Source organism: Mytilus californianus, unplaced genomic scaffold, assembly GCF_021869535.1.
Source record: "Mytilus californianus isolate M0D057914Y unplaced genomic scaffold, xbMytCali1.0.p SCAF_11, whole genome shotgun sequence".
Taxonomy (NCBI): Eukaryota; Metazoa; Mollusca; class Bivalvia; order Mytilida; family Mytilidae; genus Mytilus; species Mytilus californianus.
The window spans coordinates 46,103,616-46,160,629 of NW_026262593.1; the positions used below are offsets into that span (position 1 = coordinate 46,103,616).

At 34.1% G+C, this 57,014-nt stretch overlaps 1 protein-coding gene across 1 annotated transcript; it reads right to left on the reverse strand.

The window, feature by feature from the left end:
• Positions 1–6,570: 6,570 nt before the first annotated feature.
• LOC127720929 (NACHT domain- and WD repeat-containing protein 1-like) lies at positions 6,571–41,391 on the reverse strand. The gene is made up of 9 exons (XM_052227665.1): positions 41,387–41,391; positions 40,493–40,524; positions 38,651–38,779; positions 37,626–37,828; positions 36,326–36,496; positions 35,556–35,742; positions 33,477–33,622; positions 27,335–31,321; positions 6,571–6,962 (listed from the first exon to the last, which is right to left on the reverse strand). The coding sequence occupies exons 1-9, from the start codon at positions 41,389–41,391 to the stop codon at positions 6,729–6,731; spliced, it is 5,094 nt and encodes a 1,697-aa protein (XP_052083625.1). The 3' UTR covers positions 6,571–6,728.
• Positions 41,392–57,014: the final 15,623 nt, after the last annotated feature.

The following is a 57,014-nucleotide window of genomic DNA, read 5'->3' on the forward strand; positions in this document are numbered from 1 at the left end:
TACTTAACTTTTTATATCTAGTCACTGCTCACGGGAAAGATTTCAAAATGAAAACTGGCCAATTTATACTGAAACTTTCACTTTCAAAATAAATCATTAATTTCAGAGACAGTCTTTGTATCTATGGAAATTATCCAACATTAAAATGAATCAATGAAGACACAATGAAGATGTCCAATATCATTGTACTTGAACCTCTATGGAAATTTGTTCTTTCATAAAAGATTAAAAATTATATTTCCTGACAGGGAGAACTCCATGGCCATTAAACATCCTATATTAAAGCAAAGGCACTTGTCTATGAAAAAAAATTAAAGTATATAGGTAATCTTTTCAGAGACAAATGCCTGTGCCTAGTAGTAATAACAAAAATATAATGAAAAAAATATTTTCTGTACAAAATTTGTTAATATGTCAACAAAAAGTAAGTTTAAATATAATATATCTAAACTCTACACATTGCGACTTGGATGCAGAGTTGTCTCATTGGCACTCATATCACATCTTCTCATTTCTCTTTATAATTTTCTGTTATTTCACTGGAATATATCCAGCCTAATTTGCATTTAAATAAATATTAGCAATTTCATGTACATGGCCATTGTTGTAACATTTTTAAGGAATAACAGTACTGTATTTGAAGAGTTGCCACATTCAAATCCAAAACTGAATGCAGCAACTCTTCAAATACAATACTGTCATTCCTATTCTAGAATGGAATACTCTTAAAGATTTCAAAATTAAACATTTCAAATATTTCCTAAATGCGACTGCGATTGGGCAGCATTGTTGCCAATTACTCAGACAGTCAACCGTGGAATTGATGGGGGACTTCATCAAATCAAAATTATTGTTACACGCCTAATTACATTAGAATTGGATATCACCTTCCAACAAAACAACACTACAATGAGTATTCTTGTAGTATTAGTTAAAACTCGATGCCACATAACTTAGTGTTTAGGACTCCAAATCTTCATGATTAAGTATATTTAAGTACTACTAATAAACAAATCAATTATCAACAGTCTACAAAATGTCATTCTTTATTCTTTATTAGCAGTACTAACTAGGTATCTTAAAATTTGAACAATTTAATAATTTGAGTCACTTAAGGATGTGATTTATATAAAAATATATTGATGGTTTATCAGTCAACCAGCAAATATTTCAAATGTTATCTGTCAGTAACTTCAACATATATTCCAAGTGAAAACAATTCAAATCAACATTCAATAAGAAAAAAAAAAAATAAGCTACAAAAGATCGTCAATTTCGCACGCCTTTATGACGTCATTTACCAGATAGAAGGCGGTGTATCCCTGCTCTATTAAGAACTTTCAGAATTGTCATTCTGCAGGGTAGTCTAGAAATAATGTATGTTCCGTAAGTACGTAATCTAAATTCTCGTAGGACTGAAGGGAGGGTGACCAACTTATTATATTTAAATTTCACAAATATTTTGTGCAGTAAAAGATCAAACTTTTCACAAGCTCGCTCAACATATGTTAGAAGTGACTATGCCTACACTTTGGTCACGTGGTGATGGAAGTCACATGACAGATTTAACTAAATACCGTATCCCGGAACTGGCGTATTATGGGTAGCAACGTACCGGTATGTGGGTTAGCAACACCCGATGGTAATGGGTTTTTTAACGCCGTGCATTAGCCAATCAAAATCCGAGAAATATACTAAGCCGGGGATAATAAAAACATGTGGCATCTGAGTATAACCAAAACAATAATAGGAAAATAATATATTTGAGACTTTAAGGTGGAGATGGAAAATCAAGACAAAGAAAAAAAACAATAGTAATGAAATTATAAACATCTGAACAAGTCATATCCATCTTTACTTGAGAACAATCACCAGGCGGAACTTCATATTTTGTACAGTGGATTCATCAACTGTTGTGGATACCAATTTTCATGGATTTAGTAAACCTAGCATTTTCGTGGATATTTCATTTCATGGTTTTGCCAAAGTCTGCTTACAAGCCAATTGAAAAGATGTAATTCTTTGAAAATTGTCTATCATAATTGAGAAACATAAATCACAATGGTTAATCTTAAATGCCTTCTCTGTTTAGGACTAGATTAGAAAACTGTGATGACAATATCAATGACCTGAAGAGAATAAATTATTTCCTTGTGTGATGAAATAAAAGAACAAAAAAAGTTTAAATGGTACATGGAACTTCCCATTTCAATATGTAACTTTCAGTTTATTAAAATATTTTTGTGTGAAAATAATCATGTCTTAATAAATGATTAAATTTATAAATGGAATCGTAAACTAAAAAGAATGCCAGTTAAGGATGTACACCTCTGAGGAGCCAAAAATTCCTAGAATTATACTTTTTTTCTTAACATGATTTTTGGGTTTATATGACTGTAAGAAAGTAATTGATGAAGAAAAAAATCATATGGTGGTGTACTTCTTTTTTTGCTACAGCCATTTGGAAGTACTCCATTTATAATGATTTTCCCATTTTCATCAATTTTTACCAATTTTTGGGCTATTATCACTAAAGATGAAGTGGACCAATCAGAATAAATTAAAATTAAAAAAACTATGGGTTGGTGTAAATATTAGAAAATTTTATAAAATTTTGTTGCTTTTTTGTGTCAAATTGACCATGCTGTTAATTTTGTAAATTTGGGATTTTTCTCCTTTTTGTTTTAGAACAAAAAGTATATTATTTCAACTGTTGTGTTATAAATGATTGAAAAAATACACATATCTAAAAATTTGAAACGAAAAAATTGATATGGGATGTACATATTTTTGTTAAAATCATTCTTTGTACTCCTCACCTATTTTCTCAACATTTTGGCTGGTGACACTGACTGGATGGTTTGAAAATTTTATTACACAATAATTCATTATTGTAAGTACGCAATGTATTCACAAAATTTAGGTTGATTATAACGTTTTTTAAATTCATTGATATTTTCCACTTGTATCACATGTTTTGGAAAATAATTTCCAGAACAAGATTTCAACGAGACTGAAATATCAGAAGAATACATCCTTAACTAAAATAATTAGGATCGAAACCTCAGGAAACCTAAGGATGATACAATTTCCTTCTTTTTGTCAGATTATTTAGGATTACTAACAAGCATACAAAATTGCTGAAACATTACATTTATTGTTCTTTAAACAAAAAGCAAAAACATTAAATTCATAGTTTTATTTAAGTTTCTTAACATTAAAAATTATTTAAAAAAACTGGACAACAGAGTAACAGAATTCAGTTTTAGATTTTAAATATATTCAACAACTTTCTAGATTTTTTTTTTTATTAATAAATTTCATCAACTTCGTCAATGCTTAGTTTTGAGGTAGTTGAAAAGTAAAATTAAATTCCTGCATCCATGGATGTAAAAGCCAGCATTTCAAAAATAATATCAACATCATTGTATATAACATCTCTACTGTAGAATCCATAATAGTTGTATGAGAAATTTTCCTCCAAGAATTTATTTTTTCAACATGATCTACCATAGGTGTGCCATAGAAGGACAATATGACAAACTCTATGAAAATTAATAAAATTTGATATAAAACTACAACATTTGTGACGACTACTAAATTTCGAAATTATAAAGAAACTAAGGTTTCAACTCCCTCAGGCAAAGTTGACCTTAGATGAATTTGGCTAATTTTTTTTAGGTATTTTTGTCATATAGCTCTTCAACAGTTCGGTACTTATACATCCTCGGATTTCAAATGTTTGGCTTTAAGCGTTCCTGATGAAGGTAAATCCAGAAAAGCGCTTCGGACGCATGAAATTATTTAACGTGTTTTTTCAATTTTCTACTGCTAATAATATAAATATACAAGACTAAGTAAACATTATCATATTTCAAATATATACCTGATAATACAAGGAAATAAATTGGTAAAACACAGTGTGTAAAAAGTCGTTCTTGCTAAAAAAAATTATATTGCATAGTTTTAAATGCCTAAAATAGTCTATTCTAACAGAATAATATATATTACATGTCAAATAAATAAAAAATAAAAATACAATTGTTTTGGTATATGCTATATTTCAAAAGGGATTAATTAAACATGGAAATGTGTAAATCATATGTAAAAATGATCACAGCAATACAACCATTTTGACATAATTTGTCACTTTTTATCTTTTTTCATTGTAAATACGTGTTTGGCTATACATACAATTAATGAAATGCAGTTATAGACACAGGGTTTATCTGTTCCTCCCTCACATTGTTCAATTTGTTGTGATTGAAAAAAAAACAATAAAAAAAGTGCACACGCTGAAGTGTCTCGCCTGCTTTACTACCATTGATTTTATGTTGAAAGCCCTAAATATAAAGTATTACATTAAATTAACATGATCCCAGGAAATGAGGTAAAGGTCAGATAAACCAAGCCAGAAATACATGTACACCTTACAATCATTCCATACATTGACTATAGTTGACTTATTGCCTATAGTATACAGGAAACAGACCAAATCGTGAAAACTTTATATTGACCAATGAACCATGAATATGAGGTCAAGGTCAGATGAACCCTACCAGACAGACATGTACACTTTACAGCCATTCCATGGATCAAATATAGTTAACATATTAAATATATATCTAAGAAACAATACTTTACACGGAAAACTTAACATTGAAAATTGCTAATTAATTGAAAGTCACTGAACCATGACCTAGGGGTCAGGGCCTCAAAATAGTCGTCAAACTGATATGAACTGATAGCAATGCAACTTCACACAAAATATCATTGAGCTATCACCAGTAGTTCCTATCAATTTAACTTAAGCAGAAAACTTAACATTCATTCTTGCTTACTTATTCAAAGTCACTGGACCATGGCCTAGGGGACAGGGCCTCAAAATAGTCGTCAAACTGATATGTACGTATAGTAATGCAACTTCATACAAAATATCATTGATCTATCACAAGTAGTTCTTATCAAACTAACTTTAAGCAGAAAACTTAACATTTAAAATTGGTAATTAATTCAAAGTTACTGGAGCTATGGCCTAGGGGGCAGGGCCTCAAAATTGTCGTCAAACTGATATGTACTGATAGTAATGCATCTTCATACAAAATATCAATGATCTATCACAAGTAGTTCCTATCAAACTGACTTAAGCAGAAAACTTAACAATTGTTGACACCGTCACTACAGCCGTCGCCGGAGAAGCAATGCCTTAGTCTCACTTATTATTTAAAATTGCTAATAAGTTCAAAGTTACTGGACCCATGGCCTAGGGGGGAGGGCGTCAGGCGAGACAAAAAACAAACCAAAACACAAAAACTTAACATTGAGCAATGAACCGTGAACATAAGATCCAGGTCATGTACATCAAAAAATATTTCCATACACAAACTATTGCATACAGTATTAGAAAAACAGACCAAAAACACAAAAACTTAACTTTAACCACTGAACCGTGAAAATGAGGTCAAGGTGTGATACCTGTCAGTTGGACATGTATACCTTACAATCATTCCATACACCAAATATATTATACCTATTGCTTATAGTATCTGAGATACTTGACCACGAAAACATTGTTCACTGATCCATGAAATGAGGTCGATGGTCAAGTGAAAACTGTCTGACAGGCATGAGGACCGTGCAAGGTAAGCACATACTAAATATATAATCGTATAAGAGAGAAATTAACATTACAAAAATCTTAACTTTTTTCAAGTAAGCACTGAACCATGAAAATGAGGTCAAGGATAAAGGACATATGACAGATGCAAACTTCATAACATAAGGCATCTATATACAAAGTATGAAGCATCCAGGTCTTCTACCTTCTAAAGTATTAAGCTTTTAAGCAGTTAGTTAACGCTGCCGCCGTATTACTCTCCCTATGTCTCATAACTATAAAAAATGTAGTTTTATTACTTTTTAACACAACAATTTGGAAGATATCGATGTAATGTAAATTTACAAATGTTGTAAACACTCAGTGGAAATAAGACAGAGTGTATATTTTTAAAAATGAGTGAAAACGAAAAAAAATAAAGTTAAATGGAAGGAACTATAGTTTTACAATATGAATAAGCATTTAAACTTTCATAATATGCCAAATCAATAGTTTGAAGACTAAAAAAGAAACAAAAGTAAATACTTTGTCGAGTTGCATTTTGAATGGAAAAATAAACTTGTCAGGCTTTTTATTCCATTTTATGGAAAACTGCACCAGAGGAAATGGCTACGACTAGGCAAAATAGTAAGATTAAGGTATTGGCTTTGCAAAAAAATAATTTTAGCCTGCAGTTATGCCGGTCCATTAAAGTCGTAAAATAAGCACCTTTTTCTTGATTTGTCACTCCACTAGTACAACTATGAATTACAATACTGTAAATCGGTACTCATTTTTGCGTGCTTTTTAAATTTGTATTCCACACTAGCTATAGCAATCTACGATAAAAATGAACCAATTCTGTAATCAAATAACCTGCCTATTCATAACTTTCTGTTACAAGTGATATTCAAAAAGATTCTGCATATCTCCACCTTTTTTTCCTGTGAACAAGTTACCTCCTGTATATGAAATCTGTATCTATCAATCCGTAAACTCAGTTTCAAGACTCTTAGATTTCCTCTTTAGAAAATATCAAACTCAGACAACTGTTTGTGTTAAGATTGTGAGTTGTAGAGTATTTAAAAAAAACATAGAAGCAAAATACCATTGTGTAAACTTTTCATGTGTATCACTGTTGTCCGGGATGAAGTCTGTACACTAACATTCTAGTATTATGAAATCCGGATCCTGTATTGATTACCAGGTGTTTAGAATCAGCTGTGAATTTCATCTGTTGAACATCAGAGGGGATCTTCAATTGGACGACGTCTGTTCCAGTAGTGATGTCCCAGAGTATCAGCATGTTATTAAGACACCTAGATGCAACCCATTTACTGTCTGGTGATATTGTAATGGTGACCACCTGCAAATAATATTGCATGTCCTTTATATTATGAAACAATTTCTATTCATATTTTTTCTGACTCATGAGATTTTTTTCTGACATATACCCAAAATATCTATTCATGTTTAGGCTCAATTAAAATAACCTTTTAAAAATGATAACATGTTTCAATGGTAATAAAATAAAAATTGTTATGGAAATTATTGTTTGCATTTATGATCTATCAATTTCTTCATGCAACATCGATATATCTTTCACATTAATCCACATCACTTTCAAAACAGCCCAACCATTTCCCTCCCCCTGTGTGTATTGATGCTGTTTGAATCAGATCGTGTGTCAATGTCTAATTCTGATCGGAATCCAGTCAAGAGATCTGTAAATCCAGATGGTTTCTAGAGTAAAAACAAAGACAGTTTAAGGCTTAAATTTCATATTAATAAAGCACAAACAGCAGTATAGTTTGAAATCAATACACAAATTAATTAATTAATGATCTGAGGTATTCCAAACTTCCCAAACATGTGTGGTTTAATCAGAAGAAGTTAGTTTAAAGTGGTTTATTATTTCCCCAGGGCAAGTGCAAATTTTTTCATGACTTCCTGTCTATGTGCAAAAGATAGATCTAAGTATGATGTGTATGCGTCAGATTTCCAATCACCCTGTGATTGAATGAGATCAGCTGGAACCCCACATTCTAAGGCAAAGGAGGCCTCTCCTCTGCAAAAACTATGTCCTGAATAATTGCTGCTGTCATAACTCAACCGAGATAAGTTCTGTTTTAGCATCTTTACAAAAGCTGTATATGTTAGAGGGGTAACTTTGTCTCGTACTTAATACAGAAAGACAGGTGAATGGATAAAACTGCTGGCACCTGAAATTTAGAAGAAGCGCATTGGAGGGACATAAAAGAGATTTTTTTCACTCTAAGAAGGGGAATTTCTAAAATACGCTCTGAAAATTGAATTGTATTGCGTACTTAAACATTAAATCCTCACGAGTATAATGTCGCGCAGGATCAAAAAGCTAAATTTGAAGGAGCAAACAAATTTGATTTGCTTAAAAAGGAGAAAAATGCCACTAAGCAGGCTGCCCAAAAACATAAGTCCTTACTACTACTGACTGACAGCAAAGTGAATATTTCATTCAAAACTATGGGTGTTATGGGCAATTTGCTATGTACTGCTCAACCTAACACACGTTTAGCACCCTTGGGTACTAACTCCATAAAAAAAAAGAATTTATCGGAGATGCAACTCCTGATTCTAAATGTAGCAACCGCACAATTGACAAATAATTTGTTCTGGAATTAAATTGTAACTCAGAAGATTAATAGGCTACATATCTGGCTAAATTCGTAGGCCTTAATGAAACAAGGGTAATATTTAATCTTCTACAAAATTTTGTGTAAGACTTGAAATAGTTTAGACCTGTCTTTTTGGTAGATTCAACATAAGTACGACATCTAAAGTTAGCAACAATACTATCTAGTGATCTCACCTCCATTGATACCGATAAGCCGTAAAAAAAGAAAACGAAGGGCATTACTAGACATGTGCCTAACAAGATCCTGTTAATAAAGCGGTGGTTGAACATAAACACATAAAAATTGTTCACAAAAAGGCAAGTCTTGCTTCCGTAAAATACAGTCTGGAACATGTTTAGCAATGAAGTGAATGTTGCTGATAACTAAAAGTGCTCACGCAAAAAGGACATCAAAAATAGAATTTTTTTATGTACCTTCATTAATGTAACTTACAATACCCGCATTATCGCAATGAACTATAATACGCTGGCCACGCTAAGTTGGGGCCCATCGCTTTATTGCTAACGCCACTGAGAAAGCCTCTAATTCATTTATGTGAAGTTGCAAAGCAAAGGGGTGATCTTCCGCCAAATTTACATAAAACCAATCATTTTGGTAGACACCAGTTGTAATAATCACTTCGTAAATTTTACGGACGCCATCACGGGTTGGTTTACCGTTACGAAATATCCGTTTCATAGATGATAGCGGATATGTTCCTAATGTCGTATCTACAATCTCGTTCCCTTTTCCCGAATGTGACCTACCGAATTAGACTGATTACTGGGTTTGTACTAATATGAGCAACACTACTGGTGTGACATGTGGAGCAGGATCTGCTTACCCTTCCGGAGCACCTGAGATCACCCCCAGGTTTTGGTGGGGTTCGTGTTGCTCAGTCTTTAGTTTTCTATGTTGTGTTTTGAGTACTATTGTTTGTCTGTTGGTCTGTCAGCAGATGCCCAATTATGCTTTCCCGCTAAAGATTGCAATTGCTTATTTGAAGCACGCTTACGCAATCAAAATTCAGCTACTAGTTTTTCTGATTTCAAATCATGCAATTTTGAAGTAGGAAATTTAATTTCTAAAGTGGTAGAATCTATCTCAACCCCTAAAAATACAGTTTTTGGGCAGGGGTCTGTAACTTTAGACCAGCTGATACAAAAGTCTAACTTCCTTAGCAAAGCAATTAAAATCGCTAAAGCCTGAGCGCAGCGCTTCTTTGTCTCCTAGCAAATAAAAAAAATCTAAAGATGCCACTTTGGTGAAGCCTCTACGTGACATCATTCTGCGAATTGCCTGGGATAATCTATGAAAAATACCCGGTGCAAATTTTCATCCAAACAGAAGTTTTTTTTATCTATGAAAGTGTAATCATGACTATCAAGAAAAATCCATGTAAGCCCAGTAACCTCTCGACTTTGTTCACTTATTTTGACAGATCTATAAGCGGCCTTTAGGTCCACTTTTGACATATAAAAAAAAATCTGAAAATAACTTACATGCATCATCTAATGTTTGAAATTTTTGTTTATCAGTTTCTCCTGCAAAATCATTTACTGCAGAAACTTTTCGACGGCTGCGATCATGAATTATCCGAACCCCACCTTCAGATTTAGGGATAACCCCAAGCGGAATGGTAATTTTCGGGGGAGAGTTGACAATCAATTATCAATTTTGTTAAAATTTGTTTATGTGACTGTTTATAAAAAGGGCTATACTAGGCTTTGCTGAAGGATGATTTATGGAGCGTACATTCTCCGGCCGGAGGGACATTCGTGACAATGTCAAATCCATGTTCTATACCAAATTACAACAATTCTTTGTCAAAATCATTACTTAATTCATTAGTACATGCAGATATATCAAGAGCACGCATAGGCTTCGCCATTGTTTCTATTTTTAGTATGCTGAAAAGCTGAATGTTTTTCAGCACACACAGGTATAGCACATGAATGCTCAAACTTACATTGTGGCATAAAACAACCCCTACGACTATTGAATGTGTTGCAAATCATCCGTCCCCCCATCCCCCCGGTGAATGAGAAGCATATGTAATTGCATGTTTATCAGCCGTTACTTTCGAGACTTGAGTTTGAGGTGCATTGCGGGAATTCTGACTCTGCAAAAACTTTGGCCTCAAAAATATAGAATGTAGAGGCGGAATGTCAGTACCTTTTTTAAACTGGTGTTGCTTTTACAGGCGTTGGTATTCCCGATCAAGGAACAAAACAGACACCAACTCACAGCTCGAAAAAAAAGATAAATGCCCATAGTATAAGATAAATAATCAATAACTCTATAGCTATCAACTTATGCATTCTATGAGGACGAAGTCCCCAATTACGGTTAGAAAATTAATAAAATGAAAAAGAATAAAAGAACAGAGTTCCAATGTCCCCTGCGTTGCACATAATTTATATTTCCAAGAGGCATAACTCTTTTAAAAAAGTCGATCGTCCATCATTATAGAACTTGTCCGAGATATTGCTGATATTAACCTACAGTATAAGTTTTATAAAAATCTGGCAAGAATTGTACCCGTGAGAGCCCTAACGAGGCCATATTCCATAAATTTAATATTTCCAAGGGGCATAACTCTTTTACAAACGTCGATCGTCCACCATTAAAGAACTTGTCCGAGATATTGCTGATATTAACCTATAATATAAGTTTTTTTTAAATCTGGCAAAAATTGTACCCGTGAGAGCTCTAACGAGGCCATTTTCCACAAATTTAATATTTCCAAGGGGCATAACTTTTTTAAAAAACGTCGATCGTCCACCATTATAAAACTTGTCCGAGATATTGCTAATATTAACCTATAGTATAAGTTTTATAAAAATCTTGCAAGAATTGTACCCGTGAGAGCGCTAATGCGGTCATTTTCCATAAATTTAATATTTCCAAGGGGCATAACTCCATTAAAAAAAGAATTGGACCCGTGAGAGCGCTAACAAGACCGGACTAACGGACGGACGGACGGACACACGGATGGACGAACGCCCGGTTTTTCCATGTCCCCCGCAACGCGTTACGCGGGAGACAAAACAATATATATACTAATGAACTAAAAATCGCTAAGGTGGCAGGTGCCAGTTTTGGTGTACCAGATCATGTGTCCCACGCAGAAATTTTGTTATAGTTAAGTAATGAAATATATAATTATATCATGTGGACTGCAAAAAAAAAATGAATGTAAATTCTAGGCTATTGTACTACATAAGTAGTTGCATACACAGGTTGGGGATTTCCTTCACATAGAGGACCAGTCAGAAGTCCAATTATGGGTCACCTCTCTTGATTTCATCCAATCAAATTGTGGAAAAAATTAAGTTTTATGTTAACAAAAATATCTTGAGATTTTGATGGTTATGTCAATATGATAGGTGCGGACAAGGCTCTTATTCATTGAATATCATTTATCTCTTGAAATTTGCCTAACATTCTTGTCAGACATTAGCAGGATTCTGAAGGTGAAGATTATATGTCAGTGTATCAGAGTATCACATGTTTTGCCTTATTTGCAATGCATTTATAAATTGTAAAATCTCCATGCTGGACAGACACCCAAATTTACAGGTTTTCTATATATTCACATAAGCACGCACAGATCTTAGTTACAAGAAACCATAAATTTTATAAGCTTGATTAATTTTTCAGGAAAAATTAAATCATAAATCCATGAAATTCTTAAGATTTATTTTAAAATAACTGGTTAATGCCACCTAACTCTTTTTTTAGTTTCCCTCATTTGCGCAGAAATCTCTTTCTTTCTTCCGGTCTCGTTTGTCACGAGACATGTAAAATGTTGGAAAGAGCATCATATTGTTTCCCGTAAATTTGTTGTTTTTTGATAATTCTTTAATATGAAAAAAAAATGTTAATTGATGATAGCGTTTCTTTGTTTACATTGAAAATGACGTCACAACTAAAATTCCTAACAACGAGACCAACGTCGGAATCTTTTCCGTAATTCTGTTTCTTTTTTTAACAGATTCTGAAGTTGAAATATGCTTGAATTAAAAAAAACTAGAGGCCCCCAAGAGCCTGTGTCGCTCACCTGATTCTACTTTGGTTTTGGAAATCATGTAAGAATAGATTAAAATCATAACAGATACCCTAATAATGATTGAGGCCAAATTTGATTTAATATTGGCCCCGTAATTTAATCAAAAGCAGAAGACTTTTGTAAAGTTTACAGAAATTACGGTACCAATAAATTCATTGAAAATGTAGAAAATGACATTGTAAGGACAATGAAAAATCAGCTACAAAATAACAACACTTGGTCAGCACCTCAAAAGAAACATTCATACCATGTTTGGTTTCAATCCATTATGCGGTTTTCTAGAAGAAAATATTTGTATATATTTCCCATAGGGTCCTTTGTTAAACTAAGTCCCCGCTGGCATCCATCTTGGATGATTGATTGGCTACAAAGTAACAACACTTGGCCAGCACCGCATTAAGAACATTCATGCCATGTTTGATTTCATTCCATTCAGTGGTTCTCTTAAAGAAAACATTTGTATGTATTTCCCTTAGGGTCCTATGTTAAACTAATTCCCTGCTGGCGGCCATCTTGGATGATTGATTGCCTACAAAGTTACAACACTTGGTCAGCACATCATAAAAAACATTCATGCCATGTTTCATTTCATTCCATTAAGTGGTTCTCTAAAAGAAGACATTTGTATGCATTTCCCATAGGGTAGTTTGTTAAACTAAGTCCCTCTCTGGCGGCCATCTTGGATGATGGATCTGCTTCAAAGTAACAACACTTGGTCAGCACCTCATAAGGAACATTCATGCCATGTTTGGTTTCACTCGATTCAGTGGTTCTCTTAAAGAAGACATGTGTATGTATTGTCCATAGGGTCCTATGCTAAACGAAGTCCCCCGCTAGCGGCCATCTTGGATGATGGATCTGCTTCAAAGTAACAACACTTGGTCAGCGCCTCATTACAAACATTCATGCCATGTTTGAATACTCCATTCAGTGGTTCTCTAAAAGAAGATATGTGTATGTATTGTCCATAGGGTCCTATGCTAAACAAAGTCCCCCGCTGGCGTCCATCTTGGATGATAGATCGGCTTCAGAGTAACAACACTTGGTCAGCACCTCATAAGGAACATTCATGCCATGTTTGGTTTCATTCCATGCAGTGGTTCTCTAGAAGAAGTTCAAAATGTAAAAAGTTAACGACGACGGACGACGACGACGGACGACGGACGCCAAATGATGAAAAAAGCTCACTTGGCCCTATGGGCTAGGTGAGCTAAACATACTGTATACAGACTTCGTCCCCTTTCACAGGTAACGCCTGTCTCATATTAGAAAAATTGAGCATAGACCATTAAGTTACCGACGATGTTTGTAATTTCGGCTCGACAGGGCCTGATTTGAAAATTAATTTGGCCCCTGACGATTCCGAAACTAATTCCTCTAATTCTGATTGCCCCTAAGTATTGGGTACAAAATCATTTGTATCAAAGAAATTAACATTTTGATCAAAATTTGAAGACTTTAAAAATATTTGAGGGTCTTTCCACGAGTAAATGTCATTGATCAGCAAATTGTCTCTAGCTGCGGATGAATTATTCAGAGTGATTCACAAAATGTCATGTGCAGTTCTTCTCCCTAGTCGTCATCTGAATGATCTCCTTCACATAGGCATCCTCCGATCGGTGACTTGACCCATAGGCGCCGTCATCTTTGTTGTTTATCTGCTATCTTCGTTGTGTACGACGCCATCTTGGTTATGTACGCCGCCATCTTGGTTGTTAACGCCGCCATTTTTGATCCTAGCGGATGTTCTCTGTCTCGACTCGTTTTCATTTTCGTATGAGTGCGTATCTGCAATATTCTTAGAATTAGCGCAACCGTCTTTGAAAGTTTTTTTTCTACTGTTCGCATTAACACTTTTTGCTGTCCTAGCGGAATATTGATTGGTGGTATATCGTCTTTTTGAATCATCGAAATAGCTTCCATGGAATCGAAACCATGTCTGATTAATTCTGAAGCTGTGTTTTGATCCAGCTTCATTGTTGATGCCAACAACTACAGCCGCTCGACATTAAGTGGAAAATCGACTTCGCCTGCACTGTCACTCGCCAAATGGCATATAGTCGCATATTTACTAATTGAGAAAAATATAAAATAGTTTAAAGCAGAGCATTTTATGACGCAAATAATTCCGTCGCCGGAACGTGCATGACAAACTTGCAAAAGTCTACAGCGTATCACAATGAATTCCATAACCGGAACACAGCATGCAAACATTACAAATATCTACAGTAGATCACAATAAATTCCATCGCCGGAATGTGCACGGTGAATAACACAGTCTACAGTGGATCGCTGTTATTTATAGTTCTATAAATCGGAAATTCAGCTACACTGAAAAGTTCTCTATACTTTCACATGTATAACAACGTTGCCGCACGTAAATATCCATTTCCAAAGATTTAAACAATTTCTTAAGTACTTTAAAAAATAATCGATGTCCAGAGATAAATTAGCTAACGCCAAATTGCAATGCGTCTGCTTCATACAGTTGTATTATCTAGAATGCCTTAGCTGTGGTCGAACGGACGCCGAACGGATGAAAAAAATAGTTTTCCGTTGAAAAAATTTTAATCCGATGAAAGTCCGTTGGTGTACTGACCAAATAAAACGGACGCGTAACGAATGCCTAACGGACACACACAGAATATGCAACGTACGAGAAACGGAAACGTACTGAACAGAACGGATGTCGAACGTACATCCAACGTACGAGTACCGCATAAAACGGAAACCTAACGGAAGCGTACCTGATAAAACGGATGAACAAGATAAACGGAAAATTAAAGGCGGCAATAATAATTTATGTAAATCATATACACGTGACCTTAAAATAATTAAAAAAGTTTCCGTGTAACTGGTTTTAGTTTATTCTTCAAAATGCCGCCAAAGGGTAGGGGTTGAAAACGAAGAGGAAAAAAATGTCAGAGAAAAATGCCAATATACCAAATGATACATTTAATACATAATTTATATCTTTAGGATTTACCATGAACATAAACCTATAGTACTGGTAGCAGATGCAGAGATGATTAAAGATATATCCGTAACAAAATTCAACAATAAAACATTACAAGTTTTGCGCACTGTTGTCCCTAGCGATGACGGGAGCGTGTCAGATGGACATGGTATACTAGTACGTTTATTATAATATTCAATAGTTTAAGGTCAAACGTAACAAACAAATAGAACGATTTTTTTTGAAAGGCGATGGACACTTTAGTGCAATTGATTAGTTGTAGAATTCATTCTTTTAAAGTTGAAGTTGATATTTCAAATCTGTAAATATTATGTACCTTTGGTATGAAAACGGATATAGTGTTATGCGGAACTCTTCATCCGTACTGCACGCGACGATATTTTGCTCCAGAAGCAAGGTGTATAAGTGTAATTACTAACTTGAGTCCTGGTTCTAGCGGATTTCTGTAAAATGTGTTCTGCTCTTCTATGGAAGGGCCGACCCGCAGCAATATCTCGTCGAACATCTCTGGGGGCATTCGAAGAAAGTGTTTAAAGAACTGCCGATCCTCCCGCCTAAGTTCAGTCATGAGTTGGTCATATAGACCAATACTGCGTCGTCTTTTAGGAATAAGCCACGATCTTGTCCACCATCTCCTTTGTCTTCTCCTTCTTCTCCTTTCGACAGCTAGTAGGTTTATTTGCAACATTCAAGTTCAGTCTGGACGGAATAAGAGCTGCTTGATAGTGAAGACGTGCTCTTACACCAAGATCCATCATGAAAAATAAATATTCATGACACTCAAGAAATCTGACATACCAATAATTAGCATTTCTGACACGAAATCTTCAATTAGCATTTATCCGTTTCACAATCGGTACGAATCCGCTTTATTCGTTATCCTTCCGTTCATGTCCGTTTCACATCTGTTCATCATCCGTTATACGTCCGGTAGAAGTCCGTTGGTGAATTGGTCTACCGGACCTCCAACGGATGTATAACGGACAAGTAACGGATACAAAACGGAAACGGAACGGACAAGTACCGTCAATAATGGACGACTACCGGACGTTCAACGGATACTTCATCCGTTAGACGTCCGTTCAAAGTTTGAACATGCTCAAATTTTCCACCGGACAGAATGGACGTCGACGGATAAAACGGACGCTGAACGGACATGAAACGGATTTGGACGGACGTCTAATGGATAAGAACGGACGTCTAACGGACATAAACGGATTGAAAAAAGTTATCCGTTTAGCGTCCGTTCGCGCTATCCGGTAATGTGTGACCGGGGCTTGAATGAGGCGCGCAGTAATTAAAACATAAGGATGATAATTATTAATCTTCCCTGCAGACTGGATAATTTGAAATGAGTGCCTTGTTCTGGTTGGTTCCCTTCCCACATCTCACAAAGCAATTAGAGAACGAGATGTCAATAGTGGCCAGTGGGGAACTCTTTATATCATTGGTTGTTATGAATAGATATAATCTGAACTTAGATGAACCTAATCGACAATAATAGACAAGACTATTATAAGTAAGCTTCTGATACGAGGTTATGCAAGTGTAATGATACATGTCAATGTGCTGTGTATTAATAATCCATTTATTAACATACTCTATAACAATATATTAAAAATTCAGTCAGTGGCGCGCGGAAGTAGTCAAGAAGACAGTATTATTTTTTTAGCGGTTGACAGGATACACGTAATCGTTCGTAGTTTCAACTTCAAGGTTCTTATGCAAGCAAATTTAATAAACGATGATTCAATTCAGGTGTTTTTGTGGTTATCGCTTTAAATAGGGCTTTATCTCTAATCTTATTTCTTTGTGCACATTCTGAATCTACCTATTTCACCTTTATCACTGTTAGGAAAACTGTTTCGGACGATTCCATATACCATTATATATTAGGTTTTTTTAGATTCAGAGTCGACAAATGTATATTATATAGCATTGTTTTCCAGAAATGAATCCTTTTTCTGATAAAGTGACTACTTCAAAACCATTATATATATATAGTTGACATTTATATTTCATTTTACTGTGTCAAAATAACCTAAATATGAACGACAGTATAGCCCTTAAAATGGTATATCCCGTTTAACGAATGACATTTACGCGGGAAAGAATTACATTGACCTTCCATTCACCATTGCAATTAATTTGTTTCTGGATTGTAATTTACTGACCGTCATCTAATTTGATATCCTACAATCACTGAAGTAAAACAGTATCAACATTTAGACGTCGGGTTTGTACACATTTTGGAATATTCATAGACTTCAATCGTCTTTTTTATTGAAAAAAAAGTGGATCCCTCTTTTAGAAAAATTGTTCCAAATATAATGAATTTTCCCCCTTTTAAGTTAAAAAGGCTACATTTTTCTTTTTCCGTTTTCACAACAGCAACATAACACCTTGTCTGAGGGACAGTTCCTAATTTAAGGGATATCCCTCATTTGGGGGGGTTGTTCCAAACCTGTTGGTTTGTTGTAAATTATGTCATTACTTTTTTCAATTGAATTGTTGCATACTTTTAGTGTTGGGGCATTTTACAGCCGGACTAGGTTATTTTTCTCATTCTATGGTTGCCCATAATTGCTTACATTTACTCCATTTGAACTTTGTGGGATAGTGGTCTCATTGGCAATCATACCACATCACCTTATTTTTATATTGGTTGCATACCTGAAATAGATGTACAAAAATGTACGAAGTTAAATATGCAGCATACTTTGAACTTCAAACAACCAACTACAACTGATCAACCGTAAATCTGTTGAACAGCATTATACATATTTGATCTCATTCCAGTCCATAAAACCACTATCAATCAACAGCTCCAAAGCAAATAATTATGATGTCTTTAAAGGTTTTTGAATAGTATTCCAATATAAACATGTTGGGCCCTTTTACAGCCGACTATACAGTATTGGGTTTTCTCATTTTATAACAAAAAGAATATTCACTGGCTCATGCCAGGCAAAAGTGTTCTATTTGAAAACTTAATTTGTTATAAGGGTTGACACGAAACACATAATCATATTAAAGTAGGCCTGTATCGCTGAACTGATGTTTTTGTTGCAAAATTCTTAACTTTACACCTGTGACTCAAATTGTTTTGTGTGGGACTGGCCTGGACACCTGAGAAATTTTCCTGAATGTTCGATTTATATAATCTAGAAATTCAGCTCCGTGAAATTTGATGGAGTTCTCTATTTATGTTAGGTCATCGTATCTCAGCAGGACATTTTATCATTTCTTTTGGATATTTTGCATCAAAGAAAAGGTAAGAATTAGCATTTATGCATACATTTCTAGCCGTCAGTGAAATTGGGTCTTAGTGGACCAGTCGAATAACCTGGTGACAGCAAGGTCTTTGAATGTTTTTTTTATACTTTTTAAGTCGGATTTAAATAGTGACAACTGGAACCTTACACGAGGAAATTTTTTTTATAGTAGGACATTTCCCAGATAAGGGGTCTGTAGAAGCTTAACTTTGGGAACGGTCATTATTTATCAGCTTTATCAACCACATATGCCTAATGACCCCGCTTAAAACACAATTTCAAAAGTTCGACCACCCAAACAAAAATCCATGTCGATTGTGAGGAGAAAATTTTCATTATAGTTGAACATTTCCCTGATGAGGGGTCGGTCTGTCTGTAGACATGGTAGATGCTAAACTTAATATACATATTATGTCATGTATGTGCTTGAACAAAACCAGGGGGCAAGAGGATTTGACCCGGAGACAAAGGTACATAATTAGTACATGTAGGTATAAAGTTGAAAGGAAAGGGGATTACCAAGGCATTTGATTTTGTGAGATTAGGATTTTGAAAATGAATATCGTATCCACTGAATAAAATAAGCAACAGATGAAAATAAATAGTCATTAGGCAATCTGCAAAAATTCCTCCTGGCCCCCAAAATTATCAAATGGTCATAGGGCAAAAAATTATGGCGTCACGAACATGTTGAAGGGCTATTTTAATTTTTTTTTCTGTGACACCTTCCTTTGGACAAATGGTCATCTAACTATTTGTCGATTTGTTATACCTTGCATAAACGGGGAGACCTGCAATTACTTCACAATTCATATTTACAACAAGAGTGCACACGCTAAAAGTCTCGCCTGTTTAACTTATCATTGAATTTATGTTGAAAGTCTATAACAGGAAAGGTCTACTACAAGTATCACATAAACTTAAAATTATCAAAAATGAGGTCTTGGTCAGATGAACCAGGCCAGACACACATGTAGACCTTACAATCATTCCATACAACAAATATAGTTGACCTATTGCTTAGACTTACCGTATAGTATCTGATAAACTGACAAAACGAAGAAAACTTATCATTGACCAATGAACCATGAAGATGAGGTCAAAGTCAGATAATATCTGCCAGACAGACATGTACATCTTGCAATTATTCCATTACACCAAACATAGCTGACATATTGCTACCTTATACTAGTAATTGGAAAACTGACCAAAACACAAAAACCTAAATTTAACCAATGTACCATGAAAATGAGGTTGAGGTCAGATGAAACCTGCTTGACTGACATGTACCCCTTACAATCCTTCCATACACCACATATATTTGACCTACTGATTATAGTATTTGAGAAACAGACCTAATCATGTAACTTTAAACTTGATCACTGATCCATGAAATGAGATCGAGGTCAGGTGAACCCTTGCTGACTGATATGTAGGGGTTGCAAGGAACCCATTTACCAAATATAGTTATCCTACTACTCATAAGTGAGGAATATACATAACAAAATAACTTAAGTTTATTTTCAGACAGTTGCTGAACCATGAACATGAGGTCAAGGACAATAAGCATATGACAGACGGAAACTTCGTAACATAAGGTATTTGAACTAGAGGCTCTAAGGAGCCTGTGTCGCTCACCTGATTCTACTTTGGTTTTGGAAATCATGTAAGAATAGATTAAAATCATAACAGATACCCAAATAATGAGTGAGGCCAAATTTGGTTTAATATTGGTCCTGTAATTTAATAAAAAATCCTGGTGGCCATCTTGAACAGTAAATCGGCAACAAAGTAGCAACACTTAATCAGCACCTCATAAGAAACATTTATGCCATGTTTTGGTTTCATTCCATTCAGTGCACCTCCAGAAGAAGCATTTGTATGAATTTCCCATAGGGTCTTATGTTAAAGGAAGTCCCTCTATTGGCGGCCATCATGGATGAAGGATCAGCTTCAAAGTAACAAAACTTAGTCAGCACCTCATAAGGAACATTCATGCCATGTTTGGTTTCAATCCATTCAGTATGTGGTTCTCTAAAAGCAGACATTTGTATGTATTGTCCATAGGGTCCTTTGTTAAACATTGTCCTTATCTGGCAGCCATCATGGATGAAGGATCAGCTTCAAAGTAACAACACTTGGTCAGCACCTCAAAAGGAACATGCATGCCATGTTTGGTTTCATTCCATTCAATGGTTCTCTAAAAGAAAACATTTGTACGTATTTCTCATAGGGTCCTATGTTAAACTAAGTCCTCCGCTGGCGGCCATCTTAGATTATGGATCGGCTTTATAGTAACAACATTCGGTCAGCACCCCATTAGGAACATTCATGCCATGTTTGGTTTCATTCCATCCAGTGGTTCTCTAAAAGAAGACATTTGTATGTATTTCTCATAGGGTCCCATGTTAAATTAAGTCCCCTGCAGGCGGCCATCTTGGATTTATTATGGACCGGCTTCAAAGAAACAACACTCGGTCAACACCTCAAAAGAAACATTCATGCCATGTTTGGTTTCATTCCATTCAGTGGTTATCTAAAAGAAGACATTTGTATGTATTTCTCATAGGGTCCCATGTTAAATTAAGTCCCCTGCAGGCGGCCATCTTGGATTTATTATGGACCGGCTTCAAAGAAACAACACTCGGTCAACACCTCAAAAGAAACATTCATGCCATGTTTGGTTTCATTCCATTCAGTGGTTATCTAAAAGAAGACATTTGTATGTATTTCCCATAGGGTCCTATGTTAAACTAAGTCCCCTGCTGGCGGCCATCTTGGATTATGGATCAGCTTCATAGTAACAACACTTGGTCAGCACCTCATAAGGAACATTCATGCCATGTTTGGTTTCATTGCATTCAGTGGTTCTCTAAAAGAAGACATTTGTATGTATTTCTCATAGGGTCCCATGTTAAATTAAGTCCCCTGCAGGCGGCCATCTTGGGTTTATTATGGACCGGCTTCAAAGAAACAACACTCGGTCAACACCTCAAAAGAAACATTCATGCCATGTTTGGTTTCATTCCATTCAGTGGTTATCTAAAAGAAGACATTTGTATGCATTTCCCTTAGGGTCCAATGTTTAACTAAGTCCCCTGCTGGCGGCCATCTTTGATTATGGATCAGCTTCATAGTAACAACACTTGGTCAGCACCTCATAAGGAATATTCATGCCATGTTTGGTTTCATTGCATTCAGTGGTTCTCTAAAAGAAGACATTTGTATGGATTTCCCATAGGGTCCCATGTTAAACTAAGTCCCCCGCTGGCGGCCATCTTGGATTATGGATCGGCTTCAAAGTAACAACACTCGGTCAGCACCTCATAAGGAACATTCATACAATGTTTGGTTTCATTCCATTCAGTGATTCTCTAAAAGAAGACATTTGTATGTATTTCTCATAGGGTCCTATGTTAAACTAAGTCTCCCGCTGGCGGCCATCTTGGATGATGGATGCGCTACAAAGTAACAACACTTGGTTAGCACCTCATAAGGAACATTCATGCCATGTTTGGTTTCATTCCATTCAGTGGTTCTCTAGAAGAAGTTCAAAATGTAAAAAGTTTACGCCGACGCCGGACGACGACGGACGACGCCGGACGACGACGGACGACGGACGCCAAGTGATGAGAAAAGCTCACTTGGCCCTTCGGTCCAAGTGAGCTAATAAAAGCTATGAAGCATCCAGATCTTCTACCTTCTGAAATATTAAGCTCTATACAAATAGTTTACGCTGCCGCCGCCCAATAGTAATGTCTATGTCTGACATACTGGGATTTTCATCGCAGGCGTGACAAAAATGGCAGTACAAAATTATTAAAAACACTTTATTGTGGCGTAACACAAAATTGGTCTGCAAAAAGGGGGGGAGGGGGGGGGGGGGGGGGGGATGATCGTGTCGAGTCTGTTATCTTGTTAATAAAAATATCATTTAATATAACGCTTAATTGATTGAAAAACATGTATAGGTAAATCAAAGTTTTCTTTTTCTGCACAGATTGTTAAATTATTGAATTTCAGAAAAGCAATAAGAGAGGGACGAAAGATACCAAAGGGACAGTCATAGATCGAAAAACAAACTGACAACGCCATGGCCAAAAAAAGACTAACAGACAAATAATAGTACAGATGACACATCATAGAAAACTAAAGATTAAGCAACACGAACCCCACCAAAAACTGGGGGTGATCTCAGGTGCTCCGGAAGGGTAAGCAGATCCTGCTCCACATGTGGCACCCGTCGTGCTGCTTATGTTATTACAAATCCGGTAAATAGTCTAATTCGGTAGGTCACATTCGTGAAAAGGGAAGGATATTGTAGTTACGACATAAGGAACATATACGATATCATCTGTTAATCCATGTCTCTGACGTCAGTCTATTGTTCTTACTGTAGATTATTTTTCAAGAATCCACTGACCACCGTATTAACTTAATAGAACTTATTCTATAACTTTAAACTTTTAACTTAAAATCTTTTATCCTCTTAAAAACGAGTGGCATGTGTAGGATTCGAACCTGCGCGTATTTTCTTCATAATCAATAGAGTCTTCAGTCTATGCATGATACAACTAGACCACGATGACTGACATCAATCATTATATGAATAGTACTCTTAAAGCGCTTAATTGTAAAAACATGTCATTTAACTGTATTTCTTTCTCATTGATAATTCGCTTTTGTAATCTAATGAAATATATATATATCTTGGTTTGTTCATGTTCATTGGATTTGTTTTATTTTGGGTGTTATTTTCTTTTTTTTAAGAAATGGATTAAGGAAGTTCGCTACTCAGTTTCAAAAACACTAGTATATATTGATAGGGGATTAATAAAGAAACAAAAACAGCAAAAATAAAATATAGGTCATTGTGCTTGTTATCGAGATATTAGCCATTGAAATTTTGGCGGGAAGATATTTTCTCTTGATTTTTCATAGCTTTATCATTGACAAGTTAAAGTTCTCAAAAACTATCAAAAAATAATTAAGATTTTATGAGACTTTTACAGATGGCTTATAATTATGCATGTAAAACATTTTTAAAAAAAAAAATAGGGGTCAATGGGCAAAATTTTTTAAGGCATTCAAATACATAAAACCAGAGGATTCCGAAAATCTGACAAAAATTCCAAAACATGACAAGCGAATTTCCTTAAAACTTCTTCTTTGACAGTAAAAACAGAAACAAAATAATCGCCATTGTATGAAAATGGAATATATAACACTTCTACATGTTCTAGGATTAAAACAATATTTTGGTCCAGAAAAAAATTACAATGAAAACATTTCATTCCGGATACAAGGGTCGAACTTTGCACTGTTAATATCACCGTTATGACATTCGTTACCAACGACTAGACGATCACGGCTATGAACAGCTTGATGGTAAGTTTATGAAATTAACATAATTATTCAATGTACATCCGTAGCAAGAGCAATTCTGATGGGGATTCAGATAAACATGTGATTACATTTTTTTATCTTTTCAAAACAAGATAAATAAATTCTGTATATTAATATATGTCTTTTTGAATGAATTAAATATACCAAAATCTATTCAATTTAAATAATTTGTAATGATTAAACATTAAATGAAATATGTTTATACAAAAATAAAAACTGGTGTTAAAAAGGGGAGCTATAACACCCCATTTAAGTTATCTTAAAATTATGTTAACTTGTCAAATGTCTAAATATAGATGCGAACTGTGTGGATATAATCATCTTCAGCTATTATAGAATAAAAAAGATAAAATACGAAACTATTTTTATGAAATATCGTTGATTCAGTGTCAAAACATAAAACAGACAGTCGTTTTACTAGAAATGGGTTAAGCTAGAGAATTGATAAGAAGTAGTGGATTCGGAAACGATAATCAACTTGCGACTATAAGTCGTTTACGAATCCACTACTTCTTATCAATTCTCTTCTTCTGAAACGGTTATTCCATAACGGTCAACCAACTCGTGATGGCGTCCGTAAAATTTACGAAGAGATAATTTCAACTTCACCATTTGGAACTCTTGGTTTAATAGCTTGCGTGTGAGCAGCAATCCTCTATCAAGGAAATCATGATAGGAAATAAAAGCCCGGGACTGTCGTATCTATTGGAAGATATATACTCCGTATGCAGGCGCTGCTGGAATGTTGCTACATAGAATTGGGAAGCTGAAATCAACTATTTTGTCGTAAAGTTTTGTTTTCAACCGACCCTCATTGTCAATTTCTAGATGTAAGTCAAGATATGAGGCAGACTTAACTGTATATGGAGTATCATTTATCATCTAGTTCGATGGGATAGATTCGTTCAACATAGTCACCAAATTTTGTTTTATTTAGTGAGAGAACATCATCTATATAGCGGAACGTAAAGTTAAAGGATATTGCTAACTTCTTATCTTTCTTCCTAAGAAGTTCCTGTATGAAGTCAGCCTCATAATAATAAAGAAACAAGTCGGCAAGAAGAGGGCACAATTGATTCCTATTGGAATTCCGACAGTCTGTTGAAAAACACGTCCTTCAAACGTAACAAATATGTTGTCAATCAAGAAATCAAGCATCTTGATAATGTCAGTTTCAGAGAATTTGTTGTTTGAATCAGAGTGATTCTTTACAAAGTAGGATTTATCCCTCCCCAAGACAAGATACTTGTATCTACGTTCGCCATTCTTTGTAATGAAACAAAGTAATACCAGCTCTTTCAATTTGTCTTTTAGTTTGGAATGGGGAATACTTGTGTAAAGTGTAGAAAAAGTCAAATGTTTTAACACTATTGCAAGATGAGAGAGTCTTAGATTGTATGTACTCTAAAAGATCTTTGGAATTTTTTAGTATCCACATCTGATTCACGCCACCTCTAGAATAGGCAGTTTCACAATAACTTTGGAGCCCGGCTTTGATTGCTGATAAAATAGATGTTAATAATTTAGAAAGAGGTTTCGTGGAGCACTTGGAAGACCCAGAAATATACCGTTGTTTGTAAGGACACTTATGCAGTTTAGGTATCCACTACAGTGATGAAAGATCCAGTTCTTCATCTTTGGTTGAAATTCCAAAGGAAGATAGAACAGACCTATAATTATCTAGGATTTCCTCTTTGGTAAGTGTCGTGAGGGTATATGTTGAGTTTCCAAATGAATTGTCAATACCTAATTCATTTATCAAGCAGTTTATGTAATGATATTTACACACAAAAACTATGTTGTTTGGGGCTTTATCTGCAGAGACAACAACATATTTGTCATGGAGGAAGGACAAGTGTTTTGCAACATTTGGGTCTTTAGAAATTGACGTAGCGTGGATATTGATAGACCCATTTAGTTCCTTAATTCGGATTAGTATCAACGACCTCACAGCCTTAATTCGTTCGGAAAGAGTATCTACGTCTTCTCTCTCGCGTTTAGCCCATTGCCTGGCATAATCCTCGACTGAATCCATCAGTATTTTGTAGTTGTATTTCCAATTGATGAATTTAGACTCACGATATTTCGGACCTTTGGATAACAAATTTCGCAGGGAAGTGTTATTGACAATGTTGAGGTCTCCGGTAATAACGTGGCCAGCCGGATTATATGTGAATTGGAAACTAGCACAGGTGCAATCAGGAGGTTTAGACTTGAAGTCGTCAATGTTGAGATCCTGCAAAACGTGTTTGTTATTGAAAATTTAAATTTGCAATTGGTTTGGTATAGGTACTAGTATAAGAAATTATTGGTACAGGCTGATCTTTAATATAAGGAGGTATTTTCGACTGAACTAATTTATGATGAAGGATATTGCCTAAATTGACGCCATCGAGACCTTTGTTGGCAAAGGAAAGTTTAAGAAAAGATCTTTTTTCTTTTTCATCTTTTCCAATGCGAAGTGGTTTGAAAAGTCTGTGACTTGCAATATCCGAAATGATAGTTGTAAGTTTGTATTGGTTTGAATGAGGGATTGTAACAGTGGTTTCCAAACATAAATTGAACAGAGAATGAAGTTTTAAAAGGGGTAATGAATGAAGTTTCGTGCGAATGTGATGAATACCTAACGGCTTTTGTATAAAAGATACTGATATATAAAGTCATTTGCAATTTTAATTCAAAGTAAATGCAGCATGGAAAATATGTCATATGAGATAGATGGTGACCAGAACTACTTTAAGATACATCTCTTAACAATGTTAGACAATATGATTCTATTTTACTCAACGGTAAAAAAAACCCCGGTAAACTAGTCTTAATGGATACCCCATATCCTTTGTTTTTCTATTAATGACAGTTAAGTCAAAGATACTGAAATGCAAAGCAAATCCAAAGCTAATGAAGAGGGAACTGTAACATAGTCCCCAAAATGCTACACTACTTATTGTTATTGATTTCGGCGGGTATTAGTGAACCGCAAATTCTATGTGTTCAGTGAAATAAAAAATAGAAAAAGGTTTTAATTCAAAATATTCTAAAACAAATATCCATGAAAACTGGTATCCACAAAAATACTGAATCTACATTTCATAGAAAAATATTACTAGCAAACATTTGTGTCACATTTTAAACAGTAATGAAAAAATTAAATTAATTTCTGAATATACAATGCATTGATGCTGATGCTAATATTTGTATGAATTATTGAAGCTTTATGGTAAATACTTATATTAAAATGGACTTTACTAGAAAAATATATGTAACAACAATGACAATGATGATGATGTCAATCAAACTGGTTGCTCTTGCAACATTGATTGCAGGTGACACAATAAAATGTGAAAACAATCTTACCGATGCTGTGTGCCTTTTCGTTGGTTCTTTTCTACCCACTGGAAAGCCAGTGTCGGCCTCCCACACAATCATGTAACCATCTTCAGATCCTATAGCTACATAGAGTCTATTTTCACTTTGTTCGACTGCTAGACTTGTACCTTCACATGATGTGCTCAAGTGATCTCGTCTATACATAAATCCAAGTTTTACTCCTTTTGTTACTCTCTGATCACATTTGCCAGTAGGTATATCCCAAAACACAACCCGAAGATGAGTTGTGACCATCATGACATTTCCTTGATAGGGGCAGACAACTTCTCCTAGATGTGGAATATTTGTTAGAATTCGATTACACGGCATTAGTCCTCCGGTAGCTTGTGTTTTGTCTATAGCATAAAACCTGTGTCTATGAGACTGTGGTAAAAATCCTCCACCTTGTTTACGGCATGAAGTTTGGATATCGGCATATTCTTTTTCAAGAATTTTAACTCTTACTATTAGATAGCGTTCTGATTTACTTATGGACAGATCAATACTTTCATAAGCCAGCTTCTGCTTCAACAGAAAGGAAGTTTTGGGCTTGAGAAGAACGATATCTATTATTTCAACAAAATGATTGTTTTCACCAGTTTTCAGGAGATATAATGTCTTATGGTTTTCTCCCTGACAAAAACTTAGAACATTTCTAGCTCTCATGCTCATTTTCTCCAATCCTTTTTCGAAATCAAGCCCTTTTAATAAATGAACTTGATTGTCTAAAACAATACACATTGAATTAATTGTTGCTGATACTTTGTGACCAGTGATTCCAATGTAGATTTTTTTTTGTAGTTGAACACTATCCAATGACCAGATCCTCAAATGTTTGTCTTCTGAAGTGGTTATAATGCATTGTCCTTTAAAGTCAACTTCAAAACCAATGATATCCTTCTGTGCCATCAATTCTGAACCCTCTCCATTGGCCTCTGTTTTAGATGATTGATTACCATAAGTATTTAGAAATGTTGTTAGCTCCCAAACTTTTGCTGTATTCTTTTTGCTTACTGTAACAACTTGATCTTCAAGAACTGCCACTTTCACGATTTCATTATTTTCAGCCTTGAAATCCCCAAAGTGTTTCCCTGTCTGTGCTTTGTACATAATTATCTGCCCTTGGTTGTCACCTATGAAGACTAAATCGTTTATCCAGCTCACTCCAAAGCTTGTTATAGTATTATCTATATTCAATTGTTGGACAACCTCCCCATTAGAAATGTCGTAAACAGCTACAAAGCCTTGTTCCAGCCAAATGGCTGCCAGTGCATGGGAATGTGCCACAGATAACTGCATTAATTTAGAAGAGCAGTACTCGAGGATAGTTATCTTGACCTCATCTAGGTTAACAACTGTCAAAGTTCCATCTGTTTCTCTATTACTACTTACTACAAGCAGGTTCTCATTAAAACCAACTGCAGCAAGGCCTCTGGTAAAAGGATGATAAGTTTTCACCATTTTTCCATTTTCTGCAGCACCAACAACATGGATTCTAACAACTCCATCTTTTTCATTTTCCTTTTCACTTACAACAGTATTAATAGTGAAAATAATCTTTAAATTGTCAATACTTGTAGTAATAATGTTAGAAACATCACTTGCTTCTTCTCCCAATGTGATGAAGTCAACTTTCTTGAAGCTGTTTGTATCCAATATTAGAACATCACCATTGCTAAATAAAATTGTCAAATGTAAGAAATCGGTACTTAGACAACTCATTGTAGGATACATCGATTTCCCTAGATCTTCAAACATATCGGAAAACCTCTTCATGTTTGTAACTTGATTGTGTAAATGGAATATCTGAAAGCTGTCTCTGCCTAAGTTTATAACTCTTTTCTCAGAATGATCCAATATGGGTGGCATTATTGCATTGAATTCCTTGTTGTGGCTTAATTGGTAAACATCATTATTAATGGAATCATAAACTAAGTACCCTTTTTCATCACCATCTCCCTCTTTCACATTTGTCATCAAAACTGATTCTGAACCACTTGAAATGATATCATCAACATCATCATAAATCTTCAAAAGATCTGAAGAAGCATCTTTTCTTGGTGCCAGACATGGAAATACTGGTATAAGTAAGGGAGACTCACTAGAGTAGACTGTATCTTCAGCTTGCTGGAGTAATTCCTTTAGATATTTCTGACTCTCGTCTACATGTAAATGCGAAAGTAAATTGATTGAAAGGTTTGTTCCACTGCCATTTCCTGATTTCCCTGAGACAAGGAAGTAATTTCTTAATAGGGCCACCTCTTCATCGTCTGTTTTGTCCAAATATGCTGTCATGTCATCCACCCAGGTTGATAATGGCAATGATTGTATTCTCACTGTCAAAAATTTCAAATTACAAAAGCATTTTGACTTGGCAATGGAAGGATCTATCTGATTTCCTGCATGGGTAATGTGATATGGAACAGCTAACAGTTTTCGTTGATTCTTCACAACAAGTGGTTGTTTTGTGACTTGTCTATCTGCTTTCTCCACTGTCCGTTTTCGTCTGTGAAGGGTTATGTCCCTTTGTATACCATCATTGGCAATGAAATATTGTGCCAATACCTTGTGTAATTTTTTGCCTGCACTACCAGTTGCATATCTTCCATGAGCTGTCTCAATGAACTGCCTATGATACCAATTCAATGTTGTTTTACCAAATGATCTTCTCTCAACAATATATTCTCTAAGATCATGTCTTATCCTTGCTACAAGTACTGGTGGCATTTGTACAATGCCAGGCACTGGGGGATCATGATAGCGGTATATATCATCTAATACTTCATCATCACAGGATAACACATCCTCCCATTCAAGATCAGAAATTCCATTGTAAGCAACTGTAATGTAACCTAGAGCATGGCTTATTAGAACTTGCCCAAATTTCTTTTCCATGTTTTCAAACAGCAGATTTATGGCTCCTTGTACTGAATCTTTCAAATTTAGAGCAATAATTGGTGTGTATGAGTTCCAGTTAACAGCCTCATCGAGGATTAGTTTTAGAAACAATGGACCTCGGCATTTTCTGAATGCTCTGACAAGCTTGTTTTTTTGAATTTGTGTGACAGTTCTCTTCTTTTTTGCTAGATATATATCAATCATGTCAAAGCATGTATCATCTGGTAAAGCTGGAACTTCTACAAAGTTGGTGGTATCTGGAAACAGTTTCTTTAATGTGTCCAAAATTTCATGTTCTCCAGGTACTGTTGATACAATCATCCTCAAGTTTGATGGGAGCACTGCAGGCAGCCAATTTAACAAGTAGGAATCATCTTTTGCTGTAAGCTGATCTAGAGAGTCCAAAAGAATAACAATTGGCTTTTTCACCTTCGCTGACACACGACGTAAGAGTCTTGGCATATATTCGACTAATTTTTTCATATTTTTGCAACCTACTGGCTCCATCAATAGTTTTGCACAGTCAGCAAGTTGTCCACAAATTCCATATAGTACATCATATATGTTCAAACTATAAGGAGATGTGCCTAAAAATCTAATGATTCCAATGTGAGGCTCCTCTTTAAACCATTCTGGGAGACTCTGCAAAATTTTTGACATAACAGATGTTTTTCCGGCACCTGATGGAGCATATATAATAAGTGGCCTTCTGGACTTGTCCATGAGTATATATTCTTTTGATTGTTGTAATACATCATCTCTACCACAGAAAGTCTCGCATTTAAGTTTACAAAAGTGCTGATGGTGAAGTACTTCTTGATAGTCTGTGTAATATTCTGTTCTTATCAGACCTTTTTGGTCTTCTCTGGCCTTATCAATAAGTTCACAAATGTCCTTGATAAGATCGGCACAAAGATGCCTGATATAATCACGTTGCTCCACATGTTTTTCAGGATCAATTCCACCAGTATGCCATTTAACTTGATACTGATGGATTCGGCCAGATTTTTTCAAAGCAGATGGAATTTGTTTTCTTATTTTCTCTCTAAGCAACCTTGCTTCTCCATCAAATACCATCTAAAAGTAGAGTTTTCAGAAATAGTAGAATGTTTTCATGACAAGTTGGAAAATGTTAGAACATCTTAATAAGTATTACTTGAATATTTTCATGACATAGTGCATTTGATGATACTCATTCGGGTTAAAAATTAGGCACACTTTATTTGTCTTTGAAACTTTCAATATCTTAAGAAAAAGAAAACACATTACACGTGAAATTGATACTAGTATATAAAATTGATAATGGAAATAGGGAAAACGTCAAAGAGACAACAACCCGACCAAAGAGCCGAAAATAGCCCAATGCCAACATGTATGTAGTTTATATATGTAACACTCTCAAAAGTGTCAATTCCCCAAAACGTGTCCGATTCCCCAAAACGTGTCTATTTCGCAAAAACGTGTCCTCAAAATCCCAATTCCCTCAAAAGTGTCCGATTTCATTACCCAAATGTGGCAATTTTTAAAAAAAAACAACAACGTCTCAAAACTTTTAGCGCTAATACGTCAATAACATTTACAACAATTCCGGGGATCCATAAAAAAAGACACGATTGTGCATGTTGGGTTTCGGTTGGATTCTAAAAAAGATAACAGTCGTCATCAAAGGACATGAATGATGTTTTTAGGCACTATTACCGGAAATGAAAAAAAGTAACGGAGTTGAAAGAGTAAGACTTATAAGCATTAGTTTATTTAATGCTGGTTGTTTTTATTTCAGTGGCAAATATTTCATGCATATTTTGAGCGAACATGAAAGTTGTAATTGATTGGTTTTATACAGTTAAATCTATCGTTTACTAAGCGATTTCTTTTGTGTTATAGACTCCGGTGATGTCTTATTACATGCACGAATTATTTTTATCAGTTTCTTTTTTATTATGTGGCAATTGTTTGGGTTTTAGCATTACTAAATAGCCATTGATAATAAAAATACAATTATATGTACTAGTATAAGCATCCTTGGTACCACACCTTATAATTTATAATCGTTCATTACTTACTATCATTAATGAAATAAATGATTTGTGAAAGATGTATTCATCGACTTACTGAAAATAATTGATTGATTCATTGTTGGTTGCTTAAAATTCAGTGGCAAATATTTCATGCATATTCAGGACGAGAACATATTTAAAGTAAAAACAACAGATACATGTAGGACTATAATAAAGACACTCTCCGTAAACGAGGCTTTGGATTTTACGTCCCCAATATCACCGGACGTGGCTGCGTACTTTTACATCCAAACGGACGCCCGACAGATGGCAGGGTTTAACTGTCAGTTTGAAGAAGGCCTAGTTGACCGAATTCTATTCTCCAGTCACACTTCGATGAAGGATAATAGACACGTTTGGGGGAATGGGTACGATTTGTCGCTCTTTAGCACCTGGACAAGTTTTGCAGTTCAGTGACGTCAAAAGGACACGTGTGGATGAAGGGGACACGCTTGGAGGAGGGAAGGGGATTAACACGTTTCTGAGAGTTACATATTTAACAGATATTTGATTAGTCTATATTACCTTTCTGGCAATATAGGAACAAGAATATGAAGTTTGTATGCAGAAATAGTATAAGTCAGTTGTTATTTATAACAAACAGTCTAATTTTTTTTTTCTTAAATTACAACTTACAATGTTTATAAACAGTTTTTAATTTAAGTTTTGTTATTAGGAAAAAGATGGTTACAATTTTACAATTCTAGTTGCTTGGAGATCTAATCATTTTCTGTTTTGACTATATAGATGTAGTTGCCAATATCTTTTTATTATCACCGCCTTTGTGGTCTCACGGTAGCGTATTTTCCTCGAGTAAGAGAGGTCTTGGTTTCGATTTTAAATTGGTATTTGCCATTTCTCCGCTGAGCATGTAGCATTAAGGAGTTAGAGCAAAGACTGGTCGGCTCGGAGTCAGAATAATTTGTCCGGGTAACTTGATATGTCTTCCTGTGGACTGTTACCTTGTGAACTAGTACGTTCAAAATACGGCTCTGCATATCGGTCTAGTACAAATCAGGGTTAATATTCATATTACATTAACATGTTATCGTCCTGAATATGCAAATCAATATGCCACTTGACGTTAAGCAGCCATCCATCACCATTATCATCATCTTTTATTATCACCTATTATCCTACAAAAGAATTGACAGGTGTTTCAATAGTATAAGTACCTTTCCATTTTCCATTGTAGTGTCACAGTATTTTTTAATTGTATCATCTGTGATATCCAAGCCATGTAAGTCTCTCTGATAGGTACTGGTATGAAGATTGGGTTCTTTGGAATTCAAAATGCCTTTATTGACTTCAATCTCAGTCACTGAAATATACATTTATGAAATAAACTAGATACCATTGAGATGGGAGCCATCTATGTGGGCCCCGCTGTGAATAATGTGTGGTAAAAAAATTGTATCTTTATCATTGCACATGGGGTTGTCAACTTAAACCAAAGTTTTTGACCTTGACCTTTCACCTAGGAAATTGTACATAAATTATGACACACCCTCTGGTGTTGGTTTATATACATGTCAAGTATAAATTTTGAATCATAACGGTTCTCAAGATATAGAGCGGACACGATCTTTACCATAGGACATGGGGTTGTCAACTAAAACCAAAGTTTTTGACCTTGACCTTTGACCTAGGAAGTTGTACATACCTTTTGACACACCCTCTGGTGTTGGTTAATATACAGGTCAAGTATAAACTTTGAAAACATAACGGTTCTCTAAATATAGAGCCGACACAATTTGTTACGGACGGACGGACGGACAGACTGATCACTATAGAGCGTCCACCATTCGGCGGGGCCCTAATAATAATGGGTTACACAGAACCCTGAGTTTAATCTGCAACTTCTGAGTCCTTTTATTATATAAATACAGCAAAACATAAAACGACTGACAAATGCATGAATTTAAGAAGATTTGGGTTGTAACAGACTAGAATTTTATGCAAAATTTTCGGAACGATCATCATTATTCCTGCTAAATAAAGGCAACAGTAGTATACCGGTGTTCAAAAGTCATAAATCGATTAAAGGAAAACAAATCCGGGTTACAAACTTAAACCGAGGGAAACATATCAACTATAAGAGGAAAACAAAGGAACAACAGTACCACTGAAGTGCAACCAAAACAAACGCCCTTAGCACTGCTGGTTCAATAACTTTTTTGCAATATGAATTAAAGGAGATGCAAAGTCCACTTAAATGCAAAAGCAACCCTAATAACACAGAACAAATAATCTAGAGGTCTAAAAAAAAGTCTTCATCAATGGACAGATGTCTATACAGTATGTAAACCTCTTAATTAGTCAGTGTTTAGAAAAGTTACATTATATGCAATGTTTCATAGTTAAGTTAGAATAAAGTATTCTCTAATTCTTCGTCAATTTATCCCTTTCTGCACCCATTGTATAAAAAAAGATTTAATCAACGTGTGGTTCGTTTGATCTCAGTTCTTCATTGGTTAAAATCCGATTATGACGTAGGATTTTCTTGCTTTCCTCTGAATTTCCTATTGTGACGGCATGAAAAAAGGCGACCATGCCTGATGACGTCACATAGAAAGAACACATCTTTTTGCAGATCATTCAAAAAGAAGGAAGAAGTTTGCCTGCATATTGTTTGAAAATCATTAGAGAAAGAGATTCCACCACCAAATCTCGTGTAATACGATATTTATCCACTCTCGACAGTTAAATTTTAAATATTTAAAACGCTCGGCGAGCCTCGCGTTTTAAATTTGAAAATTTAACTGTCTCGAGTGGATAAATATCGTATCACACTCGATGCAGTGGTAGAATCTATATTTATCTAATTTTTATCTCATTCTGTAATATTCCTATTTAGACCTATGTAATGCCTTCAAGCAAATAATAAACCATAAATGCTTTTCACAAATGCATTTTAAAATTGGTTTTTATTATGTAGACTTTTATCTTTATATACTTTTGAAATATACATTAGGGCTGTTCAAGGATTAAACATATGGAGGGCATGGGGGAGTGGTGAAAGTACTTCTTGAAGGCATACAAGAAACATTTAAATGTACTTACAATTCTTACAAAATTTGAAGGAAAATAAAATGACCCATATCTAATAATTTTATTGCCTCCAATCCTCCCCACTCAATCAAATATTGATCAGACCTAAAAACAATATAGATACTACATTTTTTATGAATGCATGGTAATTCTATATTCTGAAATTATTTAATCGGAGTTTTTTTTTCTAAAAGGATTATAACCTGAATAAAAATATTTGTGAAGTTTGTCCTTGCTGAATTGTTTCGATTTACAGGCTAATGTTGCTGCTTTCCTTAGAACTGTCTGTAGAGATTTAAAGGTTTCCGCCCAACCCATTGCATCTTTAGCTCTTTGTTCTTCACATCCAGAAGTGTAATCTCCAAAGAATGTAAACTGTGATCTGATTGGCTGAAAGAATTAAGATTAAAAACAGTAACAAGGTTATAGCAGAGTAAGAATAAATAATACCTATTAAGTCATTCACTGTCTTTGAAAGGTGCTAAATAGTCAGCATGAAATAAATCAACCCCTCAAGAGTCTCCAATCATAAACTGGTCACTTTTACAAATAATTTTGTTTGTCTTTATATAGCTTCAAAGAGAGAAACTTGAATATCAGTTTTTTTTAAATCAAGACCAGCTTGTTGCTGCGCATGTTTTTCTTCTATCAAACATTAAAAAAGAACATTAACACTAGACCCCTATGAATGATATTTGATTTATCATACATATAAATATATATCAATAGTCATTATTACATCAATAGATATTTTGTTTCTATTTTAGAAGATAAAATGAAGTTGACTTGATAAGTTCAAATCAAAATTATCAACCTCAGTTCATAAAGTATATCACTTGATATCAGTGCTACGGTTCAGGACAAAGTTTTTACCAGCAAGCAAACCAAATTTGAAACTGTAACGTGAAATTTTGTTAAACGCTGAGGATACTTATAAATACATTTGGAAGCACAATACCAAAATCAACAATACCTGTAAAATGTACAGTGGTGGTTTAGCATTTTCATCTAATAAATACCAAATATCCAATAGTTTGGTATCAGATAAAGAGTTTTTCTCGGCAAGTTTCTTTATGGTATCAAATTCTTCCTTATCAATTTCTACTGGGATTGGTCTAAATCCATATCTGTCACCTGATATAAACTAAAGTATAATAAAAAAAAAGCGTACAAACAATGAAATTTAAAATACATTTTACATGTCTCAAAGTTTATAATAAATCAGTAGTGATATTTTAACTATGAAAATAGGTTTATAAAGACCAATTCCGTTTTTACATATAACTGTACAGTTAAATTGTTGAGCTAAGTAAAACTTTGTCATTTCTATTTTTCTCTTAACAATATCTAAAACAAATGTTTACAAAGAAAGTGGAAGACAAAGTTCATGATTATCTGTCTGTTAGATTGAATGTCAGATTTGCATATAATTTCTTGCATTTCAATAGCTTTTTATTCTGCTTCATACTTAAGGTATCCTGGATCCTATCTTAATCATATCTCTGTTTTCAAAAAGGAGTTACTTCCCCTCTCCTGATATCATAAATACGCAAGTCACCATTCCAGTTGCCAAAATTTAGAAATGTTATATATTTTTTGTTTAATAATGTGTTGATAAAATGCCATTATTGAGTTGTGTGTTGCTTAAATTGTTACTTTTGTTATTGATGAATTGTAAAGTAATTATCTCCCTTTCTGTCATTATACAGTACATTTCTTAAAAGAAATACTGCTATAATATAAAAAAGTAAATCCATAAATAAAAGTGCAACGCTAATGAAATGAAAAATATGGTCATAAACATCAAGTGGTAAAGGTCCAAGCTCATTCATTGCAAAGAAGAACGGAAAAAAAACCGTCCATTGTTTAATTATGCAGAAATGTGATCGACTTCGTCCATATTGAGACATTTTCTCAGCTTGGATCCACTGACGTCATCACGATCACGTGACCGATATCTAATTAAAAATCAAAGATTACGACAAGCGCTGGATTATTTGACCATAAAAAGGCCGTTTAATGAGGTTTTGACAAGAAAAATTTATTAAAATATGTTTTTTGACCAATATAAATTAATTAATTAAAAAAAAAAAAAAAAAAAAATGTGTCACGTCTCCTTTAAAGGCAATGCAACCACCCATATTCAGTTAATTTGAGTATCTACCATCCCCCAACCCGATAAATTTTGGAAGAGCTTTTAGTTCATTAGAGTGAATACATTTTGAAACTTTAGTAGTATACTAGTAGTTTTGATTGGATGTCTTTCAACTTACAATGAAATTAGGTCCTAAAGAAAGGTTCTGACAATTTTCCACCTCTAGCAAACAAATTTTTTCCACAGAATGCTCATTTTGGCTATCATCTGTTACACCCCAGCGCATATCTACAATCTGAAAGTCAAGGTCATATTTGGCACAATACTCCTTCAGGAATGGATTGACATCTCTGACGATGGCATTTCTTTCAGCTCTCATATCTGAATAATAAATATAAAAATATAACCCAAACCAAAAGAAAAGGATTTTTAAAGTCTTAACAGAGCCAGTCTCCTCCCTTTGCTTTTTATTTATATGATTTAAAGAGAAATATAATAAAAATCTGATATATAATTCATATTTTAAATGTGCCTTGTGATTTCAGAGATGATTAATTAATTTACTCTGGCAGTCATTTCCTACATCTGATAGAAAACATGTTCATAGAGACCTCACAGACATTATTCATCCGCTAAGGTCAGACTTACTTAAGAGCAGTTAACAAATAGTTATTGAGATTTTTATGGAATCTTTGGGGTGTCATGCTTTCCATCCAACGTTTTGTAGTGCAAACTCATTCTATTAATTCTCTAACAAGTTCTAACATCCACTACAAAATTTATAGCTAGCTACTGAACACCTTGAGTGAAGAATAAAAACAGTTATGTTATTTATACACACATTATTAATAACCTCTGCTTGCTAAAGGTGGTACCGAACACTACAGGGAGATAACTCTGTAAAATCAGCTAAACGCTTTAATCACGTTGTATTGTTAAGGAAATAATAAGCTTCTCAATGATCAAAATCAGTGTTGGTCAAACTGCTATATATCCAATGAATTTTTCCGAGAAAATGTGTGATTCAAGTTTTTGAAATTTTCATATTGTTGTCAAAGGGTCAAAGTAGAAATACATATCAGAAAATAAGGAAAGTTTATAAATATAATAATAGTTATGGAAGGAGGAAGGTTCGACAAATAATTTATCTATCCCTCATATAATAGCACCTCCTTACATGGGCTACATTAGTGTGATACATACCAGAAAAAGTAGAGCTCATAAATATCCTAACAGTAGAGTGAGGTAAATTAGGTAAATCATCCAAACATCCTTCCAATAACCTCTCAAACTTAGCTTCAGCTTTCTTTATCTGTTCTTCTGTTGTTTTATCTGCAAAAAAATCCATGAAATTTATATTTACCTGTTATTTAGCATTACACTGAAGATGATCACTATTTTTACATAACATAAATATAACACAATTTGAAATTATCTCTTCCTAAAAGGATTGCTTTTCAGAATATTTTTAATCAATCAGTTTTTGGTACACAGTTCTGTAGAAGTGTATCTTCCTTTTTCGGTGCTTAATAAAGGCAACAGTAGTATACCGCTGTTCGAAATTCATAAATCGATTGAGAAAAAAAAAACAAATCCGGGTTACAAACTAAAACTGAGTGGAACACATCAAATATAAGAGGAGAACTACGACACAACAGAAACACAACATTAAAATGTAACACACACAGAGACGAACTATAATATAACAATGGCCATTTTCCTGATTGGTAAAGGACATTTTAAGAAAAAAATGGTGGGTTGAACCTGGTTTTGTGGCTAGCCAAACCTCCCGCTTTTATGGCAATGTTAAATATGACATTAAAATGACAACATTACATGACAGAACTACAATACAAATAAATGGGAGAAAAAAATAGGACAGAGAAACATTACTAAGATAACATTATATTCTAATTGTAACAACACTTTGTATCCTTTAGTTTTAGTTTAAATATATTTTTTACTATATTAAAGCGAAATGGATTAAACACAAGTAAATCAAAATTATGAAGTCTTCTCCATAATACATTTGTGAATATGTACAATAATAATATAATGAGCATGCATGTAAAGCAAATAGTTTATATGATATAATACGAGCTATAGGTAATTAGTTCTTTTTGATAACTGTTTCAAATCAAATATTTTGGATAAAAGTTTGAATTTGAAGGGAACAATGTAAACATTCTGCAAACTTGTATTCGTTATTGACTTCACAAACAAAACTCTACGAAAATGCATTGTCAACGTTATAAACAATGGGATATAAGGTCAGTGACTGTATATATCACAAAGGAATATCTGTTGGATGTTGAATGTGTACTGATAGATATTTTAGTCTTAAAATGCATGATTTTTTCATTAGTTGTTATTCGCTTTGAACTAGCTGTCAGTAACTGCGAGTACTCTCAGATCTGTACTTAATGTCTTTCTGTTGTGTGGATGTATAAGTACCCGTCCACGTCCACTCTGTTTTTTTTTTGTTAGATGTATTTCTATTTGTATCCATCTGATGAGTTAAGCCTTTTTCGACTGATTTTTATAGTTTGTTCTTATGCTGTTCTGTTACACCACTGTCCCAGGTTAGGGAGAGGGTTGGCGCCTTCAAACGAGTTTAACCCCGCCACATTCTGTATGAGACTGTCTTAAGTCAGGAGCCTGTAATTCAGTGGTTGTCGTTTGTTGCTGTGTAACATATTTGTTCATTATTTAGAACATTAATTAAGCCGTTAGTTAAATCGTTTGAATTGTTTTACATTTGTCATTTCGGGGCCTTTTCTAGCTGACTATGTGGTATTGGCTTTACTCATTGTTGAAGGCCGTACGGTGACCTATAGTTGTTAATGTCTGTGTCGTTTGGTCTCTTGTGGAGAGTTGTCTCATTAGCAATCATACACATCTTCTTATTTTTATATGGTCAATGTAATTTGACTGGAAAAAATAGCACATTTATTGTATAATTGTCCATTGTTTATAATGAGATACATTCCATTTCGAAAAAATTTCTATACAGCACAATGCTATCAGAAATATATAGGAACTTACTTTCTTCTTTACTTGTCGTTGGCTGTATATTTCTGCAAAAGATAAATATCTAATCTTTGTTGTGGTAAAATTAAAGTACATAACAAGTTAAACACAATACAATACAGTGCTCCAGCTAGAAATTGAAAGGGGCAGGGTGCTAGTGGAGGGCAGGGCACTTTTTAAGGCTAGGAAAAGGCACTGCTCAATTTTTTTGTTTGGTCTACGTTTCTGTGTGTATCCATCTTGGCTTTTGATCACATGTTCGCATTGATTTTTTTACTGTATATGTTGACAATAAAGATGCATATGTTCTTGTATTGATTGTTTATTCTATAAAATTTTCATTAGATAAGTCATTCATACATTGTCATAATACATGGCAATACACATTCAAACATCACATCTGAATATACAGAGTAAAGACAAGATGTACAGGAAGTCATATCAATGTTGAATGTAGATGACTAAATGTGAGGAAAATTTCTTATATGTGCATGATATTTTAAAGAACTAAGTTTTCGTCTCACAGAAAGTAGAACATCACAGGAACTGAAGTAATGTCATATTATATGGATCTACCAGATGAAGCTTGGTGTCATAAATCACAAAGCTGTAACTGCTTAAATTATACCTTCACACTGATATGACACTATAGTATAAGAAAGAACTAGATATTCTGTCTTGTCATTATAGACTTTTGACTTTGAATACCTTAGAAGTATAATTTTTTGGTGATTTCAGTAGAATTAATTTCAATACACACTCTAAAATGGAATTTGAATGTATGAAATGATGTTTTACAGCCAAATGAAACTTCAAATTTAAAAATAAGTTGAAAATGTTTTATTTATTTGAATGGCCAAGTTTTACTATAAAACACGTGTACGTGAATCTTTTTGAAAAAGAAAATACTTCATATCATCGAAATCTTCATAAATGTATGAGAATTCAGGGAAAGTATAAACAAATACTTTTTTGTTACGTGGTCCATGTGCTCTGCGTTGATTGTTTATAAATTTTATTGTCACGATCCGGTAATGTTATCAATCACTATATGCAATAGTGTTTGTCGATAAAATGTTACAGATTCGTTATAAATATATATTAAAAAAAAAAAACGTGCAGTTTAGAATATATGCATGCATTTGTTCAATAATTTGGATAATATTAAGATTACAAGAAACTCGTTTCATATGACTAATGACAAGGATGAGAACATGTTATTGTGATTTGAATACTCAATCTGCATTTTAAGTGACAGATGAACATACTGAGCCAGATTTAGAAACTATCTCACACGATAATAGTTTGCCAGGAGACATGTAAGCACAACACAACACATTATTTTTACCCTAAACCTCTTAGGTTTTGCATTTACTGCCGAATATAGCATGTGTACTGAAGTATCAACAAATACTAATTTAGTCTTTTAATTTTACAAAATTAGGGATTAGATCTATAACCTCCATCATGCAAGATAAACACCCTATCATGATGAAACAATACTGAGATCTTCACAACTCAGCTCAATATACAGACAATTTCAATTGATATCTTATAGTGTGTCTTTTTATGGTGTAATGTTACAATATTTTCGCAGATTAGGGTGAAGCTTGGTGCCTGTTCAAACGTTTATGCCCGCTGCATTTTATGCATCTGTCTGCAGACAAGAGCCGGGTATTCAATGGAAGTCGTTAGATGGTTTGGTTCATAGTGGTTTCCATTTGTTTTTATTATAATTTGACTAGACCGCTAGTTTTCCAGTTTGATTTATTTCACACCTGTCATTGTGGAACCCTTTAAAGGTTGCTGTTCGGTCTGAACCAAGGCATTATGTTGAAGGAAATACTTGGATCTATGATTATAAACTTTTTATACATTGTGACTTGGATGGAGAGCTGTCTCATTGGCACTCATACCACATCTTCTTAATTGTTGGTGTGGTTCACAGGGGTTTCTCGTTTCTTGTTTTTACATAGATTAGAATGTTGTTTTTTTGTTTGATTTGTTTAACACTAGTGCTTTTTTCTTAATATCTTGCTGTTCGGTGTAAGCCAAGGCTCTGTGTTGAAGGCCGTACTTTGACCTATATTTGGTAACGTTTTAAACATTGCTACTTGGATGGAGAACTGTCTCATTGGCACTCATACCACATCTTCTTATTTATAAGGATTGGATATAAAGTGCGTACACAAGTTTCAGAAAGATGGAAAAGAGTAAAACTATGTTGATTTATTGTTGTTTGCTTTACATCCAGTGACAAATATTTCATGAATGTCCAGGACGAGAACAAATAAATAAGATAATAAGGTTCTGTAACATGAGTCAACTTACATCCAGTCACCCTTAGGTAAGGTAAAGTTATAGAAGCTCGATATCAAAATAATGCAAGAAAAAAAGAATAAAATCGGTGCTTCTTGAATAGGCATGTATGGAATAATATATAATGGGGAAAAGTTGTATCAGACATACTTTGTAACAGGTTTTGCCACTTTCGGTTTTGCTGGCTGTAATTTCTTGACCAACATATTTCTTGTACATGTTTTATCAACTAAGGATGACAGTCGTGTTATACCTAAGACAGATAAAAACACAAATAAATACACATTAGAATTTTAAGTGCAGATTGAATAGTATGTAAATAATAAGATACATGTATGTGATCTTTTTTTATTGTTTATCTACTGATAAATATTTTTAAAATTCATAAATAAAACATTAAAACCCAATTTTTAGAAAGAAAAGGTTATTGATTTCTCTTTTTAATTTTGTCACAACTGTGCCTTTATTTATACCTTCAATTGTGAAAAAAAACATGCGCAACGTAATCAATACTTTATAAGTATTTTATGTATCTTTCATACAAATCATGCATTTGTAGTGATTAATCATTTTTAAATTCATTTATTAAAGTAAAGGGAGAAAATCAAATTTGAACTTAGTTCCATTGCATGATACATCTGATACTTTTGTTAAGTATAAGTTACAAATAATACATGATGGTCTTGGAGTATATAGTCTAGATTCTGACGTTGTTTACCATTATAATAGCGTGTTAATGCTCCCCATTTTTGTCCTTGTATATAATTTAACCTTTACTGTTTTGAAACCGAATTGATACGATACGCAAGGGCTTATATTTCCGATCATGATTTCCTTGATAGAGCGTTGCTGCTCACAAGGAAGCTATTAAAACAAACGTTCCAAGTTGTGAAGTTGAAATCATCACTTCGTTAATTTCACGGACGTCATCACGAGTTGGGTGACCGTTACAGAATATCCGTTTTACAGATGATAGCGATATGTTCCTAATGTCGTAACTACAATCCCGTCCTCTTTTCCCGAATGTGACCTACCGAATTAGACTAATTACCGGGTTTGAACTAACATGAGCAACACGATGGATGCAACATGTGGAGCAGGATCTGCTTACCCTTCCGGAGCAGCTGAGATCACCCCCAGTTTTGGTAGGGTTCGTGTTGCTCAGTCTTTAGTTTTCTATGTTGTGTTTTGTGTAATATTGTTTGACTGTTGGTCTTTTTCATTTTAACGATGGCGTTGCCAGTTTATTTTCGACTTATGAGTTTGAATGTCTCTTCGGTATCTTTTGCCTCTCTTTTTCAGTGAGAGGCTTAGCTAGCTATAAAATCAGGTTAATCCACAATTTCTGCATAAGGAAAATGCATGTTCCAAGTCAGGAGTATGACAGTTGTTTTCCATTCATTAGATATATTTGCGTTTTTAATTATGCCATTTCATAAAGGACTTTCAGTTTTGAATTTTCCTTCGAGTTCGGTATTTTTGCTATTTTACTTCTTGTTAGTCCGAATTGCGTTATACTGTATGGGTTTTATAGGTCGTATGGTGACCTGTAGTTGTTCACACTTGTGTCCTTGTGGTCTTTATGGATCGTTATCACTGGCAGTCATATCACATCTTTTTATTTGCATGTTTTGTACATAAATTTCAAACTGGATAGAAAAATCGTTGTAATTTCTCAACCAGATCACATTAAAACACGAAACATAAATTGCAAACATCATTAATGTGTGCAGCAGAGACACACATCGTTAATGTGTGACGGCTTTTCATTTGAGCAATGTTCATATAAAATACAAAACAATGTAACAAAGGGAGATAATAGCATAACAGATAGAGGCTGATATCCTCTTTTCAATTAGCAATATAAAGAAGGTAGTTTTAACGCATTTAAAAACAATTACTAGTATATGTCGAAATATTTATTTCACTATAAGGATAAAACTGAGTTTTAAATGGTAATTTCAAATCTTTTTTTTTAAAGATACCAACAGTTCCGTGGACTATCAAAATCTATATACATTAACATTAAACTTTATACCTTGCTTCTTGTTAGACACAGATGACCTGTCGCTTCTAGCAGACACAGATGTTCTGTCGCTTCTCGCAGAATTTGTAGCCATCACGAAAGAATGTTAACCCATTGCTCTGAAAAAGAAAAAAGAAAAACAGAAATTTTATGAAAATGATCTAAACAATTCATTACGTTTCCGGAAAAATTTGTGAAAAAGTTGCTAGCATTGATCTTAACAAATTCACTGTTGAATTTTCTCTGAACATAAAAAATAACTTTTTTTTGCACTGTTGAAAATAATAATGATTTTTATACCTCTATTCAACAGACAGGTTCAGTATATCAAAGTTTCAAGCACATATTGCATGATTGGGCTCTATGTAATTCCATTTTATTTCTGAGTCTTGAGGATTTTGCAGGTACCAAATAAGAAAATCGCACAGAATTATAAATGGCAGTAAGCTCTAATGTATGAGTTTCTGCTCTTTAAGGAAGATATCAAACCAAGAATTCTAAGTAGTTAAGTTGAATTCATACTCTGAAAATTTAACAGATGCCATCAAACGTTGGTTGACCATCTTTCACAGATGACGATAGATGTGTTCCAATTGTTATAACCCCATTCTCGTCCTTTTTTCTTTAATTGTGATCTACTAAATTAGATTTATCACCAGGTTTGTACTTACTTGAGCAACACAACAGGTACCACTAGGGGAGCAGGGTCTGATTACCCTGCTTCCAGAGCACCTGAGATCACCAATGTTTACTTATGAGTGCTGTCTAAAATTTTACAGTCATTTTTTTTAATATTAGGCTTTTGCATATCTGGGGTAAAATAGAAAATGTTAAAACTTAAAATAATTTAATTATTAGTGAATTGGTTGCTTTATTTTCCATCTTTCTCATATTCTATGTGTTGAATTTGAAACCTTGCAAACAATATTTTCATCCAGGAGACAAAACAGATAACTGGTTAGATTAGTACACCTCTTCCGAACTCCAATGACTTTATTAAAAGTCTTTCAACATTGAATGGAAGTCATATCTCAAACTAAAAGAACCAAATTGATTAATCAAAGTAGGTGAAAGTAATATGTGTAAAAATATAAACTTTTTGATTGGCAATCATGATATTTTTAAAAAGTGTTTTATTTGATATCCAGCTTGAAAAATGGATCTTTTTTTAATTCAGGTCTTTTGTACTTGGGGTTTTCAATTCCATGCGGAAAATGCAACTAACTCACTGTAACAAGATTACAGTCACATGCATACAAACATGACTATATGTACTAAAAGGCCACATTTTAGAATCTGTCAACAAAGCAAAATATCTTGGTATCACTTTATCCAACAACATGTCATAGGATACCCATATTAAGAACATCACTGCTGAAGCAAATATATCGTCGGCTTTGAGGAAACTTAAAAATAAATTATGAAGAATAAAAACTTTGGATTTCAAATCTATGGTTGTACGATAAAACCTAGAATAATGCTCTTCAGTGTGGTCTCCTTACACCTACAAACAAAAAATAACATTGAAAAAGTACAAAAAAAAGGCAGTTAGTATGCTACGTCACCAACAGGTATCATAACACAACGTACTAAATGTCACTTCAATGATTGACCATCTTAAATGAAAGACACTTGAAACTCGGAGAAATATAAATCGAGTAAAATGATGTACAAAATCACACACAAACTTATAGCAGTAGATCCAAACCGTTACCCTTCACCACAGTCACTCAAAAACAGAGGTGCCTCGATGGCCGAGTGGTCTAAGTAGTTACTACTGTAATCACTAGCCAGGCAACACTGAGGTTGTGAGTTCGAACCCCGCTCTTGAAGGTGCACTCGACTTCAATCTTACTTGACTAGGTTTGTCAGTTTTCCTATCGAAGGTCGGTGGTTTTCTCCGGGCACTCCGGCTTCCTCCAGCAAAAAACTGGCCGCCACGAAATAAACGAAAAGCGGTGCTTAAAAGTGGCGTTAAAACACCAAAAATCAAATCAAATCTCAAAAAACACCAGATTCTCCTTTTCACTACAATATCAAACATTCAGCACCAGAAGAGATTACTTTTCCCCATTCACAGTTGTACTGGGGAATTCACATCCACTAAACCTCATCAGCGGTCCCTCTTTGGATCAGTTTACAGTACTTGACCACAACCAAGCAAATATAACCAAATAGCAGTGAGAGATTTACACGTTTTGAAAACATTTCACAATTTCACAGTAAAACTAAAGCTATGCAAAATTTTCAATTCATGATGAAACCGACCCTTAAGATAGTTAGAAAATAAGATGACAAATTCAAGCATTTCTATTGGACGGAAAGTTGTATGAATGTGCTGATTAACTCATAACTATTCTGGACTCAAGCCTGAACATATTTTTACATATTGTAAAGATCTATTGCCCCATGATAACATGTTGACCTCGACGTGTCTTTTGGTTTGTTTATAGTATCATCGATCGACGTTTATCTTTGATGAATAATTACCCAACAACTTTAATATGTTATTTATACGTATGACAATGTATTAGACGGACATTCAAATAAATGTTAACAAAAATCATTTCTTTATCTCAGTCAAACGTTCAAAAACAGTAAAATTATTAATCTTGACATACCCAAGAATGGATGACAGTAATGGCCGAATACCCTTATCAGAGACACCCGGGGTGCATTGTTTTCAATGATGATTGATTTACATTGAAAGTAATGAAAAATATGTGGGTTCCCATCGTTTATCTTTCATTATATTTTGTTTATCATTTGAATTATTATTGCCTTTTACGATCGAATTCTACATAGATTTACCTGAATTTATGTTGGTATAAAATATCCAGTTTATTCGATTTTATATTTAAGGGTAACAATTATTCTCAATTTAGAAATAATGTAAAAGAAAATAAGTAATGAGTGTTTGCTATGCATTGCATTCAATTAAAAGGATATTTAAACTTTTTAAATACAGATCGTGGGTCAAGATCGCAAAACTTATTATAGACCAGAAAACTGAATGTCTACTACATTGTTTATATTCCACTTGCAAACTCGAAACATTCAACAAGTGAATCATTGGATAAGGTAGAAAATGGGATGATTAATATAAAAACCATAGACAGTTTAAATTGTATTATTTTTGTAGTTTTTAATGCCAAAACTGGTAGTTTACCAGACTACAGTATACTGGATGAATAATTAGCAGATATTTTATAATTTAACTCAGACGATGAAACATGTATACTATCTTATATGTTTTAATTGATAATGAAAATTTACCTAGAAACGATATTACACAGAGGAACAAGTGGAAATTGTGCACAAAAGAAATGACGGTAAAAAACTATTAAACGTATGTAAAAGTATAATTTCTCACGTTTCGTTAGTATAGGGAGAAATTATTGTATGTACGGAACTAGCGTATTGTTTTATAAGTTTACGTCACTAGGTATAAGACACGTGACTATTTTTTTCCCTGAGACTATCACTTTCTAGCCCGCCGCAGACAGGACAACATTCAAGTTCCATTCATATTATGAATATACTATGATACATGTATTTATATGTTTTCAAAACAAAACACGTCCGAGTATGTCTCGTAAGACGACTTGTCGCATTGGTTCGGACCCAGGTTTCCATTTTATCCCATCATTGGATTTGTTTGGTTGTTCCTGGCCGGCGAGGTCGTTCATGATCGAGTTATGCATTTATTCAGTTATTCAGTTTACATTCATGTCAACCATATAATAGCTCTTGTTCGTATAAGGTTTACAATATTCTAGCTAAGTTGTACCTAATAGTGTATATCATATGTATGGTTTCGATATTTGGAGTGATTGTGGTTATTGATTTTTTCATATGTTTATATATATGTATTAAGATACATGTATGTAAATAATTAATAAATTCCGTTGTCCACTATGCTTGCTGAACTATCGGCAACACTATATATTGTATTCATTGATCTCAGATGTTCATTTTCAATTATATTTAGTTATTCAAGCTCCATTGATTTTATATAATATTAATTACGAACTCTCTCAATTGGGTAGTGAAAATATGTAAAGTGGAGAGAAGAAAAGTGTTCAGATTTTGTAGCTAGAACATACTCACCGATTCTTGTCCAATGGAAAATCAGTATTTTCCCTTATATTTTTCATAGTACATGGCTTTCCATGCACTATAAAATGCTATACATGAATGACTTTTCATTGTAAATCAATTATGAAAGTGAACTCTTACAAAATGTACAAATCCCCAAGGCAATTTTCTAGTGAAAAGGACAAAAGAAAAAAAATCACACTGTTTGTTTGTCTAATCATTATAATTAGTGAAATCAGGAGAAAAAACTATGAAAACATTTTGAGTTGACATTTCAACATTGTGAATATTATTTAATTGTACACAAATAGAAAAATAGAACCTCCCCCAAAGAAAATTGGAAAAGGGGCAAAGGTTTAGTTAAAAATACATGTAATATTTATAAATTTATTTTTATACGAGACCTTAAAATCAATAAATTTATTGGTGAAGTTTTGTCATTATTCAAAATTATATAATTTTAGAAAAGATGATTTATATAACATTGTAAGCTTTTTAAAACGAAGGAGTATTATATATACAAGATTAAATTGTACCTGCAGCAGAAGAAATGTCCATTTTAGCATAGTTTTTTTTTTGTTTTTTTTACCACGAAAGTATCTCATTTCTCTCATTTCATTTGTTGAACTTACCAATAAATGATTAACACACCTTTTACTTACCATGTTAACACATACTTTGAGCTAATATCAAAGTTTGATTATAACAGTGAGTGGCTAATTTTGGTATGTCAGTCGAAGGTGTAAATATGTTCTAAATTGGTCAGACAATACTTGGTCATGTTTTATGAACATTTTAAACCATCGGCTATGCCTCGGGCTTTAAACATTCATAAAACATTACCAACTATAATCTTACCTATGAATAATGCTAAAAGTGATCATGATTGTCAGTTTTGAACGGATACTGTTAGAATTAGAGAATTTAGAGGTACAACCAGGGATTCTTCAAAACGAGACAAACAAAGTTGTACAGAGAATAAGCAATTTTTTTTTCAATTAGATGCTACGAAAACTTTTAGTAAATATAAGCCGTTTAAAGATCGCAAACCATTAGGCAATACAAAACCTTGGTTTAACAAGCAATGTTTTGATAGAAGAAAAAAAATTAAACAGCGGAAAAGGTAAGTTTATCTTTGATCAGTATTTGCTAACAACATCAAAACGTTATTTATACGAATGACCTTGTATAAGACGGACATTCAAATAGATATTAACAAAAATAATTTCTTAATCTCAGTTTTACGTTCAGAAACAGCATAGTTATAAATCATGACATACCCAAGAATGGAGGACAGTAATGGCCGAATACCCTTAGCAGAGACACCCGGGGTGCAATGTTGTCAATAATCATCGATTAACATAGAAAGTAATGAAAATATATGGGAACCCTTCAATTATCTTTCATATTATTTTCTTTACCGTTTGAATTATAATTAACTCATACGACCGAACTTTACATAGATTTACCTGATTTTATGTTGGTATCAAATATCCAGTTTATTTGGTTTTAATTTTAAGGGTAACTATTATTCTAAATTTAGAAAAAAAATGTAAAAGAAAATCAGTGGTGATTGTTGCTATGTATAGCGATCAATAAAAAGGTTATTTAAACTTTTTAAATATAGATTGTGAATTTGTTCAGTGGGTCTAGATCTCATAACTTATTTTTAACCAGAAAACTGATTGTCTGTTGATTGTCTACTAGGTTGATTATATTCCACTTACAAATTCGAAATATTCAACAAGTGAATCATTGGATGAGGTAGAAAAAAAGTAAAATAATAAAAATACCAAACTCCAACGAACATCAAAAACGGAAAGCCCGTAATCAAATGTCAACATCAAAAGCTCAAACACATCAGACGAATGGATTGACAGGGTTTAACCTGGAATTATAGCTAGCTTAACCTCTCATTTATATGACAGTCGCACAAAATTTCATTATATTAACAACGATGTGAGAACAAAACAAACAGACATAATAGATAAATGTCAAAATAAGGGGGTACAGCAGTCAATATTGTGTCATAATCTTAATCACTATAAAAACATACAAATATGTTACAAAGAAACTCAAAAATGCATATAGACAAAGCAAATTAGCAAAATTGAGAAACAAGAATACCAAGAGTATCCAGAATATATACTTCAAGACCATCGTGTATCATTTGTGAAGTTGATACAGAATATTTATCAACAAGGTCTTGGTACCTTCCGATGAACTTTTTATAGAAAAAGGACGATACTTTCTTTGTCATAACCCTGGTTCATTAACTTTCTACTCAGACACTTGTATCTTTTAACAAATTTTGAGTGACAGCTGCAAGCTCTTGAAACCGAATAAGTTGGGAAATATATATCCCATATGCAGGTGAAGCTGGAATTGAGGTAGGGGAATTGATAATTTTAAAACTAAAATCGTCTCGTTTGTCATAGATTCTGGTACTGAGATGACTGCGTATGTCAAATTCAAGATATAAGTCTAAAAATAAAAACCAGAGACAGTTTAGATTGTATTATAAATTATAGATCGTGACATACCCAAGAATTGAGGACAGATATGGCCGAATAACCTCATCAGAGACACCCGGGGTGCAATGTTGTCAATGATGATCGATTAACATAGAAAGTAATGAAAAACATATGGGTACCTTTAATCAAGCTGTCATATTATTTTATTTATCGTTTGAATTATTATTAACTCATACGACCGATTTCTACATAAATTTCCCTTACATTAAAATGTCTGATGGTATCAAATATACAGTTTATTCGATTTTAATGTTAAGGGTAACTATAGCTCTAAATTTAGTAAATAATTGTAAAAGAAAATCAATGGTGATTGTTGCTATGTATAGCGATCAATAAAAAGGATGTTTAAACTTTTTAAATACAACAGATTGTGAATTTGTACATTGGATCAAGATCTCATAACTAATAAAAAACCAGAAAGCTGATTGTCTACTAATTGCCTACTAGGTTGTTTATATTCCACTTACAAATTCGAAATATTCAACAAGTGAATCATTGGATGAGGTAGAAAAAAGTAAAATAACAAAAATACCAAACTCCTAGGATAATCCAAAACGGAAAGTTTGTAATCAAATGGCGAAATCAAAAGCTCAAACATATCAAACTAATGGATAACAACTGTCATATTCTTGACTTGGTACAGGTATTTTCTTATGTAGAAAATGGTGGATTAAACCTTATTTATAGCTAGCTAAACATATTGACAACGATTTGTGAACAAAACAAACAGACATAATAGGTAAAAATGTAAAAAAAAAAAGGGTCCAGCAGTCAACATTGTGTTATAATCATAATCACTATAAAAACAATTTCCCACAACAATTTCCTAGGGTAAAGAACCTAAAGAAAATCACGAGTACTGTGTGTTTGGCTTATCGTCATAAATGAAATCAGGAGTATACAACTAAAAAATACTTTTGAGTTGAGATTTCAACAATGTAAATGTTATTTAATTGTACATATTAAATGAAAATGAAACGAAGACAGTTGTAGCGATAATAAGCATCTTTTATTCAATCAGAAGCTACGAAAACTTTTTGGGTAAATACAAGCTGTTTAAACATCGCAAACTATAAAGCAATACAAAACCTTGGTTAACAGGCAAAGTTTTGATAGTAGAAAAAAATTCACTCACAAAGCGCGGAAAAGGTAATTAAGATTATCTTTGATGAGTATTTAGCTAACAACATTAAGACGTTATTTATACGAATGATCATGCATCATGCGGACATTCAAAGACATGTTAACAAAAATAATTACTTAATCTCAATCATACGTTCAGAAACAGCAAAATCATAAATCGTGACATACCCAACAATGGAGGACAGTAATGGCCGAATACCCTTATCAGAGACACCCGGGGTGCAATGTTGTCAATAATTATCGATTTACATAGAAAGTAATGAAAAATATATGGTACCCTTCATTAATCTATCGATTTTTTTATATTTATCGTTTGAATAATTATTAACTCATACGACCCAATTCTACATAGATTTACCTGAATTTATGTTGGTATTTAGATATCCTGATTATTCAATTCTATTTTTAAGGCTCCGATTTGTTGAAAATTTCATTATCTAAATTCCCTTCCTCACCTCAGCAAAAATCAATTAATTTAACCAAAAAGAAATAAAACAGTTACTGTAGTAACTGAAAATTTGAAGCAGACTTACAGTCGTTTTAATAATAGTTACTAGTAGGGTGACAAGTCTTACTGATAGAAAGAATGCAAACATAACCAATGGACCGATAAAATTGACCAAATATATATAAATATTCTGAATCCCACATTGACGAAAACAAAAAATATTCTGTTCAAGTAGAGGACAAAAAAAGTATTCTGAATCCAGATTTCAGTTCCCTATACTTTACCGTGTTAAATGTTGAACAAAATAATTTGATTGATAGCGTTGAAAAACTAAATATTTTTTTGTTTGTTTACTCAAACAAAAAAATCAAACCCCCCACCCTCCTCTCCAGTTTTTGAGGTTAAATGGGTGCTCCATAAGTGACAAGTTCGTTTAGTAACGCTTAAACGTTAAAACGCTGCCATGCCAACGTTGGTCCCTATGCAGGCCGGAGTGTCCCAAAGTAAAGCAGCAAGAACTGAAAATGTCAACCAGAGCATAATGTTGCGACTTAAGAATAGATACCAGCAGTCTGGCTGTACTAAGGACGACCCGATGAGTGGACTTTCTCGCATAATGACTCCTGGAGAACATCCGGGTATCTATTCTACGGAATGTAACCGTTGCCGCAAATGCCAATGCAGTTTGGATACCAGGATTGAGAGGGATCAGCTCACAAACAGTCCGCGATCGACTACGACAACATGGCATGAGAAACAGGAGGCCGTATTTTGGACCCTTTTTTATACCGTTACACAGACGAATGAGTCCGATGGTGCAACAGATTGAGGAGCTGGACATTCTGCAAAATGGCGGAGAAAGATACCAGAGGGAACTGCAACTGGCACAGAATCTGGTAAGTGATGAATCCCGTTTCAGAAACATGATAGAAGAACTCGTGTGTATACCAGCGCATATATGAACGTTTTGCCTCATCGTGAGTCCAAGAAGGGAACATATTCCGTTGATGAAGCGTCATGATGTAGGCGGCTATCTCTAATGACCGTAAACGGAACTGGTACATGCTCGGGGTATTTTAACGATCCAAAGGTTCAGAGACGAAATTCTACAACGTCACCTTATGCATTTTATTTACAGACAGAGGTGGTTATTCCAGTAGGACAATGCTAGGTCTCACAGAGCGAATTTTAACAATGAACTATCTTAAGCAGAAAAACATCAATGTGTTACCTTGGCCTTCCAAATCACTTGACAGGCTGATTTGAATCCTATTGAGCATCTAATGGTATCAACTGGATAAACGTGTGCACCAGCGTCAATCCCCGCCTTAAACCCTTGTTGAGCTCCGACAAATGTTGCAACAGGAATTAATATTACGAGCAATTCCACACAACATTAGCATTCATGCCGAAGAGATGTGTAGCAGTACTAGTCTTAGCACCGATCGAGAGGTGGTCATACACGGTACTTACTTTAATGGCACCGGAGTCTTTTTTCGTCCATTTCTTTCAATTCAACATTTGTTCTACCAAATGTTCATAAATATTGACCTTTTTCAAATTTCAACTTTCATTCAACCTAAAACAGTCTGCCTGTACCAAACTCTAACCTATTTTCAACATGCACTGACATAATTCCACCAGAGTACAACATATTTTCAATAAGCACTGACATAATTCAACCAGAGTACAACCTATTTTCAACATGCACTGACATAATTCCATCATGCACAGAACAACCTATTTTCAACATTCACTGACATAATTCCACCAGAGTACAACCTGTTTTTAACATGCACTGACCACAGTTCAACCAGCATTGACCTGTTTTCAACATACATTTACATGTACCATCGTTCAGCCAGCATCCGACCTAATTTCAACATACACTGACCGCTGTTCAACCAGCAGCCGACCTAATTTCAACATACACTGACCGCTGTTCAACCAGTATTCGACCAGTTTTTAACGTGAAGTGACCACAGTTCAACTAGAATTCGACCTGTTTTCAACATACAATGACCACATTTATACCAAAATTCAACCTATTTTCAACTTTATGTTTTCAACGTCATGTCAATTTTCTTAGTAAATCACCCTTGTTTTGTCGGAATCGTATTGATCACTGTTAGGTGTAACACCTTCTGAGTATTTTTGAGACCTTTTATTATTTTTTTTTATATATTTTTATTTTTTCAAATAATTTTTTGTCATTTTTAACTTTTGGTCAGGAGAAAGGTGGAGTACACACCATATGTCCCCATTCAAATACATTGATCGTCCAAAAAAGAGGAGTTTCGACCCCCGTAACCCCCCCTTTTTTTTTGTATCCGCCACTGGGCCTTTTGTAAAAAATGTACTGAAAGCTAACAACACACGAAATGTCGATTTCTGTTGAATTGGCGAACGTTTTGCCATTGCCGACTGCTGAAGACATGAAGACAAGTTTAAATCTTAGGAACAGCACAATAATTTGTGTCCGTCATTCAGTTTAAATTCAAATTTTCGATCTTTCTTGTCTTGTGGAAAATAACGAGAAATATGTCTTTAAAGTTTAATAATCAATTGTTCATGATTAATGCATGTCTGCCTTTTAAATAAAGATGGTTTATTTATCATAGCATTCTATCGCAAAACTGAGCTTTGATTTTTTGTTCTATTGATTTCTTATCCGTGACCTTTTTTAATTCAAATTTAAGATCTTTCTTGCCTTGTGGAAAATAAGTATAGAGGGGGAATATATATAAACTACTGTTATTTTCGAATCGCATTGATAAGAGTAAGAAGATTTTAGATGAATAGTTTCAAATAAAAATTAAACATACGGCAAAAAAGGGGGTCCACTCCACAAGCGCTTGTGACTTAATTGGCTTATTGCTGACAATACATATCTTTTGTATAACTATACCAAGAGACTGGTGGACTCGAGACCCCATTTCTTATGGAGCTACTTATATAATTGTAACGCTTTTAATTTAAGGCAGTGGCTATTTTGCCGGAGCCGGCAAAATAGCCTCTATGGGGCTATTGTACCGGCTTCGGCAAAATAGCTTCCTTGGCGCTATTGTACCGGCTCCGGCAAAATAGCCTCCTTGGCGCTATTTTGCCGGCTCCGGCAAAATAGCAATTTATATAGAGTTTTGCTATTTTGCCGGTGTTAAGATAAATAAGAAGTATATAGAGTAAGAATAGAAAAAAATATAGAAATTAACATACACTTAAATTAGAAATATTTAATCAAATAACTCTTCTCTAAAATATTTATACAAGTGCATATTAAAATTGATATAATTTATTTTAATACGAAGTCTCTAAAAACATGAGTTTTTTTTTACATTTTTAAAAGCATATACATTTTAAAATTGATACTAGTATTATTTTCTTTAATAGGAAGTCTGTAGAAAATCTGCATTAAAAAAAAGATATAATACTATTTATTAAGCAAAGTATGCATGCCCATATAAAAAAAATGGACATTCTAATTAAAAATTTTAATAAAAATATCCTATTAGTTTGGATATAAAAAGTAACATTCAACAACCTCAAAATGCTTTAAAGGCGTTACAAAACCAGTGCCTTGCTTTTTGGTGCATTTTTATGCGCCAGCTACGATGGTAGAGGAGCATTATGTTTTCTGGTGTGTGCGTCCGTTCGTCCGTCCGTTTGTCTATTCGCCCGTCTGTCCCGCTTCGAGTTAAAGGTTTTGTCGAGCTTGCTTAATCTGGCACAAGAAAGATCCTGTCACTTCAGAACTGAACTGCACATAACACTTAATTGTTTCTTCTGCTTCTGTCTCAGTTTTGCAAAAATTGCAAATATATACGTTAAATTCATCTTTCGTAGAATGAATGCTGTCAGTAGCTTTACATGCATCTTCTGTACACTATTTCTTTATCAATGTTAATACTTTATTGTTCCATAGACTAGATTATTACTGATTTTTAAAGTTTTATTTGGTGCTCTGGTTTT

Coding starts and splice junctions, on each gene's coding strand:
- LOC127720929 (XM_052227665.1), bottom strand. Junction 33,623..35,555: donor TCACAAATATTTTTATTCAG/GTTATAATCCTT, acceptor TGTATATTTCAG/TGACTGAGATTGAAGTCAAT. Junction 31,322..33,476: donor CTACAATGGAAAATGGAAAG/GTACTTATACTA, acceptor CTCTACTTTTAG/ATGGTATTTGATGGAGAAGC.